Raw genomic sequence first — 72089 nt, forward strand, 5'->3', positions numbered from 1 at the left:
AAATTTTAATAAATATAGAATATATTTATAGATAAATTTTAATATTATAGAATATATTTGAGTAGTAGTGTTCGATCTATAATTATACAAAAAAAATACAAACTTTAGATGTAAAAATAAAATAAACCGTAAATATAAAATACCAATCACTTGTATCTATAACAATATATAATGCGAAAACCTTAAGTTTGGTGTCCAATTTTCTTTCCTATTTTAACCTTGCTAAGTGCCAACATAATCCAAAACTAACTTTACAGTTATGCATTTCACTACCAGTTACAAAAAAAATTCACACGTAACTTCTTTTTCAATCCTCCACTTAAATAATCTATTTTTTTTAAAAAAAGTATATGGAACCAACTAATAATCAGCCAAGAATGAAACAACATAATTAATTATAATTAGGTTTATTAATTTATAATTTAATTTGTTTGTTAAATTATTATTGATCACATTAATGTTAGGAGAGAATCACAGGACAGATGCTTTGATTATTCATTAGTTGATTCCATATAATTAATTATGTTTTATTAATGCGTAACACATGAAACATAGAAATTATATCCAAAACCATCCAATTTACAAGGAAAAAAAACATCCATATGTCTATTAGTAGTAACATCCAGTTACCAGTTGGCTGATTCTTGGCTTATATAGAGTTGGTTCCCTAGCATTGTTGTTTTTTTTATCATTTCTTTAATTTTCTTTACTTCTCTTACTCAACTCTAACATTTTCACCTTTTGAGGAACTCTTTAGACAACTCCCTAAAATAGACTGTGACTATGATAAATGTTGGTTTTAGAAGCATGTACGAAAAGAACAAAAGAATAATTTATGATGGAGGAAGTGTTCAATTATCATTAATAGTAGTGATAAGTAATTTTTGGTAAATTTTATTATATTTTGTGATATTCATTAAAATTATATTTTATTTAGTTTTATCTTAGTTTTAGTTTGTACAGTTTTGTTTTGAGTACAATGTACTCTGTAGCTTCACTCTAATTATTTTATTAGAGTTTTTGTTGTAGTTTCTTAAAAAAATTTGTCATTTTTGTATTTCTTTTGATGTTTTTCTTCTCCTTTCTTTAACATTCTCAGTTGAATTGCCTCCATCCTACTCCTTTGCTTTCCTCCACTGTGGTTATAAATTTTTTTTTTCAATTTACTTACTCAATCTATATTTTTAATCCATTTTTAATTTTTTTTAATTTGTTACCAATTATTTACGTAGACAAATAGCGTTATGTCTTTTTCTCTCATTAATTTGATTTGACAAAAAAATAGTTTTTTTACATTTTATATGTACATTTTATTTATTTTGTTGACATGTCTGTATTTAACAATCTGTCAATGATGGGATGAAAAAATTTTATAAATATTTTTTAATATTTTTCTTTTTAAATTGCTTTTAATGGGATAATTTTTTTTATTTTCTAAAATACTTGATTACTTAGAATATTATATTTAAAATTTGAGTATATAAATATTTTTAAATTAAACTAAAATAAATAAATTATATTACAAAAAAATTTATTAATTTTTTCTTTTACAATATTATTTATTTAGCATATTGACTTAGTTATTTAATTGGTATATAATGCATGTAAGAAAATCACACCTATCAAGTATTTCTTAAAATATTCGTATACTAATTTTCTAAATAATTAATTATTTAGAGTACTGAATTTGATATTCAATTATATAAAGTATTGTATTTATCATACAGAAGACACAAAAAATATGCACATATCAATGATAAAGTGAACAAACTCCATATAACATTAAAATGGATAAGATAAGAATTTTGTTAATTAATTTTGATTTTTTAATTTATTAGTTTTTTATATATCTTTTATTTTTTTGGGATTATTTTATTTTATTAGGCATTTTAATTTTTTTATTGTATTTTTTTATTTTAAAAATTTTAGAGTCTAAAGAACTCCTATTCAAACGATTCAAATCAGATGATTAAAAAGTGGTTTAAAAGAATAGATTTGAATTTGGGTAATTTAAAATTTATTAATGAATAACTACTAGAAGAGAAAAATTATTGCATAAATAATAGAAATAAGTTAATAATATATAGGCTAATTTAGAAAACCAAAAGAAAGTAAAAAAGTAACAAAAATTAACTTTAATTTTGAAGATAAATAAAAAGATGTCACATTTTATGCATTAGATAATTTAAATGATACTTATTATATAGGAAGTTAAAAATATTTTTACCTAAAAAAAATTTCATAACAAAATTGAGTTGAGAGAGAGATATAAAATTTTCTAACTAATTACAAAATTTTTCTATTTATCTTTATATAGCGTTTCACTTTAAGTAACTATTTTTTAGCGATAATATTCAAATGATAAATTAATCTCACCTTTATAATACGATGACATTATTTCAAAACATGCAAAATGAAATAATAAAGTACAGTTTAATTAATGTGCATAGTAAAATAAACATAAAACTTATATAGTAGTAGTAAAATACGATAACAATGATTACTTTTTGTCTAAGGTACTATATTAAACTGCGACTTTAATTTATAATTATTAACTAAAAAACTTACAATGATGTATTTTTATTTTTTTATTATTTAGTTAAAAATAATATATTTTGATATTATTTTTTAGAATTATTGACATCAAATTTTGCTAATATAGCAAAAATTTTGAATCTTTTTTGTCTTAAATTTCTTCCTAATCGAACAAAATAAGACAACTAACACGCATATAAAAAAATTATCATTTTTATACATTCAGATATTCAAAAGACATAAAAATTCTTTTAGCAAAATTTAAACAACTTTTAAAATTTAACAAAATATTTGGTAATAAATAAAAGTGATAGACAAAATTAAAAGTTGTGAAAATGATATTTGATGATAATTAATAACCATCGAGTAAAGAGAAGGTGGAAGGAGAAGAAGACGAGAAAGGAGAACAATGCAATATCATAGTGGCGTTGAGACAATAAAAAAAATATAAATTAATAATTTAAAAAAATAAAATTAAAGATAATTTTAAAAAATGAATAATAAATTTTAAAAAATATTTTTTATCAATTATAATTATACATAAAAATAAAAAATACTTTAAATATAATTTTTTGTCTCTAATTCAAATTAAATACTATTAAAAATAAATAAATAAACATAATAACATTTATAAATATTTATTTTATAAGTAATATTTTTAAATCTTTATTTTGATTTTTGTTTTCACATACTAACAACATAATGAAATTTATTAATATTTTATTTTATTAAATTTATAATTTTAAAATAAAAACATAAAAATTAATATATTAAAAATAATAGAAAAGCGACTAAATAGGCACGATAGTGTAACGTCTATTATTATTTTTCAAAAGGTACCTGTATTTGGCAATGGAATTGGTATAGAAATTGTATCAACTTTCTTGTGAAATTCTCTCACGATAATTTGCAGGTGTCCCTTTCTTAGTAAATGTATGTCAGAACCAAAAGATAACAAAATGCAGAAAAAAAGATCGACAATAGTGAGGAATATTTGTAAGTGGAACAGTTATTTAATTTCCTCATGATTGTAGCAGTTATTTAATGGGTTAATGACTTTTTTTAAATTATAAACAAAAATATATTATTACTATTTTGTCCATAAATTTAATTTGTAAAATGAATTATTTGAGAGCAAATGGTATTTATAAAAATTGGACACCAAATTCTGGGATTGGCTTTATATATTGACTAGCGGTTCAACAGGCACTATCGTGCCTGTTCAGCCGCTTTTATTCTTAAGAAATTAATTTTATTTTTTTGTTAATATATTATTTTCTCTTTAAATTTATTAGATAATTATTTTTTTATTTTAATATTGATGTGATCTTATTTATATCATATTTTATTAAAATTAAAATTACTATAAAAAATCTTTAAATATTAAATTATAAAAGCTCGCAATAGAGAGGTATATATATTATCAGAAAAAATATAATTTAAAAAATGATAATAACATTATCCTAATTTAAAAAGAGTATACATAAACCAAAATATATGTTAATTATTTACAAAAAATAATTTTTACTTAAATGTCATGAATATTCATATTTGTCTTCATATATTTTAAGTGGTAGGTCAAAATATGAATCTAAATATGAAGAGGCCTTCATTTTTTTATAAATAGTGAAAGATAGAAGAAATATGAATGCTTATTTTTTTCGTTTTAAATATCAAACTGTAAGAATAATTAATAAAAAAAATAGGAGAGTATAAAAATTGTGTATTTAGAAAAAATCATTCATAATTCATTATACATCTTCTTATCAATAACTTTTCGAGTTTTGAAAAACTGTCAGATTTATTGATCATAAAAATAATTATATAACCGCTTCAATATTATTCAGTTAAAAATTATGTGTAACAAAATCAAAATATAAATTTAAAAATATTATTTACAAATTTAATATTTATAAACGTTATTAAGTTTAATTATTTATTTTTAATAGTATTTAATAGTATTTATTTTTCATACTTGCTTGTTAAATCATACTTTATCATTTTAAGAAAAAATTTAAGATATTAAGCATTAAAAATTTTTGTATAAAATAATTAAATAAAAAATAAAAAAATCTATAAGTTATTTAATTTTTTAATATATAGAATAATTAAATTTAAATTAATTTAAGTATAATACTTAAATCATTAATTTGTTATTATGTTTAACAATGAAGATAAAAATTTATAAATATTTATAAATTTATTTATTTATCAATTTTATTTAATCTAAAGTAGATATAAAAATTTATATTTAAATCACTCTTTTCTTTCGTATATAATTTTAATGGCTAAAAAATTTTTATTTCTAATAATTTTATATTCAATATTTTAAATTATCTTTAGTTTTATTATTCTTTTAAAATTTTTTATTTTTATTTTTATTATTCTTTTTTACCATTATCTATCTACATATTTATTATTGGCTCATCCCCACTCTTATATTAACTTGTTCTCTCTTCTTCTCGTTCTACCTTCTCTACAATAGCAATTAGTTATCACCATATATTAATTCATAATTATTACAATCAAAAGTGAATACTACTTAAAAAATAAAGTAAAAAAAAAAAAGGGATCTTGTAACACTTGTGTGTATCATTTACACTCCTATAAATACAATGAAAGAGTAAACTTTACTTTTTCTATTATGAGTATTTTTTTATTATTTAATACACACAAAGTCGTATATTTTTATTTGTGATAAAAGTTAAAAATTAGAGTTAAATAATATTAGTACTTTTTTGTTTAACAAAATTAATTAAAGCACAAAAATAAGGATAAAAACTAAAAAAATAAATAGTTCTAGAAAAGGATAATGTCAAATTTTATGCCATTATGTATGAGAACAATGATTTATTTTATTATATTTATTTTTATACCAAATAACAAAAAAAATTAAATTTTATGTTATTTTTTGTTATTTATTTTACTTATCTATAGTTTTTTAATTTAAACTTTATGTTTATTAAGTCATGTTTTCTCCTAACAAAAAGAAAGTTATGAAATCATTTTTATATTTTTATAGGAGTACATTCATTATATTATCATTTTAAATATGATTTTTTTAAGACACTCCATGAACTTAGATGAATGAATATTATTTTCAAAGTGAACCATGAAATATTGATACAAAAATCGATACAAAAATTATTGTGTGTAATTTAAAAAAAAAATAATAAACCTCTAGCTAATAACAATATTGGAACTTAAATTTTAACGCTAGAGTATATTAAAAAAGTACGTTAATAATTTGAAGAGAAAAATTATTAGTGTAAATTTATTTTTTTTTAAATTATTCTTGTTGAACTATTTTACTTTTATTCCTTATAAACATATCTCAATAAAAATATTTCTAACAATAATTTACATCTAATAGGAATATCTTAATGATGTTACTATAAAAAAAATGGGTAAAAATTTTTTTATTTAACGTAATTGACAAAAGAATTTTTTTAATAATAAACCTCTCTTTAAGAGTAATATTAGAATTTAAATTTAGACACTAATTATTATCTATACCAATATATAATGGGAATCTGGAAGTTTGGTATCCAAATCTTTCTTCCTATTTTACCCCTGTTTCTTTTTTTACTCATGACAAAACTTAAAAACTGAACTATTTCTAATAGATGAAACTGAAACCACGTACTCAAAAGACATAATATTTTGAAATTAAATTTATTAAATGTATTTTTATCTATAATTATTCATGATAATTTTTAAAAATTATTAAAAAATAAATAATTAATATAAATAACATTATACTACAATCATAATAATAATATAAATAAATAAATTACGTCAACAAAATATTAATTATTTATGATTTTTTATGTATAATTTTTTTTATAAGTGATCAATATATCATTATAGTACAATAACTGATAGTATATAAAATATATTTATTTTATTAATAGTTATTTCAATGGGACAATAGTATTTAAAGTATCGAAATAATTAAATGTACAACACATGGTTTACATATTTTTTATGTCCAATATTTACTTTTTAAACAAAATTTACAGATAAAAGTGTACTCATTAATTAAATTTATACCAATATATACAATATACAATATATAATGGACTATACCAACGTATAATGAAAATAAAAAAATTTGGTACCCAATTTTTTCTTACTATTTTACCCTACTTATTTTTTTATTTAGACAATGTATTCAATATATAAAAAACTGTTACTACGTCCTCCATATTTCTTATTTTTTATCAAGGAAAGAATTTACTCTACAATAGAATGTCAAACTGATTCCCATCAACCCACGATATATTTTAAAACTGTAAAAAACTGCTACTACTGCGTACTCGCTTTAAAAACTAACTCACTTTTAACTCTTCTTTTCCTTTCAATCGTGCTCTCACAATTGCATATTATTCCTATCTTTCTGACAAATAAAAATGGAAACTTTACAGCCACGTCAACGTCGACCCAGTTGGACAGATTATGCTAGGCGAAGAAGACAGAATATGACCGAAGAACAGAGACAACAATACCTGGCTAGAAGACGTGCAAGTTATCGGGAGATGATTCGATAAGGAAAACAAGTTGCCATATCAACTGATACAACTTCAATGCCAAACACTGGTGGAGGTGCCCGACTAACTACAAACATAGGGGTAGCCAGATTGACTACAATTAGACAAATGGACAGAGCTACCACTTATCATCAATCTGTTACAGGTAACACGATAACATCATTTAAATTTCTTTGTTATAAATTGAATTAGTTCTTAATAATTATATTTTACTTTTTAAAAATGCAAGAATAGAAGCGCATGACAATAGAACTGCCACAGATACAGAAATAAAAATAACATAATTGGTTGCTATTTTATCATTAATATTTTGTAACAAAATTAATTAAATTAATATTACTATACATGGTTTACCATCCAAGCAGTATCTTTCTTAATCAAACAACATATTAATCATATATGAAGTTAAAAGTTAACATTCTAAATTTTTTAGACATCATTCATCTATAAAAATATTTTTTAAAAAATTATTGGTCAATAACTAATAATAATATTTCTTTAATATATTTCATTTTCGCCGTCCAATATAATATATAACGTAATATATAATTTTTATATATTTGTATTAAAAAATAAAAAAATGATGTCATGTAAGACTAACGACAAAAAGTACTCTTATATTAAAGTTTTTGATAATGATTTTATAATCAAAAATAAAATTTATATATTAAATTAATAAATCAATGTAACATTAAAATTCTTAACAACACTTTAATTTAATTTTTTTTAATTTGTTGTATTCTCAATTGGTAATGATATATAATTCTAAGAAATCAAAAATAAAATTAGGATATATCTCACCTACGTACAAATATAACAGCTAAAAAAATAACAAAAGCTATCTATCTATACCAATATATAATGAGAAAACACATGTTCTCATCTATTTTTTATCCCTTTTTTTTATTAAAAAAATGAACTTACCTACGAACAAAATTTAAAAATTGAACCACTTCTAATAAAGAAAACACATACTACGTACTTAGGATAAATGACATTCTGAAATTAAATTTATTAATTATATTTTTATCTTTAACTTTTCATGATATTTTTTAAAAAATTATTAAAATTTCAATAATTAATATAGATAACGTTATACTATAATCATAATAATAATAATAATAATAATAATAATAATAATAATAATAATATAAATAAAATTATGTCATCAACAAATACCAACATATAATCGAGATGCACAGGTTTAGTGTCCAATTCTTTTTTTAGTATCCAATTCCTTTGTCTCTGTTTCTTTTTTATTAAAAAATGGGTTTAACAGAATTTAAAAATTGAACCACTTATAATAAAGAAAACTGACACTACGTACTCCAGATACATAATTTTTTAAAATTAAATTTATTAATTATATTTTTATCTTTAATTTATCATGATTTTTTTAAAAATTATTAAATATAAATAATTAATATAAATAACGTTATACTATAATCATAATAATGATATATAAATAAAATTACGTGAACAAAATATTAATTATTTATTATTTTTTATTAGTATGTTTCATACATAATAGCCTATAATACAATAGTATATAAGTGATCAATATATTATTATAGGACGATAACTGATAGTATATAAAATATAATTATTTTATTAGTTATTCCAATGGACAATAATATTTAAATTATAAAGAAACATAAATCATTATTAACTAAAGTCATTGGAATAATTAAATCTACAACACATGGTTTACATATTTTTTATGTCTAATATTTTTTTTTTAAAATTACATATAAAAGTGTACTCATTAATCAAATATATACCGATATATAATAAACTATACATAATTGTTAAAAAATTACAAGAGTTATTATTTTTTATTTTCTGTGATTAAAATAGCCCTATATAAATAAAGATTAGTTCCTTTTATTTTATAAAGATTAATTCCTTTTATTATCAACATAAACACAAAAAAACAAGAATACATTACAGTATAACAAATAAATTATTCTTTAATCATATCTTTGTATTCTTAATTGTCTTAATTGATGAAATACTCATCATATAATCAATTTAAGGTAATAAATTAAAAAAATAAGTTAAAATATGTCATGCATTAATGGACGAAATACAAACCTTTGAGAAAAAGTACTATAAAAAAATATAATAGAAGCATAGAAAAAATTATTTATATTATAATAAAGAAATCTAAATCAATTCTAAAATAATTAAAGTTATCGATATTTTATTTCTTGCAATCAAAGTTAACTAATATTATGATAACTAATTCTTTTCTTATGAGTTTAATTATGCTTATTTTATATATTGCTCTTTAAAAATATAGGTACCGAAATATATGATAATGGAGCTGGTCCAAGTAACAGATCTCCTGGTTAGTATCTTTATATGCTTTAAATATGTAAACACATCGATATAAGTTATTTTACCTAAACATTAAATCTTCTTAACATAGAATATTATCAAGATTAACCAACTTAATTAACACGCTTTATTTTATTGCTAAGCACTAATTTGTTATTAATTCTAAAATAATTAAAGTTACCGATATTTTGTTTCACACAATCAACGTTAACTAATTCTTCTCTTATTAGTTTAACTTATGCTTATTTTCTATATTACTCTTTAAAAATATAGGTACGGAAATACATAATAACAGAACTGGTCCAAGTAATAGATCATCTGGTTAATATCTTTATATGCTTTAAACATGTAAATACATCTATATAAGTTAATTTGTCTGCACATCAAATCTTCTTAATGTAAAATATTAACAAAATTAACCAACTTAATTAACACGCTTTATTTTATTGCTAAGCGCTAATATTCTATTTTTTCAAAAAGGTAGATAACATATGAATTTTGCATTGTTTTTAAATATAGGTGTACATCAAGACACCGTTACAACTACTAATTCAATTCCTCAACCAGTTGCTTCTTATGAACCAACTATAAACAATACTAGAAGCCATGCAAATATAAATGGTGAGTACTCTATTTATATTTTTAATATTTTATCATCATCATCATATAATAATCATTGCTATATAAAATGTGATTAGTTAAACTTATTGTACTATTATGCTTATTAGTTATCGTAATAACAAATGAATTTTTATTATGTTTATTATCTGTACTGCTTATTATATATTGTAACCAAAATTCTGAATTTAATAAAAAAATTTAAAATAAATACTTAACAAATAAAACATTTAAAATAATTGATACATTCATGAAACTAATAATACTAACAATAACTATATAATAAAATTTTTGTAACAACATATGTCTTTTAAAATTAAGGAGAAAAACTGAACAAAAAAAATTTAAACACAAAAACAACAATTAATAGATACTACAAAAATATTGATGTCCTATCTCATGTATTTAAAAATAAACTGTACAAATTATATGGGTCCTTTTTATTATAAGGTCATTAACAAATTAAGCATTTAATAAATGGTAAAATTTACAAATAGCACAAAGTGTTCTAATTTCTTAAAATAAAAAAACTAAACATTATATTAAGAGTTACAAGTCAACACGTAACTAACTAATGTAGATCTCAAATTAAAAACATAGATAACGGTATATACATTCTTATGAGTTATAAAATTTTTTTTAATGAATCACTGATTTAAGTACTAACTCAAAAAAATGCTACTACATCGTTTATCCAATAGCAAAAACTATGAGACACATAATATTATTTAGTGATGCAAAATAAATTTTAACATCGTTACAGTTACTAGGGAATAAACCCTTGATGATAACAAGATTATCAAATTAAAATTTAATCATGTATAAAATATTATAAACATAAACACCGACAAAAATAACAAAATAAAAAAACACCAAGTATGTTAACCATAAAAAAATATTTATGCAATTTTAATGGACAAATTTTTTATTATATCGTTAATTTATCATAATAATTTTAAAAAATATAATTAAAATGATTACAAATTAGTGGGCAACATTCGAAATTTTCATAAAATTAAATAGCAAATAAAAACACAATAGAATTATATCATTTTAAAAATATTCTTTGTATATTTCAGTATAACTCAGAATAAAAATTTGCTCTATTAAATATATATTTAACTTCATATATTACCTAGAACTTCAAACTTTGACAATCTTATATGAGTTTAGGCAATAGAAAAATATAGAAAAAGACACGACATTTTTAAAAATTACGTTTAATTTTGAAAACACAAACCTCAATTGAAAAGTTGTATATATATTCTTTGTTCACCCTTGATTTCACTATCTAAAATAATATGAAATAATTAATAAATTCTATCCGAGTACCTAACCATACAATTATTGGCACATGTAGGAAAAGAAATCTATAACATAATATTTTAATATTCCTATACGAGTGCAGAAATTAGACACCATGTCCGAACATCCCACAATTGTGCTCGAAATTTTCAAGAGAATACAACAGTGCTTCAAACTACACTGCCTCCTACAAGAACATGTACACACTGTAATGCACGTCTGTTTCACCATGAAACATTTGACATGTGTTGCAATGGAGGAAAAGTCTCTTTGCCCCAAGTAAATGCTCCTCAGGAATTACTAGACATCTTTTTAGACCCTTCTGCAGAAGGGAACCATTTTAGGAAACACATTCGTGGTTACAATTATATTTTTTCATTCACTTCGTGTGGTGTACACATAGACGAACAATTAGCTTCAGCAAGTCATGGTATATATACATTCCGTGCTCAAGGATCAATGTACCACAGTATAGGAGGATTTCATCCGGATCAGGGGGCGCGGCCACACTTCCTGCAACTATATATATACGATACTGATCACGAGTTACAGAATAGGATGCTGGAGAACACACAACTGCATGAAAGTTTGGTTTTGAAGCTACAACAATTGTTGCACCGATATAATCCTTTTATCCATGTATTCCGCCAGCTTGCACAACGACTAGATGTGCAAGAGTGTAGTTTGGTGATCAAAGAGCGACCTGCTAATCAACCACAATACAGTCTCCCAACTGCTTCACAAGTAGCAGCCATAATAGTCGGTGATGATATTGAAACAATGGTGCGAGGACGGGATATCAAGGTTCAAACTCATGCTGGTAACCTCAGAAGGATTCAAGAGTTTGTTGGGTATTACGATCCACTACAATATCCTCTTCTTTTTCCATTTGGAACCCATAGATGGGATATAAATACTCGAACTCAACGTGGAAACAAAGTATCATGCTGGACATATTATAGCTATATGCTCCAGGTACAAACTCCTATATTTGTTACATCATTTATAGACTTCCGTAGATGATAGTTTGTACCAATAAATCATTTCACAATTTCTAACAATTTTTTATAATCCTCAATATTCGTAGATCCGCCCCAATGATCACTCAACAGTTTTGCAAGCGGGGCGACTTCTTCAACAATATGTTGTTGACAACTATGTGAAAATAGAAACAGGCAAGTTAAGATGGGTTCGACAAAGACAAAAGGAACTTCGAGCTGAACTGTATCAATGCTTGCAAAATGCTTTGCACACAGGAGAGAATAATGCTGGTAATAATCAGAACTTAACGGCCACATGATTGATCATTACGTGTTCCTAAATTTAAACTTTAAAACTAATAATACTTTTCTCTAAAATCTGTTTTAGAAAATGTTGGCAGAAGAACGATATTACCATCGTCGTTCGTGGGCAGTCGTCGAGACATGACTCAACGGTACGAGGATGGAATGGCTATTGTTCTTAAAGAAGGCAAACCGGATATTTTTCTAACTATGACATGCAATCCATCATGGTCAGAAATAGCTTCGGAACTCAGTCCTACTCAAACTCCACAGGATCGTCCGGATCTAACAACTGGGATTTTCAGAGCCAAGTTCGAACAATTAAAACAGGATGTTATTACCAAAGGTGTATTAGGAAAGGTGAAAAGTTATATCTATGTCACTGAATTTCAGAAAAGAGGATTGCCACACGTACATAGCTTGCTAATCTTAGAAAACAATGACAAGTTGAGTGATCCTGACCAATATGATAGTTTGGTCCGAGCGGAAATACCATGTAAAGAAACAGAACCCCACTTACATGAGGCAGTGCTAAGGCATATGGTCCATGGTCCTTGCGGAACACTAAATCAATCTTCACCGTGCATGAAGAACGGTCAATGTAAACGCAACTACCCAAAAGAGTTCGTACCAGAGACACGACGAGGTGATGACTCACATCCTCAATATAGGAGGCGATTTGATACTCCAATCCCTATAAACCAAAATGTCACAATTGACAATAGATGGGTGGTTCCGTACAACCCTTGGCTACTACTGAAGTATGATTGTCATATCAATGTAGAGATATGTAGCAGTATCAAGAGCATAAAATATCTATACAAGTATTGCTATAAGGGACCAGACCGTATGGCAATGGAGGTTCACAGAAGTTCTCATTATGATGAGGTGCAACAGTTCATTGATGCAAGATGGATTGCCGCTCCAGAGGCATGTTGGAGGATATTTAGATTCAACCTTTACCGAATGTATCCATCAGTTGAAAGGTTGCAAGTTCATTTGCCAAATCAACATCAAGTGAGCTTTTATGAGCACCAAACTATTTCTGAAATAGTTAATAATGACTATTTCTCAAGAACAATGCTCACTGAATTTTTTGCACTTAATCGGGCCGATGACCATCAATCTAGGCATCTTTTGTACAGGGAAATCCCAGAATATTACAGTTGGCACAGCAAGGAAAAAGAATGGCGTCGACGTAGGTCACAAAAGAGAGCTATTGGTCGGATCTATACCGTTTCGCCAACAGAAGGTGAAAAATTCTATTTGCGTATTCTGTTGTCAAATGTAAGAGGCCCAACTGGTTGGGATGATTTGCTAACAGTCGATGGTGTCCAATATTCGTCCTTTAAGCAATCCGCTCAGCATCGAGGACTGTTGGAGAGTGATAGTAGTATAAGATCATGTTTGGTTGAGGCATCCATTTTGAGAATGCCATGTGCTCTAAGAAGGTTGTTTGCCACCATTCTAATTTTTTGTGAGCCAACAGATGTAAGAAGTCTGTGGGACGAGTTTCTTTCATGTATGGTGGATGATTACGCATCAACAAGCACTACAACCTACAATGGGTTGACAAATCGTTTGCTTAGGGATTTAAATGACATCCTCCTACAACATGGAAAACATATTGCACAATACGATTTACCAGCTCTAACCTCGGACAACGACAAGGACAACTTCATGCCTAGAATTATTCAAGAAGAAATGACCATCGAAGTTCCTCAAGAAAACCTGTGTTCTATAGAAAGATTGAATCATGACCAGTCTGCAGTTTTCAGGTGCATTATGAATACAATTGATCGAAGAGAAAGTGGAGTGTTCTTCGTGGATGGACTAGGAGGAGCAGGTAAGACATTTCTTTACAGAGCTATAATTGCAGACTTAAGAAGTAAAGGGCATATTGTCTTGGTAACTGCGTCCTCAGGAATAGCTGCAACTTTACTGCCTGGTGGTCGAACAGCTCATTCTAGATTTAAGATTCCAATCAATGCAGAGCCATCCTCCACGTGCAACATAAGTAAACAATCTGATCTTGCAAAACTGATTAGGCAGACGACCGCGATAATTTGGGGTGAAGCGCCAATGACTAATAAAGAGACAATGGAATCACTGGACCGCACATTACGAGACATCTTAGAAAATAATAATCCATTTGGAGAGAAGGTGATGGTTATGGGAGGGGATTTTCGCCAAGTACTACCTGTTGTGCCGAAAGGAAGTAAGTCGCAAATGATTTCAGCTTCTATTGTTAAATCACATTTGTGGGCATTCACCAAAATTCTCCACCTGCGATAAAATATGCGATCTCTTAATGATCGTGATTTTGCGGAGTATCTTATGCGCATAGGGGATGGGATTGAGCCTACCATATGTGAAGACTTGGTACAAATAAAAGTAGGCATGGCAATACCATGGGAAGGTGAGGCATCAATACACAAATTAATAGAAGAAACCTTTCCAAATTTGCAATCTCATGGGTGGGATGCATCTTATATGGTGGAGAGAGCGATATTGACACCCAAGAATCATGATGTGCAACAGCTTAATGATATAGCCATCAACCAATTTCCGGGAGACGAACGAATTTTAGCATCCTTTGATGAAGTAGAAGGAGATACAAATAATCTGTATCAACAAGAATATCTTAACTCGATCTCCACAGGTGGATTGCCACCTCATATGTTGAAGGTAAAAAAAGGTGCTCCTCTGATGTTACTGAGAAACATAGATCCTAAGGCAGGCTTATGCAATGGCATAAGGCTACTGTGTCGAGGAACTTTTCAAAATATGTTAGACGTGGAAATCTTAACAGGCCATCACTCTGGAAAAAGAGCTTTTCTGCCTCGGATAAAACACAAAACAACTGAGAACTCAGGACTACCCTTTGTGCTTATTAGAAAACAATTTCCTGTAAGGTTGAGTTTTGCCTTAACGATAAATAAATCACAAGGGCAAACTATCCCTAAAGTAGGGATCTATCTCCCTAAACATGTGTTCAGCCATTGTCAATTATACGTTGCTCTATCTCGAAGTGTTTCTCAGTCAACCACAAAAATCTTAGTCAAAGAAGGAACAGTAGATGGAAAAAGGGGACAATTCACAAAGAATGTGGTGTTCAAAGAAATTTTGTTACCTGCACCTCAGGTAATTTATGTCCTTGGCAAATATGTGAGCCTTTTTACAAGTATAATCCGTGTATTATGTAATTTTATCATTACAATATCAACATTAGAATAGATAGTTTTGTTCACTAATTTTAACAACTAATAACTAAGATTTTTAACAGATAAATTGATATCAAGAGAGCTCATCAGCATATTAAAAGAGATAAGCGAAAGGAACTGGAACCTCTACTTTACCCAACAGGTATGCACTAACTACAATTCACATATAAATTATGAAAATTATATCATACATCCTTAAAATATATCATTATTGGTTTTTTAATAAATTATAGTTTGCAATGTTTGTATATACTTTGAAAAGAATTCAAAATTTGGTTTCTTTAAATGTTGCTATCAATTTTATAATTTTATCAATAAAATTATAAAAATTAAAATTTTAAAACTAATAAAAGGTAGAGGTATGTCTTATTTGGGATATATCATTACTTAATTCTAAAGTAATATATAGGACACTACTGCAATATATTGTGATACATATATGCAATAAATTACAGGAAACAGGATTTCAATCGTTATGGAATACATGGAAGGATGAGCAATCAATTGCATCAATGAGACCAATCGACAATAAAGTAAGGATTACAGAATTAATGACAGTGACAACTACACTGATGATACATATTTTTGTTTTAGTGTTACTGATCAAACGTGAAATTGACACAGGTTCATCCAATCAAAATTTATTCTATTGGTTGGGGAGGTACAGTTAAAGCAGACAAAACTCAACTATGGAAGATGGTAAAAAGAGAAATATTGGAACAAAAAAATAAAAGGTAATGCAATAAACTTTTGTTACATAATAAATATTTCCGTCTATTTCGTCCTATATACCAACTATGTTAAAACTTTAACTCTTTTCTTTCAGCCATGAACTTAGAAGAACACAACTAACTCATTTCGAACCAAAACAATATCATTGCAGGTAATTATTATTAAAAAAATTCCTAACAAAAAAAGATGTAATTTCATTTAATTTACATTTTGTCAATGATAAACAAGGATTAATGTCATTTCTTTTGTCCTTTCAGAAAGTTTAATGCAAAACAAGATGTCACAATTCTACAGGTTTTAATTAAATTCTTCTCTATAATAAGCAATCAATTTAATTGAATAAACCTGAAGCGTTTATATGGTTATTTTTATGATAAATAAAATCTGACAGTTTTTCAAGATGCAAGAAGTTATTGACAAGGAGATGTATGATGAATTACGAAGGATTTTTTCCAGGTACACAATCTTTGTATTCTCTTATTTTTTCAGTAATACTCTTATAGTTTGATCTTTTAAAACGAAAAAAATAAGCATATTCATTTCTTCTATCCTTCCATTATTTGTAGGAAAATGCAGGTCTCTTCAGATTCAGAATCATATTTTGGCCTACCACTTAAAAAAGAAGAAGACAAACATGAATATCCATGATATTTAGAAAAAATTAATCTTCTGTAAATAACTAACATGCATTTGGATTTATAGATATATACTCTTTTTAAATTAGGATAATATTTTTGTCGTTATTTCTGGAACTATATCTTTTTCTGATAATATACATATATCTTTATTGTGTGCTTTTATAATTTAGCATTTTAAAGATTTTCTATAGTAGTTTTACCCTCAACAGAATATGAAACAAATAAGGTTACGCTAATTTTAAAATGATTTAAAAAATATTTATTTGACAAATTTAAAGAATAAATGATATATTAATATCAACACTAAAATATGATATAAATAAGATCACGTTAATATTAAAATTTAACAAATATAATCTAATAAATTTAAAGAACGAATAATATATTTTAAAAATAAAATTAAATTCTTCAGAACAATAGAAAAGCGGCTGAACAGGCACGTTAGTGCCTGTTGAGCCGCTAGTTATATATTGTATAAGTATTAAGAATATATTAAAATAGTATGATAATAATAATTTAAAGAGAAAAATTATTTTTTTATATTTAATTAAAAAAATTACCTTGTTTAAACTATATTGTAAGTGGAGCCATTTTTTATAATCTTACTATTGAGAGTAAGCAATTTTTTAATTTTTAAAATTTTTTAAATTCTGTTGTGGCTTAATGCAAAATTTACAGAACGTGATTGAGTATGTAGTTTTAGATTATAAAAATAAGGGTAAAATAGGAAAAAAATATTGGACAGCAAACCCTTTGTATTCCCATTATATATTGTTATAGATTAATTAACAAAGTTCTTATCTTCCTATATTTATTGTGTTATATGTCAATCTAATAATTAATAAAAAATAATATTTTTAAATATAAAACATATTAAAAATAAAAAAATTAACAAAATATACGTAGAGATTTTTCACTTTGCCATTGGTAGGTATAAATTTTTTTCATATGACAAACGAATAATATTAAATTAATTAATATTTTTACAATAATTTAAAAATTAATAAATGTCAATTTTAGTATTTTTTATAATTTAATGTCAAATTCAATACTTTACATAATTAATAGTTTAGATAATTTAGAAAATTAACATATTAATGCTTTTTAACAAAGTTTTGATAGGTGCGAACTTTCTTACACCCTTTATACATGCCAATTAAATAACTTAGCCAATACGTAAGATAAATGATGGTAGACAAAATTAATTATTTTATTTTATTTTAGAAAAAATGATTTATGTACTCAAATTTTAAATATAATACTCTACATAATCAATAATTTAAAAAATTAAAAAATATTATTACAAAGCAATCTAAAAATAATAAATTAACAAAATATTTATGAAACTTCTTCATTCCATCATTTATAGGTAGAGGCTTGCTACACATACAAGTTTTTTTGACTTACAATTTTTACAAGTTGCTACACATTAGAGTCTTTTAATGCGTTATTTAATTTCCAAAGCGCTACACTCACCGTGAATTATGAACGACTCCTCTTCCTCTTCCTCTTCTTCTTCACTCACCGTGAATTATGAACAACTCATCTTCATCTTCCTTTTCCTCTTCCTCTTCCTCTTCTTCTTCTTCTTCTTCTTCTTCTTCTTCACTCACCGTGGATTATGAACAACTCATCTTCCTCTTCCTCTTCCTCTTCCTCTTCTTCTCCTTCTTCTTCTTCTTCCTCCTCCTCCATGTATTTCTTCGTTATTCTCTTTGCCTTTTCATTAGTTGTTTTATTTGCGTTTATTACTGGTATTCTTGCTTCGTTTTTTTTCGATTTTCATGGTTTCTGAAATCAAGCTTTGAAATCGTTTTGAAGATAATGAAACTTCAGAAATACACCCAAACGATTATAGAAAATACACCCAAACGATTATAGAAAATACACCCAAACGATATTTCTTCGTTATTATCTTTGCCTTTTCATTAGTTGTTTTACTTGCATTTATTACTGGTATTCTTGCTTCTTTTTTTTCGATTTTCATGGTTTCTGAAATCAAACTTTGAAATCGTTTTGAAAATAATAGAACTTCAGAAATACACCCAAACGATTATAGAAAATACACCCAAACGATTATAGAAAATACACCCAAACGATATTTCTTCGTTATTCTCTTTGCCTTTTCATTAGTTGTTTTACTCGTTTATTACTGGTATTCTTACTTCTTTTTTTTCGATTTTCATGGTTTCTGAAATCAAGCTTTGAAATCGTTTTGAAAATAATGAAACTTCAGAAATACACCCAAACGATTACAGAAAATACACCCAAACGATTATAGAAAATACACCCAAAGGACACTTTATGCATAATTCAGAACTCTTTCTCTTTCTCCTCCTCATATTCTGCTGCTTCTTCTTCTTCAAAAATGATTTCAGAGCTTGATATCAAAAAATAATAGAAATCAAGAATAACGAAAAAAGAAAACAAAGAGAAAAGCACGTAAATGAAGAAGGAGAAAGAGAAGGCAAAAAACGAAAGAAAAGAAGAAGAAGAAGAGGAGGAAGAGGAAGAAGAATGTGCAGCAAGAAGAAGAAGACGATGCAGTGAAATTGTGCAGTAACGGTTGAAGAAGGAGAAAGAGAAAGTAAGAAACGAAAGAAAAAAAGAAGAAGAGGAAGAAGAAGAAGAACGTGCAGTAACGTTCAAGCGCGTTAATATAATAACTTGTAAAGACTTGTATAAAAAAATGCTTGTATATGGAGAATTTCTCTTATAGGTAAAGACATGTAAACAAAAATAAGAATACATATCAGATAAAAAAGTATTTTCTTTCTACATCAAATTGATAAAATAAAAAAAATGATTTTTTACATCAAATTGATAAGAGAAAAGACAGAACTATTTTTTACCTAAAAGATTGAGAATGAATTAAAAGGATAGAAGAGATTAAAAATATAAATTAAATAAGTAAATTGAAGAGAAGGAAAAATGTAAGTGGAAGTTATGCTTCTGCAGTCAATAAAGGTAATGGAAGACGATGCAGGCGATACAATTGAGGATATTGAAAGAAGGAGAAGGACGATATTATCGAGCTGTAGTGCTCGATCTATGGTTATAAAAAAATAAGATAAAATACTAACTTTAGATTTAAAAATGAAATAAGATAAAGAGTAATTGTCTTTGAATTTTCTTTTAAAAATTAAAAATTAGTACTCAAACATAAAATAAACCATGAATATAAAATACCAATTACTTATATTATATGACATCTATTATTTGGACCAGTTTCATTATCGTGTGTTTTTATTCCTGTATTTTTCAATAGGTAGAATATAGATACCTGTGTTTGGCAATGGAGTTGGCATAGAAATTATATCAACTCCCTTATCAAATCATCTCGCCATGATTTGCACATAATTATTGATTCGTTGAATTCTCCTTCTTAATAAATGCATGTCAGAACAAAAAAAATAGCAAGACGCAGAAAAAAGATCGAGAACAGTGAAGGATGTTCGTAAGTGGAGCAGTTATTTAATTTCTTCACGATTGCAGTAGTTATTTAACTCTTTCGTGGGTTAATGACTTTTTTTAATTTAAAAATAAAAATGTATTATTACTATTTTGTCCATAAATTTAATTTGTAAAATGAATTATTTGAGGGTAAATAGTGTCTATGAAAATTGGACACCAAATTCTAGTTTTGGCTTTATATATTGATATAGATATAGATATAGATATAGATATAGATATAGATATAGATATATTGGTATAGATTACCAAACACAATACTTTTTAACCGGGTCTTTATATATCTGCCTCTCTCAATATTTATGTCTTTTATATGTGTCTCAGCCTTTGTGACACGTGAACCAAAGGGAACCTTGGGGGCACTAAAACGATTGAATCAGAAGCTCACCTCTCCGGTGAACACCCTCCGCCGTCCTCTTTCTCTCTATTCTTTCACGGCTTCCCCAAATTCCCTCACTCCAAGTCTCCAACAGCCGGGAGAGCTAAAACGACAAGCGCGTGACCCACGGTGGCGCGTCGGGTATTAATTCATAAACAGACCCAAAAGAAAACCCCAATAACTTAAATAAGGGGCATATTAGGTGATGAGCAACGGTACGACCGCTACACCGCCTCTTCAGCCACTGGACACCGCTGTCCTCGCCAGAACTTCACCGTCGTTCATAAACAACTTAAGAATCACGGCTGTTATGGAGCGCTTGGCTGCGCACCTTCATGATGGCAACCACAACCAGTTCGGCGCTTTAGATTTCTACAATCAATGCATCTCCCTCTCGAGGTTTTTATCGCTTCCACTTCCATTTACTCATATTTCACGTCTCTGATACTCTTATTGTGGTACATTAGAAATGCCCTAGCTTTTTTTGTTATGGAACTGTAATTGAAGCTGGTTTATGTTGGAGTTTTGGTGATGAACTGAAATTTGACCTAGGGGTGGTGGAATGCCGAAGTTTATAGTTGTGAAAAAATACTTAAAAAATCAACCCTCCTTGATATAGTAGTTTTACATGGTTTAGCTTCAACCCTTTTTCGCGAATAGGGAGATAATGGAGTTTGAACTTTGAACGGCATGATACTGCAAATGTACAGTTTTTCCTCTTACCCTAACTATTTATTATTTTGAAACGCAGAGGTATTGATTATTCACTTGCCAATGGGGAAATTTCACCCAAGGCCAAAGAACTCCCTGCATTGATGAGATTGGTAATTTCAATTTTGTTTCATGGAATACCAATGCCTTCTTTGTTGCCAGTTGGAAGCACAAAGAAATTCTGACATATTTTCTCAATTTTTTTATGCTTGATGGTTTGTGGCCTTTGCTTTTCCTTTTCCGTGCAGTTTCATCAACGGAAGAATGACGAACTGTCACAAGCAGCTTTAATGGTTGTTATGATCTCTGTAAAGGTATGTCCAGTTTTTCATGTTGTCAATAATTATGAGTAACTTGTGGAGTTTCCATCAGCTGTGGCTAATGATAAATCACTCTGTATTTAATTTTTTGAAAGAACAATTAATCAGTCTTTAGGCAAGTACCTGGTGTTGGCTGTGGCCAAATATTTAGATTTGTACCAGCTCTTCTGTATACATCCAGAAGTGTTCTTTAAAATGTCCAGATTTATGCTCTTACTGATTTTTCCCCTTTCTTTTATCATAGAATGCCTGTGAACTCGGATGGTTCCAAGCAAAAGAGAAGGAAGAGCTTCTTGCTATCGCTGATGAGGTTTGCTAATATATTATCTCTGTTTTTTCTTGGGGCTGCGTGGAATGTTGTCATCTGCACATTTCTGACAATCTCTTAGTGTAGGTAGCAAAGATATTTTGTAATGCGGGGAAGATAAGTGCTGGACCTAGTTCTAGCCATTCCACAATAACAAGAATAATGGAGAGGTTAGGATCCTTGCAATTTTTACTACATATCTTCTCTTGCATCTGTTTTACCTACTTCCTCTTTTCCCCTTCTCCCTTTTTCCACCCCAGATAATCAAAATATTTTGCTTTATGTGTTTCATGTTACTTGCACTGCTTTACCTATTTACTAGGACCAACCAAAGGGCCATTTGATATGGAAAAATGCATTTGAGTTTATATGTTTTTTCACTTTAAATTGTTTCTCACTGTATTTGATATATGCAACATGCAATAACATAGATTCCCATGCAGGTTCTATCCAAAAATGAAACTGGGTCAAATACTTGTGTCATTTGAAGCCAAGGTTGTGCCTTGTCAATCCTGCTCCTATTTGACTATTTTGTTTTGACAACATGCTTAAGATTGTTTGGCAACTTGAAAAGCCAATTTAACAGGATATGTAGACTTTATAAAAGTGATCTGATTTAAAGTCAAATGCTTGATTTAAAACTAACCTAAAGATTAGCTTTTGATATATACTATTGACAAGATAAATGGAATGATGATAAGGTAGGGAGACGAGCAATTAGATAAAATCATGAAGTCAACTTAAAATGTTTGTTTAGTTTTCAACCTAAAAATTTGTTAGATAAATCTATTTTCAGAAAATTCAGTTGCCAAACAATAGCCAAAACTGGTGTTATCTTAATTGTTTAGTTTCTATAGAGTGCTGCCCAAACTCTTAACATATTTTTGACCTGCATTGCAGCCCGGATATGGAGCTTATACTCTTGACTTTCACATTACCAAGAGCAATGTTCAGCATGAAAGAATAGTAAGCATTTCATGTTGACTTGTTTGTGTAAGCATAGTACATGTGACATTGCCCTGAACAAATCCGCCAAAAGGAGTCAGCTATTCTTACTTGTTGTATATAACTGAATTGTGTGTTTCTTAAAAAATTCAAAGTTTGGTTGTAATTTCACTTGGCCCTATTTGAAAAATCTGGTGCAACTCTAAACTTGTGAGGCCCTCAGTTCTTGGGATGGCAAGGATTTTATGGTTCCTAAATAAAAATTGTCATAGTGTGGTCATTGGTGATTAATAGTTTAATACAATACCTAGTTATTTCTTAACCGGTGATGTAAGCCGGCACATGTCATAGTTAGTTGAGCTATGCTAACTAACTTTTGGATGGTGAAAATATATTCCTTTGTTTATATATTCCTTTCTACATTTGCTATTCTCTTTTTTGGAAGAAAATATTGGGTTGGGTCCTCTTCTTCCTATCTTTTGGCATTTGATTGCTTGGTCGACTTCTTATGTACAACCATTATCACGCTTCTTATTTGATCCAAGTTTTTAGTATATTTTAGTTTCTTTCACACCCTTAGTTGTTAACTTGGTTTTCATGTTTTGTCAATAATATTTGTAACTCGGATGCACCTTGAATCCTTTTTTGGAAACCTAACTTGTTTCACATTTTTCAACTTGTAGTGGTTATTCGTGGCACAAACTGACAATGTTGAGACATCTGCATGCCTTATTAATCCTCAGCAAGTGAAGTATGGTTGCTGTTGATTTTTCTTTTTAAAATTTATAAAGTGAGTAGAGCAGTTCAAAGTTGATGCTGATTGAATTTGCCTTTATTGTAGTTTTCTGCTCAATGGAAAAGGAGTAGATAGAAGGACTAATGTCTTCATGGTCTGTATATTTGCACTTATATTCTAAAGAATTTACTCTAGTATGTTCTCAAGGTGTGATTTCATTTTCTTGTTATGCCATTTCGTTCCTTAGGACACTGTCCCACAGATGCCAACTCCTGTATCTGGTATGCTTAAATATGGGACGAATCTTCTTCAAGCTGTAGGCCAGTTCACTGGTAAGCAAGTAAAAGTAGTGTCTCCTTTTCCTTTCTTATCATCCTGACTTTCAGCGTGTGTAACTTACTTGACCGTTCTCATTGTGAAGGTCATTATGTTGTTATTGTTGCCTATATGAGTTTTGTATCCTTACCCGAGGATCCAGTTCTTCAAGATTATGTTCAGCCTGCTGTTACTTCAGTTGACACAGGTAATTAGGATATTTACAATTAACTTTATGCTCCAAAAGTGTTTTATTTCTCATTCTTATTTATTTAGTGCTTGTTTGTGCGCTATTAAGTAGATAAAAAATACCATTTTTCAATGAAAAAAGATCTTTTTTATTTTTAGCATGTTTGGTAAATTTCTAGTAGTAAAAGTAAAAGCAATAGAAAAATAAAAAAAAAACATCTTTTTTGAGAAGTTACAATTTACATCTTTTTTTAAAAGATTTTTTTTCTTTAAAAAAAAGATGTTTTTCACTTAATAAATAAACAAAAAAGTACTTTTATATGGTTATACCAAAATATAATTGATAAATAAAAAGATCTTTTTGCATGAGATATCCAAACATAAAATTACTTTTATTTTTCTATAAGATCTTTTGAAAAAAGATCTTTTCTTAGAAGTTCACCCAAACGAGCCCTTAGTTTTATTGATTAGTGCTTAAGCTTATTTTTTATTTACTTTTTATGATTATTTTATTTTAGATTCAGATCTTATTGAGGGGGCATCACGAATTTCACTTAATTGTCCGATAAGGTATGCAGTGATCTTCTCTGTTCATTTCCCCAACCACTTCAGTGACTATGGTTCATAGAAAGAAGTTGACACTGATCAAGAACATATTGATGGTTTAATAATGTCTGGTTAAATACTTAAAGGTAGCTTCCTTCTCAGAGTCTTGTAATTGAGAAGTTCTTTGAAGTGGCTTCTTCATTTTAGAAGATATAACGTCTTCTGATTTCCTCTCTCTTTGATCCTTTCTGCAATGGAATTGGCTTGAGTTTTATGGACCTTAGTCCATGGCCTCTGTGATCATTAAGCTAAAATTGCAACTGGTTTTGTTAACTATGGTTCAAGCATCTCTATTATGGTTTTTTCTGTTAGGCTTCAGATCAAAATTACATGGGGATCTTACTTTCTTTATGCTAATGCTTCTCTTCTTAACATGTTTTTACTTTTTTATTTATGAAAACTCGTACATATTCTTGTGTTCCTCATTTTTGCCAAACAGCTTTGCACGTATCAAGACTCCAGTTAAAGGGTGCTCATGCAAACATTTCCAGGTGATAGTTTCCTCCTTTAGCATCACAGAAGATGGAGAATCCAGAGGGTGTTTCCTAGTTTTTTTGCTTATAATAAGTAGTAAATGTGGCTTTTGAATTCTGTTTTATGCAATAAAGTGTTATTTAACTGCAACTTATGCCTTTCTTTGGTATGTTGTTTGTAATGTTTTCGTTTGCACAATTAAGAACTTCTAAATTTTGCTTAAATGTTTATGCAATTAATAGCCTCTTACATATATCTGTTGTCCCTTTCTCTGTAGTGTTTTGATTTTGATAATTTCATCAATATGAATTCAAGGAGGCCATGGTGGCGCTGCCCTCATTGTAATCAGCATGTCAGCTATGAAGATATTCGTCTTGATCGGAACATGGTTGAGGCAAGTAAATTTAGTCCTCGAGTCTTTCAATCTGGTTACTTTTGTTTATCTTCTCACTTGTATAGTCAGTCTACTGTCACGGTAAAGTTGGTGAAAAATTTGGTGATTACTTTTGCATATTGATCTTATCCAGTAATCCCTAAAATTTTCACTTGAGAGTACACCAAATTGACCCCAAGGATAACATAAAGGCAGAAGTGGAGTTGAAAAGTAAAACTCTCACCCTTTTCCTCCGTTTTTTTAATACTACAGATACTGAAAGATGTTGGGGAGAATATTCTGGAAGTGATTGTTCTTGGTGATGGATCGTGGAAGGCGGTCTTTGAAAAGGATCATAATGTGGATAAGACGGTCTTTGAAAAGGATCATAATGTGGATAAGACGCAGAATAAGGCCCACAATGGGGAAAAGAAGCCAGCTGAATTGCAAGAATCTACTTGCTCCCCTAATAATATGGTTTCTAACATTTTTGATCTCACCAATGATGATGATTGCATGGACATAATGGACACTATTGAACTTGAAGATACGAAACCTGTCCCGGGATCTGCTGAGACTCAGTTTGTTAACCAAAGTTCAACTTCTTTAGGTCTAAACTCCACTGACGTTGATCAAAATGTTGCTTCTCATATAGACGATGAATTTTGGGCTGGACTTGATCTTGTCTTTGGTAGGTCAGATACCCCATCATTGGGTATCTCTGAGAATCCTGTTCTGCCTGACTCTGTTTCTCCCGCCTTTAATCAGGGATCTAACAGTCATGACAATAACAGTGCTGTGAATTCTCTTGTGCATAATCAAGTTTCTGCACCAACTAATTTGCAGCTTATTTATATGAATTCGTCTGTTAATGAGTATGGAAGGTCAGCCTCAATACCCAGACATGTTAATAGGACTCCAGTAGCAGTTCAGGCCCTTGCAGCCCCATCTTCAATATCTGGACGAGAGCAAAGTTTGGGAAATACTTTGAATTCCTCGCTACCCAGCAGTTCCCCTGCCACTACTCATGTTCCTTTGTCCCATACAGTCACTGCAGCCAATCCCATACTGACTGATACAGAAAGGCAACAACATTTTTCACGATCCCAAATGAATCTGCCCCAGATGTCAGGTGTAAGTTCATTGGGATTGCCGCATCATTCAGCAACACAGGTTCGATATATTTATTTATTTTACTTTTATCAGGCATGCTGTTTTTGGGATGTATACCAACTCTCTTCTCTGTTGTTACAAGTGCTAATCCTCAGTTTAAATGACTCTACTGGTCACCTGTTTTATCTTGTTTTGTAATATATCTGTTTGGATCGATAGAAGTTCAAGGGAGTGCAACGGAGAGTGGTGTTATTTTTTCACACCATTTTTTTGGATAGAATGGGCTAACACACTACACACACCAAATTGAAGGGAATAAAATAGTAGGATTTTTGTGGAATAAGATGGATTCCATAACAAACCACCCCATTTATCATAAGTTACCCATCTAAACAATACAAACCCCTTATATTCCTGTCTTGGGGACTCAATTCCACTTCAGTATTTGGTAAGTCAGAAAATTGATTTGGCCGAAGAATGAATATTTAATGAAAATGGTTTTATCAAGGGTTAAATTGTAAAAGAAAAAAAAAGAGAAGAGAATTTAACTCATTTAGAAGTCATTCGAATTACAAAATTGAATTCAATTCTATTTATATGTTAAAATCATTCATAACCATGGAATTGAGTTTCAAATAAAAATAAATTATTTCTTAATGGAATAAAATTCTTTTCTCACGTTACAAAACTTTTCAAATAGATGTATGTAGTTCTTAACTACCAGCAATTATTGCTTAAGAAATTATTTAAGATGTGAATTGAAACTCTAAAGATTCATGTCCTATTTTGGTTGCATTTTTCTCCAACTATTTTAAGCCCATACTGTGCTTTTGGCGAGATTATTTATTCTTTATTTATTATATTTTGATACTCATCAGTGCCTGCAATATGCTTCATCTTTAATCTAAGTTGGATATCATTAGAAGAAACTTGCCTTTATATGCATTACATAAAAGTTCTTATACTCATGTCATGTTTGCTTTTATTTTACTTTTCATTGAACTCAGAACCGAGTGCCACCACCTAATAACCCTGCACCAAATCAGTTGCCAAACTCAAACAGGCCATGGGTGGGATTGGGTGAATTGAGCAATCCTCACCTGAGCCAATCTCTGAGTTCAAGGGCACACCCAGTAATGCGAACAAATATCCAGCGGTCCCACATTCAGCAAGGTGGTTCAGTTGCTCAGTCCACTGGAACTACTGCAAATAGCCAACAAACTAGAGCTAATGCTATTGGACAGGTTTCCAGAGATCAAAGAGGAAGTGTAACACCACAGTCGGTTTCTAGGCCTGATGATTTACTCAATTTGCAATCGGAGCAGAACTGGCGCCCCACTCAACGAATGCGTGGAAGTCTTACAGGTCGTCCGTATTCTGATGAGGTTAGGGAGCGTATAATTGCACCAACGCAGTTGGTTCAGAATACAAGACCACAAGGTACTCAACCAGTTCCAGCTTCAAGGCAACACCTACAAAGTCCCCTGCCAGTTCAAGGTTCAAGGCCGCATGGTTCCCAGCCACTCCAAAGGCCACAGGGTCCGCCGCCTTTCCGACCAACAGGTTTACCACTTGATGTGCTTATTGCAAACAACAGAAATGCTCATAACCATCCTTCGAACGCGTAATACTTTTTGAAGGTTTTACTTGCACTTGCTGGAAGGTTCTGGGGATCTGCAGCTGAATAGATTCAGAGCTAAGACTGAAAAATAGGGTAATCTATTTGGGAAATTGAGTTATCATGTAAACAAGTATGGGGAATAGAATTTTCAATACGTGGTGAAATCTAAGTATATATTAATTAAGGCATTTTGATAATGAACCCACATGAAATATGGGGATTTGAATTAACATATAGTGAAAGAAGAATTATCTCGCTTGGAGTATTTTGCACTTCCAAAAATTATTGTGGCATTCAAGAATAGATAGAGCTTTCGGTAATGGCATGGTCACCACTTTTATGCAGGAATGATGCTAATTTATGGGCATGAGTGGCATTTTCGGCAGATTAATACGAATTTTATCGTCAATGAGTAAAATGGATTGTTTAAACAATTAGGGAAAAAATGATCATCACCTTAATAGGTATATTTGTCACCACCTCTTTTTAACTGAACAACAGCTTTTAATGTTACTGTTCATACCCTGACCCAATGATAAGGTCCAAAACCCAACGAGAGGCTCAATCCAAGTCTTATACCGATCTTCTCCCTACGAAGTCGGTTCTCACCACGACTTATCCCAAAGAAGTCGGGGACGAAGATTAGCTGGCAGATAAACACTCATTCAAATGAGTAACTGCTCCTAAAATCTCTCTACCTACTTTCAGAAGTCATATCGTAACCTCCCTAAGATAAAGGGACGGTTATACACCCTAAAAAGTAGAACTACTCCAACGGTGGTTATTGGTTCACCACTATAAATACACTGACATCCCTCAGGCATCTCTAAGTCCCAATACTCACTAGACCTGCTTGCACCCTTGCTGACTTGAGCGTCGGAGTGTCTTTGCAGGTACCACCCCCATTCACTCGTACTCACAAGTCGGATGGAAGCCCAGAAGCACGATTCTCTTCGATGGTTTCTCTCCATTAACGATTGGGCCAACCTAACGAGTCAAGCCCATTACCTCCGGTTATCCAACGTAACATTGGCGCCGTTGTCGGGGAGCCGAGAGATCAACCAGTAATGGCGGACAACTCACCAGAAGATGGACATACAGCGTCTGATTCCGAGCAAGAAAATCCAGATACCGGAAACAATGACGTAGACCTGACCCTTCATCAAGGAACCAGCGACCATCATAAAGAAGACACCTCTGGGCTCAAAAATTCAAAGGCAAATTCATCGGAAGGACGAGAGTCCGGAAAGGAAGGGCCACTTCATGCAACCGAGCTAATGGGGCTGTTCCACGGCCACCAAGGTCGTCTGGAGCAACTCGAACAGGAACTAGAACGACAACGAGAGGCAGAGCGAAACCTCAGGGAGGAAATAGAATGACGAAAAGATTTGGAAGAAAAACTCACAAAGCTTGAATCTTCCTTTAAAGGCCGAAATTTCCGCGGCAACCGAGAAGAGTCGCCCTTGGGAGGAGAGGACCCGTTCAGCGAGGACATAATGAGGGTGAAGGTTCCAAGAAACTTCAAAAGCCCTGATATGAACCTCTATGATGGAACCACAGACCCAAAGCATCATTTAAGCAATTTCAAAAGTCGGATGTATCTGGCTGATGCTTCTGATGCAACACTTAAAACTTTCTGATGTATCTATAGTGGACGTATACAGAGAAATTTGCAATATTGAAAGGCTGCCGCCTCCCAGGCCCATTAAAAATAAAAAAGGGGGAGTCGCAGCGATTACTGCGAGTACCATAAAATATATGGTCACTCAACAAACGACTGTTACGACCTCAAAAATGTGATAGAAAAGCTGGCCAGAGAAGGCCGATTTGACAGATATCTCATGGAAAGGTCGGACAATCATGGGAAGAGAAAGCGAGATGACGCGGATAGAAGAGATCCACCACCGCAGACTCCGGAGAGACATATACATATGATCTCAGGTGGATTCGCGAGAGGGGGACTCACCAAGTCCTCTCGCAAGAGACACCTCAAGCGAGTCTACCAGGTCGGGAGCGAATCGCCCGACCTTCCCACCATCTCATTTACAAAGGAGGATGGGCAAGGAGTAATCCCTGGACACGACGATCCAGTGGTGATAACCATGATCGTAGCCAATGCCCATCTCCACAGAACTCTAGTAGATCAAAGAAGCTCGGCGGACATCTTTTTCAAACCCGCGTTTGACAAGCTAGGGTTGGATGAGAGGGAGTTAAGAGCCTACCCCGACACCTTATACGGGCTAGGCGACACGCCAATAAAGCCACTGGGATTTTTACCCCTTCATACTACCTTTGGAAAGGGGAAAAAATCCAAAACTCTGAGTATAGATTTCATAGTCATCGACGTGGGGTCAGCATATAATGCCCTAATCGGAAGAGCTACCCTAAATCGACTCGGAGCGGTGGTATCCACCCCCATCTCTGCATGAAATTCCTGACAACAGCGGGGGTAGCAACGGTGCGGGGAGACCAGAAATTGGCAAGAAAGTGCTACAATGAAAGCTTGAACCTGAGAGAAAAAGGCAAAGAGGTTCACACCATAGAGCTCGGTGGTGCAAGGGCCAAAGAAGAGTTGCGACCACAGCCAGGAGGAAAAACTGAGGAAATACAGGTCGGCAAAGAGGAGGGGAAAAATACCAACATAGGAGCCAACCTAGGGAAAACCCTGAAGCAAGGGTTGACTAAGCTCCTAAGAGACAATTCTGACCTCTTTGCTTGGAAAGCCTCCGACATGCCTGGGATAGATCCCGAGCTTATGTCCCACAAGCTCTCGGTGTATCCAGGATCCCGACCTGTACAACAGCGAAGGCGCAAGCTCGGCCCGGAACGAGCCCTAGTGGTGGAGGAACAAGTACAGGCACTCCTAGAAGCCGGCTTCATCAGAGTAGTTAAGTATCCAACATGGCTAGCAAATGTAGTGCTAGTCAAGAAGCAAAACGGCCAATGGAGGATGTGCGTTGACTATACCGACTTAAATAAGGCGTGCCCCAAGGACCCTTATCCACTTCCAAGTATTGATACTCTAGTAGACTCTAGCTCGGGGTATCAATACTTGTCGTTCATGGATGCCTACTCGGGATATAATCAAATCCCTATGTATGAGCCAGACCAAGAGAAAACATCGTTCATCACGCCCCGAGCAAATTTCTGCTACGTGATCATATGCCATTTGGATTAAAAAATGCAGGGGCCACATACCAAAGGCTGATGAACAAGGTGTTCGCCCCCACCTCGGGAGCTTAATGGAAGTCTACATAGACGACATGCTTGTAAAAACTAAGGAAGAAGCTGATGTCTTGACAGACCTCTCGCAAGTCTTCGACACCATAAGGTTACACGGGATGAGGCTAAATCCCACAAAGTATACCTTCGCAGTGGAGGCCGAAAAATTCCTAGGGTTTATGCTGACGCAAAGAGGGATTGAAGCAAATCCCGATAAGTGTCAAGCTATACTGGAAATGAAGAGCCCGACTTGCTTAAGGGATGTTCAACAACTAAACGGTCAACTTGCAGCCCTCTCCAGGTTCTTGGCAGGATCAACATTAAAATCCCTTCCACTGTTCTCTTTATTAAGAAAGGGATGCCAGTTTGAATGGACTCCAAAAAGCGAAGGAGCGTTCCAGGAGTTCAAAAGGTTCTTGAGCCAACCTCCAATCCTAACCCGGCCTCTAGTTGGGGAAGATCTCGTCCTATATTTGTCTGTAGTAGACAAAGCTGTCGCATCAACCCTGATAAGGGAGGACGAGGTCGGACAACATCCAGTGTACTTCATCAGCAAAGTTCTACAAGGCCCCGAACTAAGGTACCACAAACTGGAAAAATTTGCTTACTCCTTGGTAATAGCCTCATAGAGGCTACGACCTTACTTTCAAGCTCATACGATAAGAGTCCGAATGAATCAACCCATGAAGCAAATCCTCCAAAAGACGGATGTTGCAGGGAGAATGGTTCAATGGGCAATAGAGCTCTTCGAGTTTGACTTGAAGTATGAAACTTGGACAGCAATCAAAGCCCAATGCCTCACCGACTTCATAGCAGAATACGCGGGAGATCAAGAGGAAAAACCAACTGCATGTGAACTCTATGTAGATGGATCCTCAAACAAGACAGGAAGCGGTGCAGGCATAATACTGGCTGACGAAAGGGGAACCCAAATAGAGGTATCCCTCAAATTTGAATTCCCAGCTTCAAATAATCAGGAAGAATATGAAGCCCTGATTGCAGGACTGAAGCTGGCAGAAGAAGTCGGTGCAACAAAAGTGATGATATACAGTGACTCTCAAGTGGTGACCTCCCAGATAAATGGAGAGTATCAGGCTAAAGACCCGAACATGAAATGATACTTGGAAAAAACTCTGGAGTACCTCGGGCACTTTGCGAAAACCGAGGTTAAGCACATAACCCGGGATCTCAATAGCAGAGCAGACGCCCTCTCCAAGTTAGCAAGTACCAAGCCAGGAGGGAATAATAGAAGCTTGATCCAGGAAACTCTCCAAGAACTCTGTGGTAAAAGTAGAGGACAAACGAGATGTCCTTGAGGTAACTGGGCTAAACCTCGGATGAATGAATCCCTTGGTCGAATACCTAAAATTCGACATCCTCCCCAAATAGGAAAAAGAGATTAAGAAAATCCGGAGGGAAGCACAACATTATACTCTGGTGAAAAATATCCTTTATAAAAGAGGAATATCAACGTCATTGTTGAAGTGCGTACTGACCTCAAGGACCACTGAAGTACTAGAGGAGGTTCATAATGGGATCTGCGGAAACCATCTCGGAGCCAGGTCGCTAGCTAGGAAAGTAATCCGAGCTGGATTCTACTGGCCGACCTTGCAGAAAGAACTCACAGAATTTGTGAAAAAGTGCCAACCATGCCAAATGCATGCAAATTTCCACGTGGCTCCCCCTAAGGAGCTCATTAGTATAACTTCTCCATGGCCCTTTGCAAAGTGGGGAATGGATTTGTTAGGTCCTTTTCCCCAGGCGTCAGGACAAGTCAAATACTTAATCGTGGGAATAGATTACTTCACAAAGTGGATAGAAGCAGAACCATTAGCTACCATCACAGCCCAAAGAAGTCGGAGGTTCCTCTACAAAAATATCATCACAAGGTATGGAATACCTTATTCCATTACTACAGATAACGGAACCCAGTTCACCGACTCTACCTTTAGAAACCTAGTGGCCAGTATGAAGATCAAACACCAGTTCACCTCGGTGGAACATTCCCAAACAAATGGACAAGTCGAGGCAGCCAACAAAGTCATATTGGCAGGGCTAAAGAAAAGACTACAAGATGCAAAAGGAGCCTGGACAGAGGAGCTCCTCCAAGTGTTGTGGGCTTACCGGACGACACCACAATCTGCCACTGGAGAAACGCCCTTCCGACTTGTCTATGGTGTAGAAGCTATGATACCGGTGGAAATCAGTGAACAAAGCCCAAGGGTGATCCTCCATGATGAAATCTGGAACATACAGGGGCAGAAAGAGGAACTTGATTTGCTCTCCGAAGTCCGAGAGCAAGCCCAGATAAGAGAAGCAGCATTGAAACAAAGGATGACTATCAGGTACAACAAAAAAGTCATTCGAAGGAGTTTCGCCGCAGACGACTTGGTCTTAATCAGAAATGACATAGGAGTCAACAAGTTTGAGGAAGGAAAGCTCGCCGCTAATTGGAAGGGACCATACAAAATTAGGGAAGTCCTAGGAAAAGGCTATTATAAGGTGACCGACCTAAACGGCACCGAGTTATCAAGGTCGTGGCATGCTTGTAACATGAAAATGTACTATATTTAAATGCAAACTCTACTCTCTGATGTACTCTTTTCCCAACTTCACGATTTTTTTCCAAAAATCAAAGGGTTTTTTTTGAAGAAGGGTTTTTAACGAGGCATCACAATAGAGACTAAGGGGGAATAGATTATTAAAAACCCTTAGTAGCAGTAAGGTACCTTCCCAAATAAATAAAGATCTTTTACAATATCTCTTATAAATTCCTTCTCGCATGTTTTTCTTTCTACGAAACGCGCCGACTTAAGCTCGACAAAGCGTGAAAATCCCATGAACCGACCTAGATGGTCGTCAGGATAAAACGACGAGGTACAAGTCGGTGTAAAGAGGTTATAAAGGTTGATCGTGAGAAACTCGGAGACACTCTGGCTCATAAGTCAAAATGAAAAACTGAGTAGGAGAAAAAACACATCGCAAAAATAACCTAAGTCATAGGAACTCAATGAATCAAAAAATTGAGTATAAGGAATACCAAAAAGAGATCGAAAAACCTATTAAAAAGCCAAAGTTAAAGGTTGTCCTAAGCCCTTAAAACAAAAAGGCTCAAAGGGACAGACGGCCTAGAAAAAGGTTTTCAAAAGATCAAAGGGGTTTTTCAAAAATGCCAAAATCAGAAAAGCATGCACACCAAAAGGTAACTAAAACCCTTATCCAAAAAAGGATACTTTTTGTTAAACTTAAACCTTTATCCAAAAAGGGTATTTCTAAGTATTTTTTGTTTACGGCCTTAAGAGGCCAAGGAAAATGTCAACCAAGTCACCCCCACAAACATAAAAAAAGTTTAAAAAAGAGGGGACCCACAGGCCGGGCCCCCATATAGCCAACAAATTTTTAGAGAACATCACAACCAGAGTCGGGAAGAGTAGTCGGAGTGCCATCAAGACCAGGGAGAGAAGTGTCCATAGGAGACGGAGAGGAGGTTCTGTGAGACCTTGAGGAACTTGGAGCATCCTTTGGAAGAGGAGGGGACTCAATGATTCTCTGTCCCCGAGTTTTCAAATCTGACTCAGAGACAACCTCGGGAGCAGGAGGAGAAACTATGACACCATCAATGACGACCTTGTCAGGATCCAAAGGAGAGAGATCCAGGTCGGGAGCAAGGACTCCGACCTGCTCCTTAAAAATCCTCCAGGCCTCCTCGGCTCCTTCAGCAATAGAGTCCTCCAACTCGGCGTAAGCATTCCGAGAATTCAACAAGTCCTTCCTCACCTCCACAAGGTCCTTGAACAAGCTCGAATAACTCTCCTGTGCCTTCTTCCTCAAGCCCTCCTCCATATTGCATTGGGCTTGTAACTTGCTCTTATTCTCCCGAAGGCCATCCCTCTCCTCCTTCAACTTAGCGACCTCCTCCTTCAACTCCTTCTCCTGCTTCTGATATATGAGAAGCCTTTCCTCCAACTCTTCAACCCTCGAGGTTGAACCCAGAGAGCTAAGAGGAGTCTTCTCAAAAATATCAAAAAACTTGGTGCACACCGCCGTCGCCCTGACATTCTCCTGAGCCAGAATAGTGAGGTGGTTCCGGATAGAAACATTATCCATACCTATACGGGTATGGGAATAGATGTAGTTTTGGATAAATGTAGGAGCATCCACCTTATCCTCACCTTCAAAAGAAGAGCTAGACTCTAAAGTCTTACGCTTCTTATTCTCTGGCTCAGGAGAAGGTCGGGGGGGAGGGGGCGGCTGAGAAGAAGCCGAGGAGAAAATGACGATGGGTTGAGAAGGAGTCCCCAAACTTCGGGAAGAAGGGGGAGGAGGAGGAAGAGGAGAGCTAGTTATCCTGGCGCCGCCAGCCCTAGCACGGGACCTCACCTTGGCCTCCTGGACTCTCTGGTAAGATTCACTGGAATTCTTCTTCGCCATCTCTGTAAACAAAAAGTAGTAGCCAAAACAAGTCGGAAGAAACAAAGTTGGAAAATATAAACAAAGTAAAGGCTACCTAATTGTGTCTGGACAAAGGTCGGAGTCCCCTGGAGAAACTTCTTAGTATCCAGATATGGGGCCCTCCCCCACACTTCTCGGAGGAACCCCACAATGGCTGCCTCCACCTCATCCAGGTCGTCCAAACCATATTTCTCACAGGGGGAGGCCTCTAGCCAGTACAGAGGAAAGCGAGGGAAGAACTCTCGTCTAAGAAGAAGGGGTGGTGACCCTCTACGGCTTGTATTTTGAAGAAATAATTTTTGAAGTCATGAAATGATTCATCAAAAAGGGTGAAAATTCTCCGACCTTGTATAGCTCGAAAAGACACCCATTGTTGCTTGTTATTTTGCCCACTGAAGGGCTTAGTCATATAAAAGAGAAAAAAGAAAATTCTCAAGGACGTCGGGAAGTCTAAAGCGTGGCTAATAAACTGGTAGATTTTCAGAAAATCCCAAGAATTGGGGTGAAGTTGGGTAGGAGCAACTCGGCAGTGACGCAAGACAGCAATTTCGAAGTCAGAAAATGGAAGAAAAACACCCAAACGGGTAACCATGCTCTCATACATGTAGAAGAAATGAGGAGCCGCCTCAATAGCCCTCCCGAAGCAAACCCGGTCTTCCAGACCCGGGACCACCAATTCATACTTTGGCTCATCCTCCTCAGAAGTACAAATTCTGTGGTGAGTGCGAAGGTTGGTAATAAATTCGGTATCAACCAAAGGTTCCTCTCCTAAAACAGTGACAAAGACCCACTGAGTAAGAATTTCTATGGAAGACATTTTTCTTTTCCTAAAAAGGATTAGCGAAACCTACAAAGGAAAAAAGAAAAAGATCAAGAACAGGGTCTCTAAGGGGGCATGGAATCAAACAGAAGCCTACAGAGTAAACTCCTCTCTCTAAAAAAGTAAAAGCATGCAAACAGAAGCATTTCATAAAAGAGAAGAGGAGAAAGGACTAACCTTTGTCTGGAAACAAGGTAGAGGAAGATGAAAGCCTTCAAACAAAGAATGCCCCACGAATAGATGAGAAGAAAATTTGGAAAAATCGCAGAAACGAAACAACGAAAGAGAGGAAAAGTATTTATAAACACGTTAGGGGCATAATGGTAAAAACAGAAGCAGTCATTAAATGAGTTCACCGTTACCAAGGTAATCAATTCCTACACGAACCTCTAACGGACGCGACGTTTGATTAGACGTAATTGTGAAAATTAAAAGCCACGAAAAGTCACGTCGGATCACGTCGGTTCCCTCACAAGTCGGCTACGACCCCGAGTAGAATACTCGAACCCAAGTCTTAAAAGAAATTGGGCTCGAGTAGGGGCACTGTTCATATCCTGGCCCAATGATAAGGCCCAGAACCCAACGAAAGGCCCAATCCAAAGGATTGAGCCTCGCCTTATACCGACCTTCTCCCTACGAAGTCGGTTCTCACCACGACTTACCCCAAAGAAGTCGGAGACGAAGATTAGCTGGCAGATAAACACTCATTCAAATGAGTAACTGCCCCTAAAATCTCTCTACCCACTTCCAGAAGTCATATCGTAACTTCCCTAAGATAAAGGGACGGTTATACACACTGAAAAGTGGAACTACTCCAACAGTGGTTATTGGTTCACCACTATAAATACACTGACATCCATCAGGTATCTCTAAGTCCCAATACTCACTAGACCTGCTTGCACCCTTGTTGACTTGAGCGTCGGAGTGTCTTTGCAGGTACCACCCCCATTCACTCGTACTCACAAGTCGGATGGAAGCCCAGAAGCGCGATTCTCTTCGATGGTTTCTCTCCATTAACGATTGGGCCAACCTAATGAGTCAAGCCCATTATCTCTGGTTACCCAACGTAACAGTTACATTGTTGTAACATTCAGGGGGTGTAATGTAACATTACAGCCTCTACAAAAAATTTAATCCTATTTTGAATGGAGTGTTTTCAATTTTTCATCCGTTTGATTCGAAATTTATGATGGGTATTGGGTAATGTTAGCCCGATATTGGACTATTGGGTAATGTTAGCCCTATATATTTTAAGTTGGTCTCCTGCAAGAGCCTTGGTGTTGGCTAAACATACAGTATTGGAACCCTAAACCGTTGTACGGACATGGAACATTTTGTTCCAAAAACTATAGGCGTATAGATATAATTTAAAAGAGAAAGTATAGGGAGCCAATGGAATATTTGTGTTGATCGAAAATATTTTCGATAAGAGTGAGTTGATTTAGAATGAGTCAGTCGAATAGGCCTAATCGAATAGGAGATTCGATTCGGGAAATCGAGCAGGCCTTCGATGAGCTGTTCGAATAGTCATAGAAGAGGGAGAGTTAGTGGCTTCTATCGCACGAGAAAATCATGAGGAATGTCTACAATCATGCGACGGGAACGGTTACCAAGAGGGATTGTATTTCAAATTTGTAATTCTGTATTTAATTGTAATTAATTAGGAATTAATTGTCAGTTATGTAAGATTAGCCTATAAATATCAAAAAACGTTAGGGAATAAGGGTTGGAACTTTTACTTAGAAAAAATACTCAAGCACACTCACATCCCAGGAAATTCCTGAGTCTGCGATCGAGTTACTTTTCTCTAGGGTTCCTTCCATCTTTTCACTCTTTCAATTTATCTTTCTGTAAACTTTACATTTCAAGTAAATTTATTTTCCAAGTGTTCATTATTTTCCTTGTTCAACTTACATTTCTGCACTTTTAATTTTCATGTCAAAGCCCTTTAATCCAATTGAAGGCATTTTACTATTTTCTTTTAATTTTTACATAGTCTTTTTCGATTTCAGTACATCTTCTTTTAAAAATCTTATTTTATTTGTTTCTCTTATTGCTTTATAAGTTTTAATTCATTTTTCATCCCATTACTCGTCTAATCGAAGGCGCTTTGATGCACTTCTAGAAAACTGGTACCTGCAAAGAGGAGTAGATTTCGCTCCCAAACCATTAGATATCGAACCACCATCGATTTGCTAAAAATCGACAAAACAAATTGGCACGCCCAGTGGGACAGTTTTAAATTGAAGTGTGTCAAAAATATTTTCCAGTATTACTTAGTGTATGCGATTACGAAGTGGAAAAATCATTTACATGGCTGATGAGATATCGACTGTGAATGGTGGTTCATCCATTAATGATAGCATACCAGTATCTGTGCAACAGGTTAACGTGTCTTCACGTTCGGATGCTGCAATTGCAACTGAAAGTATAGCTGTTACATCTATTCAAACTGGAAATGCTGGACGTAATATTTGTCCACGTGGCCCTACGCCACCTTATCAACCTCCATTAACCGCTGGTTGGCCCCCTTATGGCCTTCCTCCTGGTTATACTCCTCCGGTGGGTAGTTTTATTCCACCTATCCGCTTTGGAAATTCAAATGGAGTGAATAATACTCAAAACCCACAACAATATTCTGAATATTCTCGTGATTATAATGTGGGCTCTACTTCGAATGCTGGTAATTCAATGGTAGTGTATCGACAACAAGTAGAGAAAAATCACCATGACTTATTCAATTTGTTGACTCAGCAAATGACCACAATTCTAAATCCTATGATGGCTGATCATGAGTCAAAATTCGAGCGTCTTGCTAGATAAGTCGAAATGATTGTTCGAATTATTGATTATGATGATGGTGAAAGGCATAATACCAGGGGAAACAATGAAGGAGTAGAAAATGCTTTTCAACATGAAAACAATATTTTAGATCAAGAAAACCCTTATGTAGTTCCCTGAGGTCAAAATGCTGATAACGTTCTAGCCGGATTACGTGCTAATCGTGGTGGCGAACGTTATCAAGTTACTAGAATTGTGGAAGAAGTTTTAAATCGAGTTGGATTTAATGTTGGTTTTATGAATCGACCACATTTTGTGTCTACTTTTTCCCAAGTTGTTCAAATGGCTGAAGTGCCAAGAGGGGTAAAAAGTCCAAAAATAGTTACAAAATTTGCTGATGAAGTTGGAGAATCAACCACTGAACGTGTTGCTCGTTATTTGGCCGAGATTGGGAATTTAGCTAATGATAAAAATTTGAAAATGAAAATTTTTCCTTTGTCATTGATGAAGAATGCCTTTACTTGGTTCTCGAATCTTAGACCAAATTCGATCACAACATGGAATCAGTTAGAAACTGCTTTTCATGCTCAATTTTATCGAGGGAAAATGAATGTAGCAGTTACTGATTTAGTGGCTTTGAAACGTGAAGATGGTAAAACTATCGATGATTATCTAATACGTTTCAAAAACGCTAGGAGTAGATGCTATGTGTCATTACCCGAAAGTGAGGTGGTGAAAATAGCAACGATGGAATTAGAATTTTATATGCGCATAAAATTGCTCAATGTGCATATTCGTGATTTAGCCCATTTGGATGAAAAGGTTCGACAAACTGAACTCATGAAAAAAGAAAAAGAAAAATATAGGAGTGAACAAAGATCGAAGAGTAAACCTTTTACTCAAAAAGAAAAGGTCGCTTATGTGACAATGGAGTCTTCAGAGGAGGAATTCGATTTCGAAACCGAAATCGATTTGGCCGAACTTAAGAAAGGCCCTCCATATGTTTGTTCTTTGTTGAAGAAATTGCCAAGTAATGGAAAGTCGAATGATTCAAAATTGAAAAGTGGAAAAAAATATAGTTTTGATATTTCGAAATCTGATCAGATTTTCGATGTGTTGCTTAAAGATAAACAATTAGTTTTGCCTAAGGGTAGAACTTTGCTTTCTGTGAAAGATTTAAAAGGAAAGCCTTATTGTAAATTTCATCAAGCAACAAGTCATTCGACTAACAGTTGTGTCCGTTTCAGGGACTTCATTCAAGAAGCAATACTGGAGGGTTGATGCAGCGAAAATTGGTGAATTAAAAAATTATTAAAATGTGTATGTTGCAAGTATAGTTCTTAACTCACCGGAAATCCGCTTATCAATTTAGAAATATGTCACAGAAATTCAAATTTTAAATACTGGGAGTATGAATCCTAGGTCGTCTCCCAACGAGTTGCAGAAAGGTGTGCTATTTTATTAATCAGATGTTTTCAAAAAGGTTTGAGTTGAATAACAGGAAATTAAATTGATGAATTTGAATAATGTAAATAAAAGTCTTGACTGGGAGTTGATTTCTTTTCATGTTGGTCCAACCGCTTCAGTATCTGATGCAGCAGTTGACTGGTAGGTGGTGGAGGAGCTGCAGCATCCTCTGTGGACTGGCTGGTAGTGGCAAGTTGTGGCCTGAGATATTTCCCGTTAGGAACATATTGATCATCCCGTGGAAGAATGGCTTTGGTGTCCCCAGCTCTGTAGGATACTCCGGTTGCTGAGATGAGATCAGAGACCAATGCGAGAAAAGGTAGGTTGCCCGCGATCTGCACATGTTCCATGGCATTCTGGATATGTCGCGGTAAATTGAGAGGCTGGTCTGTGAGGATGCACCATAGTAGAATGGCCATGTCTGCGGTGAAGGAGGACTCATGAGTACTCGGGAAGACGTAATGGGACATGATCTGTGCCATACGTGAGCCTCTAAGGTAAGGACGGAAGCCAAGATTCCCTTAGGACGGAAACGATGGTATTCGAAGATCTATTTGCTGCCAGGGCGAGCAATAACTCTGAGAACAGCGTCCCAGTCAAAAGTGTATGCCTGGCGCTTGGTTGCAGCTTTCTGAAAAGCGTCCAATCCTTCTGGAGCAGGTGGGATATCTAAGGCTTGTTGTATGGCTTCTTCTGTAATGGGGACTTGCTTCTGGCGTAAATAGATGGACTGCAGAGTCGACAGGTGGAAGTTAGAGTAGAACTCAACAACCCAAGAAAGATTAACCTGTCGTGGCTGTCTCAGTAAAAATCCCCAATGTCTATGTGCAATTTGTGGCTCAACAAATTCAGCGATATGAGGCGGAAGGATAAGAAGGTGTTCGTTGTTGTAATTTCGAGCTGCCAGAATAGGAAACGTCTGCTCACAGTAGCGATTTGGGAATCGTGCCCTTGGCTAGGAAGGCTCGTTCCTTTTTATCAACCTTGATAATCCTTTTAATTCTCTTTGTTGAGGGCTTGACTACGGTTGAAGAAGGTTCTGCCACTAATGCTCTCTTCGTTCCTTTCCTTGCTGTGGGTTTAGGGGTAGCCTTCTCTTTGCCTTTCTTGGTGGCCATTCTAAAAAAGGGAAGAGAAAGTAAGTTAGATCCAAAGAAACAAAGCAAGGAAGGAGATGGAGTGGATAATAAACAGTACACGGTGAAGATGAATGAAATAAACACATGGTCTAGACAACATGTGAAAAGATCAAGAAGGGGAATAGGATAGGTGCATAAAAAGGGAAGTAGATGCAAGATGATTATTGGCATGTCGGCAAGGGCATGAGTAGCATAGATCAAGCATCACTTCGTAACAAATTAACAATTTGTATTGGCAATTAAATTGGATTAATAAAATAGTAAAGGAATTTTTGTGAAAAACATGCATGGAGTAGTAGAATGGGATAATGTAGAAAAGTGCATGATGCCATATGGGCCTTTTCACAAACACATAGCATGCATGGTAAATAAGGCATAGAAAGTATTAAAGTAAACATGCAAGAAATCCTTTTGTGAGAATAAGATATAAGTGCCAAACAATTTACAATAATCCACAAGCAAATAATGAGGAATGATGGCTCAAATAAATATGCTAGCACCATGTAAAAAGGAAAGAAGAAGAAAGAAAATAATGATAAAAAAAAGAGAAAGAAAAGAAAAGAAAATAACATCTAAAATAAGAAGGATGATAAAAAGGGAAGAAGGGAAGAAGAAAAGAAAACCTTGTTAATGGAGGTGAGAGAAAAAGAGAGTGAAGGGTGGGATAGAAGGGAGAAGAGAGAAGGGAGAAATAAGGGGGGAAAAGAAAAATTAGGATTTGGAGGAGAGAAAGATAAGATAATTTGGCAGTTTTGGTGGAGCTGTGCGGCGCAAGCGACGCGGCCGCGTGGAGCACGCGTTCGAGTGATTGCGCTGTAAGGTAGTTGACGCGGTCGAGTCAGTCACGCGGTCGTGTGACCCATATTGTGCTTCTGGCGCGAGTACAGCCTCGCAGCCGCACAACTCTCTGTTCAAATTGATAAATTTGCCAAAATTTGGGTAACGCGATCGCGTGAGTGGGCTTTTAGAGGAATGTGACGCGGTCGCGTGGGTCACGCGGTCGCGTGGGTCACGCGGCCGCGTGGGTAGAATTGTGCGTTCAGCACCACTCCAGCACCACTCCAGCACAATAATTGGTTGTGCACCCTTTTACGTCGAAATCCAGGGCACGCGGCCGCGTGGAAGGCCAGGAATCCCATGTGACGCGGACGTGTCAGTGACGCGGTCGCGTGGGATGATTTGTGCCATTGGCACGCCTCCAGCCACGCTCCGGCGTGACTCTCTGTACGCTTTTTTTTATATATAAAATGCGAATGCAGATGCATGAAGGTGCTATTAAAGAGAAGAGTTATTGACTAGGAAAAACTAAAGATAGAAAGAAAAGAACGATCATACCATGGTGGGTTGTCTCCCACCTAGCACTTTGTTTTAACGTCCGTAAGTTGGACGCTCCAGTAGCTCAATCTTCTGGCCCGTGGGGATCTTCCAAGAAGAAGATCTCAAGCTCCTTATTTTTCTGCAGCTTCTCTCCATGGTACAGCTTCAGACGTTGTCCATTAACTTTAATAAGTTCAGAGTGTGATGGGTGGCTTAGGTGATAAACTCCGTATGGTTCGGCCTTCTCTACTCTGTATGGACCTTCCCATCTCGATCTCAACTTGCCTGGCATGAGTCTTAGTTGAGATTTGTAAAGGAGGACTAAATCCCCAGGTTGGAACTCTTTCCTCCTAATGTGCTGATCATGTACAACCTTCATCTTTTCCTTGTATATTCTTGAGTTCTCATAAGCTTCTAGGCGAAGACTCTCCAGTTCTTGCAGTTGCAACTTCCTTTCAGCTCCAGCTTGCTCAATTCCTGGTGCACGAAATTGTGATTATCAATGGCGCCATCAACATGGTACGCTCAATTGAAATCTCAACTCTTTATCACAACTTCGCACAACTAACCAGCAAGTGCACTGGGTCGTCCAAGTAATAAACCTTACGCGAGTAAGGGTCGATCCCATGGAGATTGTTGGTATGAAGCAAGCTGTGGTCATCTTGTAAATCTCAGTTAGGCAGATTCAAATGGTTATGGATGATATTTGAATAGAGCATAAAATAAAGATAGAGATACTTATGTAATTCATTGGTGAGAATTTCAGATAAGCGTATGGAGATGCTTGTCCCTTCCGTCTCTCTGCTTCCCTACTGTCTTCATCCAATCCTTCTTACTCTTTTCCATGGCAAGCTGTATGTTGGGCATCACCGTTGTCAGTGGCTACAGTCCCGTCCTCTCAGTGAAAATGTTCAACGCACTCTGTCACAGCACGGCTAATTATCTGTAGGTTCTCAATCAGGTTGGAATAGAATCCATTGATTCTTTTGCGTCTGTCACTAACGCCCAGCCTTCAGGAGTTTGAAGCTCGTCACAGTCATTCAATCATTGAATCCTACTCAGAATACCACAGACAATGTTTAGACCTTCCGGATTCTCTTGAATGCCGCCATCAATTCTAGCTTATACCACGAAGATTCTGATTAAGGAATCCAAGAGATAAACATTCAAGCCTTGTTTGCTTGTAGAACGGGAGTGGTTGTCAGGCACGCGTTCATAAGTGAGAATGATGATGAGCGTCACATAATCATCACATTCATCAAGTTCTTGAGTGCGAATGAATATCTTGGAATAAGAATAAACTGAATTGAATAGAAGAACAATAGTAATTGCATTAATACTCGAGGTACAGCAGAGCTCCACACCTTAATCTATGGTGTGTAGAAACTCCACCGTTGAAAATATATAAGAACAAGGTCTAGGCATGGCCGTGAGGCCAGCCCCCAAAATGTGATCAAAAGATCTAAAATGATCCAAAGATGAAAATACAATAGCAAAAGGTCCTACTTATAGAGAACTAGTAGCTTAGGGTTTACAGAAATGAGTAAATGACATAAAAATTCACTTCCAGGCCCACTTGGTGTGTGCTTGGGCTGAGCATTGAAGCTTTCATGTGTAGAGAATTTTCTTGGAGTTAAACGCCAGCTTTTGTGCCAGTTTGGACATTTAACTCCCATTCTTGTGCCAGTTCCGGCGTTTAACGCTGGGCAGTTTTGAGCTGATTTGGAACGCCAGTTTGGGCCATCAAATCTCGGGCAAAGTATGGACTATTAAATATTTCTGGAAAGCCCAGGATGTCTACTTTCCAACGCAATTGAGAGCGCGTCAATTGGGCTTCTATAGCTCCAGAAAATCCACTTCTAGTGCAGGGAGGTCAGAATCCAACAGCATCTGCAGTCCTTTTCAGCCTCTGAATCAGATTTTTGCTCAGGTCCCTCAATTTCAGCCAGAAAATACCTGAAATCACAGAAAAATACACAAACTCATAGTAAAGTCCAGAAAAGTGAATTTTAACAAATAACTAATAAAAATACAATGAAAACTAACTAAAACAAACTAAAAACATACTAAAAATAATGCCAAAAAGCGTATAAATTATCCGCTCATCACAACACCAAACTTAAATTGTTGCTTGTCCCCAAGCAACTAAAAATCAAATAAGTTAAAAAGAAGAGAATATGCAATGAATTCCAAAAACATCTATGAAGATCAGTATTAATTAGATGAGTGGGGCTTTTAGCTTTTTGCCTCTGAACAGTTTTGGCATCTCACTCTATCCTTTGAAATTCAAAATGATTGGCTTCTATAGGAACTCAGAATCCAGATAGTGTTATTGATTCTCCTAGTTAAGTATGATGATTCTTGAACACAGCTACTTTGTGAGTCTTGGCCGTGGCCCAAAGCACTCTGTCTTCCAGTATTACCACCGGATACATACATGCCACAGACACATAATTGGGTGAACCTTTTCAGATTGTGACTCAGCTTTGCTAGAGTTCCCAATTAGAGGTGTCCAGGGTTCTTAAGCACACTCTTTTTGCCTTGGATCACAACTTTATTTTTTTCTTTTTTCTTCTTTTTTTTTTCGTTTTTCTCTCTTTTCTCTCTTTTTTTTTGTATTCACTGTTTTTTTTTGCTTCAAGAATCATTTTTATGATTTTTCAGATCCTCAGTAACATGTCTCCTTTTTCATCATTTTTTCAAGAGCCAACATTCATGAACAACAAATTCAAAAGATATATGCACTGTTATCGCATACATTCAGAAGTCAAAGTATTGCCACCACATCAAAATAATTAATCTGTTATAAAATTCAAAATTCATGCAATTCTTCTCTTTTTCATTTAAGAACATTTTTCATTTCATTCAAGAAAGGTGATGGATTCATAGGACATTCATAACTTTAAGGCATAGACACTAAGACACTAATGATCATAAGTCACAAACATAGATAAACATAAGCATAAAAATTCGAAAAATAGGAAAATAAAGAACAAGGAAATTAAAGAACGGGTCCACCTTAGTGATGGCGGCTTGTTCTTCCTCTTGAAGATCTTTTGGAGTGCTTGAGCTCCTCAATGTCTTTTCCTTCCCTTTGTTGCTCCTCTCTCATGATTCTTTGATCTTCTCTAATTTCATGGAGGAGGATGGAATGTTCTTGGTGCTCCACCCTTAGTTGTCCCATGTTGGAACTCAATTCTCCTAGGGAGGTGTTGATTTGCTCCCAATAGTTTTGTGGAGGAAAGTGCATCCCTTGAGGTATCTCAGGGATTTCATGATGAGTGGGATCTCTTGTTTGCTCCATCCTTTTCTTAGTGATGGGCTTGTCCTCATCAATGAGGATGTCTCCCTCTATGTCAATTCCAACTGAATAACAGAGGTGACAAATGAGATGAGGAAAGGCTAACCTTGCTAAGGTAGAGGACTTGTCCGCCACCTTATAAAGTTCTTGGGCTATAACCTCATGAAATTTTACTTCCTCTCCAATCATGATGCTATGAATCATGATGGCCCGGTCCATAGTAACTTCGGACCGGTTGCTAGTGGAAATGATTGAGCGTTGGATAAACTCCAACCATCCCTTAGCCACGGGCTTGAGGTCATGCCTTCTCAGTTGAACCGGCTTTCCCCTTGAATCTCTCTTCCATTGAGCACCCTCTTCACAAATGTCTATGAGGACTTGGTCCAACCTTTGATCAAAGTTGACCCTTCTAGTGTAAGGGTGTTCATCTCCTTGCATCATGGGCAAGTTGAATGCCAACCTTACATTTTCCGGACTAAAATCTAAGTATTTCCCCCGAACCATTGTAAGCCAATTCTTTGGGTTCGGGTTCACACTTTGATCATGGTTCTTGGTGATCCATGCATTGGCATAGAACTCTTGAAAACATTAAGATTCCGACTTGTTGAATGGGGTTGGTAAGAACTTCCCAACCTCTTCTTCGGATCTCATGTTGGATCTCCGGATATTCACTCTTTTTGAGTTTGAAAGGGACCTCGGGGATCACCTTCTTCAAGGCCACAACTTCATAGAAGTGGTCTTGATGCACTCTTGAGATGAATCTCTCCATCTCCCATGACTCGGAGGTGGAAGCTTTTGCCTTCCCTTTCCTCTTTCTAGAGGTTTCTCCGGCCTTAGGTGCCATAAATGGTTATGGAAAAACAAAAAGCAATGCTTTTACCACACCAAACTTAGAAGGTTTGCTCGTCCTCGAGCAAAAGAAGAAAGAAGAGAGTAGAAGAAGAAGAAATAGAGGAGATGGAGGTGGCTTTGTGGTTCGGCCAAGGAGGAGAAGTAGTGTTTAGGATGTTTGAAAATGAAGGAGTGAAGATGGGTTTATATAGGGGTGGAGAGAGGGGTAAGGTTCGGCCATTATGGGTGGGTTTGGGAGGGAAAGTAGTTTGAATTTGAATAGTGAGGTAGGTGGGATTTTATGAAGGATGGATGTGAGTGGTGAAGAGAATAGTGGGATTTGATAGGTGAGGGGTTTTTGGGGAGGAGGTGTTGAGGTGATTGGTGAATGGGTGAAGAAGAGAGAGGGTGGTGGGGTAGGTGGGGATCTTGTGGGGTCCACAGATCCTGAGGTGTCAAGGAAAATTCATCCCTGCACCAAGTGGCTAGCAAAAATGCTCTTTATGCCAATTCTAGCGTTAAACGCCGGGCTGGTGCCCATTTCTGGCGTTTAACGCCAGCTTTTTGCCCTTTCCTGGCGTTTAACGCCAGTCTGGTGCCCCTTTCTGGCGTTAAACGCCTAGAATGGTGCCAGACTGGGCGTTAAACGCCCATTTGCTGCCCTTACTGGCGTTTAAACGCCAACAAGATCTTCCTCCAGGGTGTGCTATTTTTCTTTCTATTTTTTATTCTGTTTTTGCTTTTTCAATTGATTTTGTGACTTCCCATGATCATCAACCTACAGAAAACATAAAATAACAAAGGGAAATAGATTAAATATAACAATGGGTTGCCTCCCAACAAGCACTTCTTTAATGTCAGTAGCTTGACAGAGGGCTCTCATAGAGCCTCACAGATACTCAGAGCAATGTTGGAACCTCCCAACACCAAACTTAGAGTTTGAATGTGGGGGTTCAACACCAAACTTAGAAGTTGGTTGTGGCCTCCCAACACCAAACTTAGAGTTTGACTGTGGGGGCTCTGTTTGACTCTGTTTTGAGAGAAGCTCTTCATGCTTCCTCTCCATGGTGACAGAGGGATATCCTTGAGCCTTAAACACAAAGGATTCTTCATTCACTTGAATGATCAATTCTCCTCTGTCCACATCAATCACAGCCTTTGCTGTGGCTAGGAAGGGTCTGCCAAGGATAATGGATTCATCCATGCACTTCCCAGTTTCTAGGACTATGAAATCAGCAGGGATGTAATGGTCTTCAATCTTTACCAGAACATCCTCTACAAGCCCATAAGCTTGTTTTCTTGAATAGTTTGCCATCTCTAGTGAGATTCTTGCAGCTTGTACCTCAAAGATCCCTAACTTCTCCATTATAGAGAGAGGCATGAGGTTTATACTTGACCCTAAGTCACACAGAGCCTTCTTAAAGGTCATGGTGCCTATGGTACAAGGTATTAAAAACTTCCCAGGATCCTGTCTCTTTTGAGGTAATCTCTGCCTAGTCAAGTCATCTAGTTCTTTAGTGAGCAAAGGGGGTTCATCCTCCCAAGTCTCATTACCAAATAACTTGTCATTTAGTTTCATGATTGCTCCAAGGTATTTAGCAACTTGCTCTTCAGTGACATACTCATCCTCTTCAGAGGAAGAATACTCATCAGAGCTCATGAATAACAGAAGTAAATCCAATAGAATCTCTATGGTCTCATTCTGAGCCTCAGATTCCCATTGTTCCTTATTAGGGAACTCATTGGAGGCCAGTGGACGTCCATTGAGGTCTTCCTCAGTGGCGATCACTGCCTCTTCCTCCTCTCCAAGTTCGGCCATGTGGGTCATGTTAATGGCCTTGCATTCTCCTTTTGGATTCTCTTCTGTATTGCTTGGAAGAGTACTAGGAGGGAGTTCAGTAATTTTCTTGCTCAGCTGTCCCACTTGTGCCTCCAAGTTTCTAATGGAGGACCTTGTTTCAGTCATGAAACTTTGAGTGGTTTTGATTAGATCAGAGACCATGGTTGCTAAGTCAGAGTGGCTTTGCTTAGAATTCTCTGTCTGTTGCTGAGAAGATGATGGAAAAGGCTTGCCATTGCTAAACCTGTTTCTTCCACCATTATTGTTGTTGAAACCTTGTTGAGGTCTCTGTTGATCCTTCCATGAGAGATTTGGATGATTTCTCCATGAAGAATTATAGGTGTTTCCATAGGGTTCTCCCATGTAATTCACCTCTTCCATTGAAGGGTTCTCAGGATCATAAGCTTCTTCTTCAGATGAAGCGTCCTTAGTACTGCCTGGTGCAGCTTGCATTCCAGACAGACTTTGGGAAATCATATTGACTTGTTGAGTCAATATTTTGTTCTGAGCCAATATGGCATTCAAAGTATCAATCTCAAGAACTCCTTTCTTCTGATTTGTCCCATTGTTCATAGGATTCCTTTCAGAAGTGTACATGAATTGGTTATTTGCAACCATTTTAATGAGTTCTTGAGCTTCTGCAGGCATCTTCTTCAGATGAAGAGATCCTCCAGCAGAGCTGTCCGGTGACATTTTGGACAGTTCAGACAGACCATCATAGAAGATACCTATGATGCTCCATTCAGAAAGCATGTCAGAGGGACACTTTCTGATCAATTGTTTGTATCTTTCCCAAGCTTCATAGAGGGATTCACCTTCCTTCTGTCTGAAGGTTTGGACTTCCACTCTAAGCTTACTCAATTTTTGAGGTGGAAAGAACTTTGCCAAGAAGTCATTGACTAGCTTTTTCTAAGAGTTCAGGCTTTCTTTACGTTGTGAGTCCAACCATATCCTAGCTCTGTCTCTTACAGCAAAAGGGAATAGCATAAGTCTGTAGACCTCAGGGTCAACTCCATTGGTCTTGACAGTGTCACAGATTTGCAAGAATTCAGCTAAAAACTGATGAGGATCTTCCAATGGAAGTCCATGGAATTTGCAATTCTGTTGCATTAGAGAAACTAATTGAGGCTTAAGCTCAAAGTTGTTTGCTCCAATGGCAGTGATAGAGATGCTTCTCCCATAGAAGTCGGGAGTAGGTGCAGTAAAGTCACCCAGCACCTTCCTTGCATTGTTGGCATTGTTGTTATTTTCGGCCGCCATGGGTTCTTCTTCTTTGAAGATTTCTGTTAGGTCCTCTACAGAGAGTTGTGCCTTAGCTTCTCTTAGCTTTCGCTTCAAGGTCCTTTCAGGTTCAGGGTCAGCCTCAACAAGAATGCTTTTGTCTTTGCTTCTGCTCATATGAAAGAGAAGAGAACAAGAAAATATGGAATCCTCTATGTCACAGTATAGAGATTCTTTGAGGTGTCAGAGGAAAAGAAAAATAGAAGGAAGAGGTAGAAAATTTGAACTTATCAAGGGAGATAGAGTTCGAATTGTGCATTGAGGAGGAGTGTTAGTCCATAAATAGAAGGATGTGAGAAGAGGGGAAGAAATTTTCGAAAATAAATTAAAAACATTTTAAAAACATTTTGAAAAAAAATACTAATTGATTTTCGAAAACTAAGAGTGAAAAAGAAATCAAGTGATTTTTAATAAAAGATTTTGAAGTTAGAAATCAAAAAGATATGATTGAAAACTATTTTGAAAAAGATGTGATTAAGAGGATATGATTGAAAAGTTATAGTTTTTAAAAAGATGTGATTGAGAAGATATGATTTGAAAAACAATTTAAAAAGATTTGATTTTGAAAATTAATGACTTGGCTAACAAGAAAGATATGATTCAGACATTAAACCTTTCTCAACAGAAAAGGCAACATACTTGAAATGTTGAATCAAATCATTAATTGTTAGCAAGTATTTTTGAAAATGAAAAGAAATTGATTTTGAAAATATATGATTGAAAAGATATGATTTGAAAAGGATTTGATTTTGAAAAATTTTGAAAACTTGAAAAAAATTTGCATTAAAAACAAAATCTTCCCTCTTGTGCCATCCTGGCGTTAAACGCCCAGAATGGTATCCATTCTGGTGTTTAACGCCCAAAACACTACCCTTTTGGGCGTTAAACGCCCAGCCAAGCATCCTGGCTGGCGTTTAAACGCCAGTTTTCCTTCCTCTCTGGGCGTTTTGAACGCCCAGCTTTTTCTGTGTGATTCCTCTGCTGTATGTTCTGAATCTTCAATTCTCTGTATTATTGACTTGAAAAGACACAAATTAAAAATTTTTTTTGGATTTTTAATAATGAGGAATAATCAAAATGCAACTAAAATCAAATAACAATGCATGCAAGATACCAAACTTAGAAGTTTGTATACTATTGACACAAACAAATTGAGAATGCACATGAAAAACAACAAAACACTCAAGACAAGAGAATTTAAAGATCAGAGCAAGGAAATCATCAAGAACATCTTGAAGATCACTTAAGACACATGAATGAATGCAAGATGAATAGAAACATGCAATTGACACCAAACTTAACATGAGACACTAGACTCAACAAGAAACATACAATATTTTTGGTTTTTATGATTTTGTAAATTTTTTTTGGATTTTTCAAAATTTAAGTGGAAAAGAAAATAAAGATATCAAAATTCTTAATGAGAATTCCAGGAATCATGCAATGTTAGTCTAAAGCTTCAGTCTAAAGGAATTAGACATGGCTAGCCAAGCTTCAGCAGGACATTACATTCAAGAGCTAAATTGATGAGAATCAATAAGCTTTGGTGATGATAAGAACATCACCTTGAAACACTAGAATTCATTCTTAAGAACTCTGAAGAAAGATACCTAATCTAAGCAACAAGATGAACCGTCAGTTGTCCAAACTCAACAATCCTCGGCAACGGCACCAAAAACTTGGTGCACGAAATTGTGATCATCAATGGCGCCATCAACATGGTACGCTCAATTGCAATCTCAACTCTTTATCACAACTTCGCACAACTAACCAGCAAGTGCACTGGGTCGTCCAAGTAATAAACCTTACGCGAGTAAGGGTCGATCCCACGGAGATCGTTGGTATGAAGCAAGCTATGGTCATCTTGTAAATCTCAGTCAGGCAGATTCAAATGGTTATGGATGATATATGAATAGAGCATAAAATAAAGATAGAGATATTTATGTAATTCATTGGTGAGAATTTCAGATAAGCGTATGGAGATGCTTGTCCCATCCGTCTCTCTGCTTTCCTACTGTCTTCATCCAATCCTTCTTACTCCTTTCTATGGCAAGCTGTATGTTGGGCATCACCGTTGTCAGTGGCTACAGTCCCGTCCTCTCAGTGAAAATGTTCAACGCACTCTGTCACAGCACGGCTAATCATCTGTCGATTCTCAATCAGGTTGGAATAGAATCCATTGATTCTTTTGCGTCTGTCACTAACGCCCAGCCTTCAGGAGTTTGAAGCTCGTCACAGTCATTCAATCATTGAATCCTACTCAGAATACCACAGACAAGGTTTAGACATTCCGGATTCTCTTGAATGCCGCCATCAATTCTAGCTTATACCACAAAGATTCCGATTAAAGAATCCAAGAGATAAACATTCAAGCCTTGTTTGCTTGTAGAACGGGAGTGGTTGTCAGGCACGCGTTCATAAGTGAGAATGATGATGAGCGTCACATAATCATCACATTTATCAAGTTCTTGAGTGCGAATGAATATCTTGGAATAAGAATAAGCTGAATTGAATAGAAGAACAATAGTAATTGCATTAATACTCGAGGTACAGCAGAGCTCCACACCTTAATCTATGGTGTGTAGAAACTCCACCGTTGAAAATACATAAGAACAAGGTCTAGGCATGGCCGTGAGGCCAGCCCCCAAAACGTGATCAAAAGATCTAAAATGATCCAAAGATGAAAATACAATAGCAAAAGGTCCTACTTATAGAGAACTAGTAGCTTAGGGTTTACAGAAATGAGTAAATGACATAAAAATCCACTTCTAGGCCCACTTGGTGTGTGCTTGAACTGAGCATTGAACCTTTCATGTGTAGAGATTTTTCTTGGAGTTAAATGCCAGCTTTTGTGCCAGTTTGGGCGTTTAACTCCCATTCTTGTGCCAGTTCCGGCGTTTAACGCTGGACAGTTTTGAGCTGATTTGGAACGCCGGTTTGGGCCATCAAATCTCGGAAAAAGTATGGACTATTATACATTGATGGAAAGCTCAGGATGTCTACTTTCCAACGCAATTGAGAGCGCGCCAATTGGGCTTCTGTAACTCCAGTAAATCCACTTCGAGTGCAGGAAGGTCAGAATCCAACAGCATCTGCAGTCCTTTTCAGCCTCTGAATCAGATTTTTGCTCAGGTCCCTCAATTTCAGCCAGAAAATACCTGAAATCACAGAAAAACACATAAACTCATAGTAAAGTCCAGAAAAGTGAATTTTAACAAATAACTAATAAAAATACAATGAAAACTAACTAAAGCAAACTAAAAACATACTAAAAATAATGCCAAAAAGCGTATAAATTATCCGCTCATCAATTCCCATGTTGCACTCCTTGACTGCCCAAAAGGCTCTGTGCTCTACTTCAACTGGGAGATGACAAGCTTTTCCATAAACTAAGCGGAAAGGGCTCATTCTAATGGGTGTTTTGTATGCTGTCCTGTATGCCCATAGTGCATCTTGCAGCCTGGTGCTCCAGTCTTTTCTATGAGGTTTGACTATCTTCTGCAAGATACGCTTTATCTCTCTGTTTGACACCTCGGCTTGCCCATTGGTCTGAGGATGGTAAGCTGTTGCAACCTTATGAATTATTCCATGCTTCTTCATCAATCCTGTTAGTCTCCTGTTACAGAAATGGGTACTTGATCGCTCACGATTGCTCGTGGTGATCCAAAGCGACAAATAATATGGTTTCTCACAAAGGAAACAACAGTGTTAGCATCATCAGTGTGGGTGGGAATTGCTTCCACCCACTTGGAAACATAATCCATAGCTAACAATATATAAAATTGACAATTAGAATTTGGGAATGGACCCATGAAGTCAATGCCCCAAACATCAAAAATTTCACAAAAAAGCATAAATTGTTGAGGCATCTCATCCCTCCTAGATATATTACCAAATTTCTGGCATGGAAGACAAGATCTACAAAACTCAGCAGCGTCTCTAAAAAGAGTAGGCCACCAGAACCCACAGTCTAAGATCTTTCTAGCTGTTCTTTGAGGGCCAAAATGTCCTCCACTCTCAGATGAGTGACAGGCCTCCAAAATGGACTGAAATTCTGATTGAGGTACACAACGTCTAATTACCTGATCAGCACCACATCTCCACAAATATGGGTCATCCCATATATAATATTTAGACTCGCTTTTCAGCTTGTCCCTTTGATGCTTAGAAAAATGTGGAGGAAATGTGCGGCTAACTAGATAATTAGCTATAGGTGCGTACCAAGGTGCTACCTCAGATACTGCTTGCAGGTTATCAAATGGAAAATTATCATCTATAGGAGTAGAATCATCCTTAATGTGCTCAAGGCGACTCAAGTGGTCTGCCACTAGATTCTGATTACCACTCCTATCCTTTATTTCTAAATCAAATTCTTGTAAAAGCAATATCCAACGTATGAGCCTTGGTTTGGACTCCTTTTTAGCTAATAGATACTTAAAAGCTACATGGTCCGAATACACTACTACTCTAGTACCAAGTAGATAAGCTCGGAATTTATCCAGAGCAAAAACAATAGCAAGAAGCTCTTTCTCAATAGTAGTATAATTGGACTGGGCAGCGTCTAAAGTTTTAGACGCATAAGCAATAACAAAAGGATCCTTACCTTCACGCTGAGCCAGCGCTGCTCCTACTGCATGGTTGGAAGCATCGCACATGATTTCAAATGGCTGGCTCCAGTTTGGTCCTCTCACAATGGGAGCTTGAGTCAGGTTGGTCTTCAGCTTATCGAACGCTTGCTTACAATTCTCACTGAACTCGAACTCAATATCCTTCTGCAGCAATCTGGATAAGGGAAGTGCTACCTTACTGAAGTCCTTAATAAATCTCTTGTAAAAACCTGCATGGCCAAGGAACGAACGGACTTCCCTCACAGAAGAGGGGTAAGGTAAACTGGAAATAACATTCACCTTTGCTGGGTCTACAGAAATACCAGTATTAGATACAACATGTCTTAATACAATCCCTTGTTTAACCATAAAATGACATTTTTCAAAATTTAATACAAGATTTGTATTGACACATCTATCTAATACTCTAGATAATCCATCTAAGCAAAGGCTAAAAGAATCACCATAAACGCTAAAATCATCCATAAAAACTTCCATACAGTCCTCAATGAGATCAGAAAAAAGACTCATCATGCACCTCTGAAAAGTAGCTGGTGCATTACACAAGCCAAAGGGCATTCTCTTGTAAGCATAAGTCCCAAAGGACATGTAAAAGTAGTTTTTTCCTGATCCTCAGGAGCTATATGAATCTGGAAATAACCTGTGTAACCATCTAAAAAGCAATAATGTGATTTACCTGACAGGCGATCCAGCATTTGATCAATGAATGGAAGAGGGTAGTGATCCTTGCGAGTAGCTTGGTTGAGACGCCTGTAATCAATGCAGACTCTCCAAGCGTTCTGTACTCTGGTCGCTATGAGCTCTCCATGCTCGTTCTTCACTGTAGTGACTCCAGACTTCTTGGGCACCACTTGTACTGGGCTAACCCATTCACTGTCTGAAATGGGATAAATGATACCTGCTTCCAATAGTCTGGTCACTTCCTTTTTGACAACTTCCAAAATAGTGGGATTCAGTCTTCTCTGGGGTTGGCGGACAGGTCTTGCTCCTTCCTCTAAAAATATTCTGTGCTCACATACTTGAGGGTTGATACCTACGATGTATGCCAAACTCCACCCAATTGCTTTCTTGTGCTTCCTCAGCACATTAAGTAGCTGCTCTTCCTGTTCAGGAGTGAGATCCTGTGCAATAATAATTGGAAACTTCTGCCCTTCTTCAAGATAAGCGTATTTGAGATGTGGAGGGAGAGGTTTCAACTCAATCTTCTGGTCATGGGCAGGCTCTGGATTGTCTGGAGCTTGTGAAAATTCAGAAGTGTCCTTATTGTTAGTTAATAGAGTCCCCACACTTGGACTTTGTTCTATGTACTTTTCTTCCAGCTCTTCCTGGTGAATTTCAGCTACAGTTTCATCTATGACATCACACTGGATGATGGAATGATCTTCTGGAGGGTTGTTTGTGACTCCATTCAAATTGAAGATTACTATTCGGCCATCTATTTCAAAAGAATATGTTCCTGAAAAAGCATCTAATTTGAATCTTGATGTCTTCAGGAATGGTCTGCCAAGTAGGATTGATGATGGCATATCTGAGTCATTATTGGGCATCTCCAAGATATAGAAATCAGTGGAAAATGTGAGCCCTTTAATGTTCACTAAAACATCTTCAGCAACTCCAGCTACTGTAATAATGCTTTTATCTGCCAACACAAAACGAGCTGCCGACCTTTTTAAGGGAGGGAGCCTTAAAACATCATATACAGATAAAGGCATAATACTAACACATGCTCTCAAATCACACATGCAATCATGAATTACTACACCACCAATAGTACAACTAACTATACAAGGACCTGGGTCACTACATTTTTCAGGTAAACTTCCCATTAAAGTAGATATGGAACTTCCTAAAGGAATAGTTTCTAATTCATTAATTTTGTCCTTATGTATACATAAATCTTTTAGAAACTTTGCATATTTAGGTACATGTTGAATGACATAAAAAAGGGGAACAATTACCTCAACCTTTTTGAAGATTTCTACCATCTTGGGGTCAGGTTCCAACTGCTTCCTGGGCTTCCTTGCAAGTTGTGGAAATGGAATGGGAGTGGTGTTTTCTGTAGTGTCTGCGCCTTTTGGTGCTTTCTCCTGTGATTGAGCTTCTTCTCTCTCAGCTATGTCCTGTATGTCCTCTTTCTCTTCAACATCTTCTAATTCCACAACCTCTTCAGCTGAGGCGTGTTCTGGTGGGCTTGGCTCCTCCTGACTTCTCTCCTGCAGTGTGGTTTCAGACCTTAGGGTGATGGTATTAATACCACCCTTTGGGTTGGGGAATGGTTGAGAGGGGAGTCCACCAGAGCTTGAGGACTGGTTACTGGAATTTTGCATTGATCCCATCTGTGAGACAAGAGTTTGTAAAGTAGAAGTGAAAGTATTCAGAGTTGCTTTAATACTATCTTCCATAGCCTGATGTCTCTGATCAATGGCTTGTAGTAAGTCAGCATTAGGAGATGAAGAGATGCTAGTGGTCTGAGAGGTTTGATGAGGGACTTGAGGTTGTCTTAAATGAGGTGCTCTGTAAGGTTGATTCTGCTGCCTGTTGTTATTGTTATTCCACCTCTGATTTCCATTGTTATCTCTGCCTCCTCTGTTAGAATTGTCTCTCCAACCCAAGTTAGAATTGTCTCTCCAGCCTTGGTTGGAATTATCCTGCCATCCTTGGTTATAGTTGCCACCTTGATTGTACCCTTGATTGGGGCAGTCATAAAAGTTGTGAGTGGCTGCTACAGTATTGTCTTCTAGTTGGAGCTGCAGACACTCATCGATATAATGACTATAATCTGCACAGATGCCGCACACTCTTTGTGGGACTAACTGCTGGCTGTGCTGTGGTGGAGAAGGCTGAACTTGCTGAGGTTGTTGTTGATTCAGTTGCATCTGCTTCAGCAAGTTAGTAATTTCACATAGATTCTGGGCTATAGCGGTAGTCTCTGTATTAGTGGATACCTCCGCAACAGCTCTTGACCGACTTTGTCTCTGCCTATGATTCCTTGTAGAGTCAGCTAAGTCTCTGATCAATTGCCATGCTTCGTCCGTAGTCTTGTGCTTTTTCATAGAACCATTGCAAGCACCTTCCAGTGTGGTCCTATCTTGAGGTCTCAGACCCTGTGTAAAGTAACCGAGTAAGACTATCTTGTCAATCATATGATGGGGACATGCATTTCGAAGTGTATTAAAGCATTCCAAGTATTCATAGAGGGTCTCAGATTCGTCCTGGACGATCATAGACATGTCCTTCCTTAGCTTATCAGCAACTTCAGCTGGAAAAAATTTATCCAGAAATTCTCTCCTAAGTGTATCCCAGTTGGAAATAGTTTCTCTGGGCTGAGTGTAGTACCACTCTCTTGCCTTTCCTTCCAGAGAAAACGGGAAGGCTTTTAATAGAATAGAGATTTCATCAGCTCCATCACGCTTAACAGTAGAGTAAGCGGTCTGGAAATCCCTGAGATGCTTGATAGGCTCTTGAGCAGGTAAGCCATGAAATTTAGGCATCAAGTTGTGTAGTGAAGATTTTATTTCAAAATCTACAGCTACTGCTGGGTGGTGCGCCTGGAATGGTTGGAGCGTAAAATCAGGGGCTCCTTCCTCCTGGATGGTGACTCTTCTTGGTGCTGCCATGTCACCTGCATGTAAATGAACTGGATCAGTAGAAAGAGGGGTTGTTTCTTCCTTAAATGACGGTTCAAGTTCGTCCTCAAAGAGGAGTCGCCTACGCCTAGCTCACCTTATATGCAAAAGAGTTCTTTCAATTTCAGGGTCAAATACTGGCAAGCTTGGATCAGGAAGCGAACACGTCATTTAACGAAAGAAACGTGCAGCTCATAGTGATAGAATGAAAAGAAAAATTTGCAATAGAAATAAATACCAATCAATAAATTAACACACTGTTGCAACTCCCCGGCAACGGCGCAAAAAATTGATGCAGCGAAAATTGGTGAATTAAAAAATTATTAAAATGTATACGTTGCAAGTATAGTTCTTAACTCACCGGAAATCCGCTTATCAATTTAGAAATATGTCACAGAAATTTAAATTTTAAATACTGGGAGTATGAATCCCAGGTCGTCTTCCAACGAGTTGCAGAAAGGTGTGCTATTTTATTAATCAGATGTTTTCAAAAAGGTTTGAGTTGAATAACCGGAAATTAAATTGATGAATTTGAATAATGTAAATAAAAGCCTTGACTGGGAGTTGATTAGTTGGAATCCCTATTATAGTTGGAATACTCTCAAGATTAATTGATATTTAAAAGTTATTCTGTTTTGTTATACTTTACTAGGCAAAGGAAAGTCAAACAAGTTGGAATGCTACGTCTGTTCACAAATTGCAACCCACTTAATTAAAAGGGATTGGTGTTAGTGACTAGAAGGCAATCCAACAGTAAACCCAATTACAATCTTTCTTTTAAGCCTTCCAACTCAATTGGTTCCTTTCAATCAACTCCCCATCAAGTTAGGGAACTACTCGCTCATTGTGAATGCAAAATTCATAACATATGAGAATAAATTAAAGAAAGACATTGTAAATAGAAATCAAAAAATAATCCAATTAAAATAAAAATAATCCTTATATTGAATAAATCCTAATAATATTCCAATGGTAAAATTAACAAAGAAAAGGACATGGAAGAGTAAAGCCAAGTAAAGAAAACGAACTAGAATGACGAAGTCTTGATGAGGTAATGACTCTTCTCAATATCCCAATGCAAAAGTAATAGAAAAATAATATCCTAAGAGTATCAATTGTGTAGAGAGAAAAAAAACTAGAGAAGGAGTAAAACTAGATCTAAAAACTCAAAAATGTGTAGAATGAATGTTGTCCTTCGTTTCTGCATGTTCTCTTGCTCTAGTCTGCTGTTCTGGGCCAAAAACTGGGTCAAAACAGGGCCCAAAATTGCCCCCAGCAAAATCTGCAGATTATGCAGATCGCGTATGTCACGCGATTGCGTCGTCCACGCGGACGCGTCATTTGTGTTTTTCCGTGCCACGCGTTCGCGTCGTCCACGCCTCCGCGTCACTTGTGCTTTTCCTTTCTGCGCGGTCACGTGAGCCATGCGGCCGCGTCACCGCGATTTTCCCTCTTCCGCACGAATGCGTGAGCCATGCGGCCGCGTCACTTCTCGCTGGTTGTCTCCTCAATTTCTTGTGTTCCTTCCATTTTTGCTAGCTTCCCTTCCAATCTCCAACTCATCCATGCCCTATAAAGCCTGAAACACTTAACACAGATCACGGCATCGAATGGGATAAAGGAGAACTAAAATGCATAATAAAAAGTCTCTAGGAAGCAGTTTTCAACCATGTAATAATTCCAGGAAGGAAATATAAATGCATGCTAAATTAATGAATAAGTGGGTAAGGATCATGATAAAACCACCTAATTATACACAATATAAACCATAAAATAGTGGTTTATCAAGCGTCGATTGAAATTCGATGATGGCAAGAAAGAGATGAAGGTTGATGTGGATCCCTTCGAAGTTGATGCCAGTTATGTTGAACCATGCTTTGGAGTAAACATGGGGGGGATGTCCTACGATTTTGATGTAGCTCTTGATGATTTTGAGTCACAGGTTAGATCAGTATACCCTAGAACAAGGGATGGTCTGTTGGACTTCTTGGTTCAGCAAAAGATCAAAGACCAGGACGTATCTCTGTGTTCGTGGTGCAATGCTGTTTTCGATGCTGAAGCAGTTGCAATCTTTGAAAAAGAAAGAATGAAGAAGGTGTTGGCTCATAGGGAAGAGCAAGCGCGCTAGAGGCAGCCAATCAGGCGTATGGAGGGTTCTAGTTCAAAGACTCCTCAGGAGAATATATCTGCACCTTTAAGCCATTCTCAGGCCATAGGTGTTCAGTGGATTAGGAATCGCCAAGAGTTCCAGAGACGTGATCATTTGTATCGGTGTAATCCACAGTGGGGGCATCGAGCACCTTCTCGGAATCAGTATTCCTATTATCGTGGTCGTGCTAAGGGTTACCCATGAGGAAGAGGAGGAAGGAGAAGTTTCAATCAGAACAAGAAACTTGATTGAGACAGGCAAAGAATTAAGCAAGGGGACAATGCCTTCTGTGCATTCTAGGATTGTTTTTCCTTCTGATGGAGAAACTTACCCTAAAGATATTCCATCGCCTGCTAAGATGGAAAAGGGTAAGGCAATAGCCCAATCTTCTGGAATTGATAAAAACAAAGATGTTGATGTGGATGAGGAATACTTCGATGAGGGTGATGATGACATGGTTGGGACAATTTCGATCATTCCCACCGAATATTTGGGAGAATATGAAGGCAACCCTGATGCAGATTATGATTCAGAGGATGAGGAAGCTTTTTCCTTTATCCGGATTGAGGATGAGCCGGGTTATTTCTTATGGCCTACAGCAAAGCAGATGTCTCATCTCCGCCCACTTTATATAACAACTACTTTAAGTTGGATAAAAGTGAATAAGGTTCTGATTGATGGTGGCGCTGCAATCAGTTTGTTGCCAGAAAGGATGTTAATTAAGGTAGGGAAGCATCCTAATCATTTAATCCCTACAAACATTGCTGTGACAGATTTCAGTGGGGCTTCGACTCCAGCCAGAGGGTTGGTAAATCTGACTGTGAAGGTTGGCTTGTTTGAGCGAAATACTGTCTTTGTGGTGGTCCCTTCGAAAGCGAGTTATAATGCTTTGTTAGGACGATATTGGATACATAGTGTGGGAGTTGTACCTTCTACCGTGCATCAAAGTCTATTTTTATGGACGAATGAGGGTAAACCTGAAACCGTCAAGGCAGATTCAAATTTATACGTCGAACAAATGCATGTTGATTTCAGGATATATAATCGTAAATTAAAATCCTTAGATGTTGATCGATCACTGAGTCGTTATAATTGTGAAGGGTGCTATTTGTCCTTGGAAGGCCTTTCAGTGAAGTTACGTTATCCAGAGTTGGATGTTGAGCCAACGGGCTGGGATTGCCTTTCTTGAAGACTCAGAAGGAACTGCTCTATGGACCAGGTTGAGGAAGTTTCTGACTACCTGATAACATTATATAATTATTTGAATAATTCTCAATTACTAGAAAATAAAATTGGTTCTACTGATGAAGTTGAATCACATAGGGTTAGTAATACTAGTAGTTATAATATGTTTGATTCGACATCCTTAGTCGAATTTAATTATAATTTCCCTACTTCTTGTAATATAAGTAGTGATGCAAGCCGGACTGCCGATTTAATAGCAAAGGCTCATTGTGTAGAAAGCAAAAATAATAATGTTCTTATCCATGATCAAGTCTCTTCTGTTTCTGATAATTCTGTTAATTTTACTTTTGATCGCATTTATGATCTCGAACCATTGGGTTTTGAGAAACATTCAGTAAATGATGGTGATAATTATAAAGGGTTTGAATCTCAAGATCCTTTAGAGGAGATTAATTTGGGAACTCTCGACGATGTTCGAATTACATATATTTGTAAAAATCTCATTGATCCTTTTCGAACTGAACTCTTTAATCTTTTACATGAGTTCAAAGATTGTTTTGCTTGGGATTATCATGAAATGCCTGGTCTCGATCGTTCATTAGTGGAACATCGATTAGCATTGAAATCCAATGCTCGACCTGTGAAGCAAACGCCACGACGTTTTGCTCCTGAAATCAATATCAAGATTAAAGAAGAGATTGAACGCTTGATTAAAGCAAAATTTATTCGAACTGCACGTTATGTTGAGTGGGTATCGAATATCGTACCTATTATGAAGAAGAATGAGAAGTTGAGAGTGTGCATCGATTTTTGGGATTTAAATAATGCCACCCCAAAAGATAAATATTTCATGCCTATTGCAGATATGTTGATCGATTCTGCGGCCGTAAATGAAATTCTTAGCTTTATGGACGGCTATTCTGGATATAATCAAATTTTTATCGCAGAAGATGATGTGGCTAAAACTGCTTTCCGTTGTCCTGGGGCATTAGGTACATATGAATGGGTGGTTATGCCTTTTGGTTTAAAGAATGCTGGAGCAACGTATCAGCGAGCAATGAATGCCATTTTTCATGAATTTATTGAAAAATTTATGGAGGTATATATCGATGACGTGATGGTCAAATCGATTTCCGTGAGTCAACATATTGACCACTTAAGAAAGGCATTCCTTACTATGAGGAAAAAAGGATTAAAAATGAATCCTTTGAAATGTGCTTTTGGGGTATCGACCGAAAATTTCTTGGGTTTTGTTGTTCATAAAAAGGGGATTGCCATTGATAAAAATAAAGCAGATGCGATATTGGCATTGTCTGCACCAAAGTCGAAGAAAGAGGTACAATCATTTTTAGGTAAGGTGAACTATCTTCGAAGATTCATTTCGAATCTTTCAGATTGAAGTAGGGTGTTCGCACCTTTAGTGAAATTAAAAAATAATTCAGAGTTCGAATGGGCAGCGGAGCATCAATCGGCGTTTGATTCGATTAAAAACTTATTTGTCTCAAGCTCCGATTATGGCTAATGTTTGACCATCTGAACCTCTAAAATTATATATTGCCGCATCTGAAAATACTATAGGGTATATGTTAGCCCAAGATGATGAAAATGGGCAAGAACGAGCAGTGTACTACCTTAGTCGAGTATTAACTGATATCGAAGCAAGGTATTCTCCAATTGAGAAATTGTGTTTGTCTTTATATCATGCATGTATGAAACTAAAATGTTATATGGTGGCTAAATCGGTGAAAGTTATAGCACAAACTGACCTAATTAAGTATATGTTAAGTTTTCCTATGTTAAGGGGACGTTTAGGAAAATGGATGCTGGCATTAACGGAATTTAATTTACAGTATGTTCCAGCCAAGGCTGTGAAAGGACAGATCATTGCAGATTTTCTTGTGGACAATTCGAAAGATCTGAATGACCAGGGGGCAAACATAATTGAAGTAGAAAGCAATTATTGGAAATTGTATTTTGATGGATCCAAGCATAAAGATGGTGCAGTGGTTGGAATCCTCATTATTTCACCAGAGGGTATTCCGTCAAAATTTTTGCTTGAATTAAATTTTCCTTGCTCTAATAATGTGGCCAAATATGAGGCTCTGATTTTAGGTCTTGAAATTTTAATCGGCAAAGGAGCTTTAGAGGTTCAAATTTTTGGGGATTCACAGTTAGTTTTAAAGCAATTGTCGAAAGAATTTAAGTGTAATAACGAGACGTTACAGAAATATTTAGTGACTGCTTGGGAATTATTAACGTCTTTTCGAAAGGTTTCTTTGGTGCATATCCCTAGAATTCATAATGAAATTGCTAATGAGTTAGCCCAAATTGCTTCAAGGTATCGGATTGATCCGGAAACTCTTAGAAAATCATCTGGTATCCATCAAATTTTAGTACCAGCAAATGAGAGGGAAGTTTTGTGTATGGATGAATAGGAGGATTCTGATTGGAGAAAGCCTATTGCTCTTTATTTAAAGGACCCCATTGTTGCAGCTGATAGAAAGATAAAATTACGAGCAATTAATTTTGTCTTATTAGCTGATAAACTGTATAAAAAAGGAATTGATGGGAGTTTGTTAAGGTGCTTAAGTCGAGATGATCAGAACATTGCTTTGGGTGAGGTCCATAATAGAATATGTGGTGCCCATCAGGCAGGGAAGAAGATGAGATGAGTATTATATCGAAATCATGTTTATTGGCCGTCCATGATAAAAGATTGTATTGATTATGCGAAGGCATGTCAGGAATGTCAGAAACATGGTTCGATAAAACAAATCCCAGCAGTTGAATTGCATTCGATAATAAAGCCATAGCCATTTAGGGGTTAGGCTCTGGATTTGATTAGATTGATCCATCCCCCTTCATCAAAACAACACAAGTTTATTTTAGTAGCTATTGATTATTTCACAAAATGGGTTGAAGTAATTCCGCTAGTAGAAGTTGGTCAAAGTGAAATAATAGACTTTGTCGAGGAGCATATTATCCATCGATTTGGAATTCCTCAGACGTTAAGTACTGACCAAGGAATTATGTTTATCGGATTGGTCCGGAAACTCTTTGAAAATTATCTGGTATCCATCAAATTTTAGTACCAGCAAACGAGAGAGAAGTTTTGTGTATGGATGAATGGGAGGATTCTGATTGGAGAAAGCCTATTGCTCTTTATTTAAAGGACCCCAATGTTGCAGTTGATAGAAAGATAAAATTACGAGCAATGAATTTTGTCTTATTAGCTGATGAACTGTATAAAAAAGGATTGATGGGAGTTTGTTAAGGGGCTTAAGTCGAGATGATCAGAACATTGCTTTGGGTGAGGTCCATAATGGAATATGTGGTGCCCATCAGGCAGGAAAGAAGATGAGATGGGTATTATATCGAAATCATGTTTATTGGCCGTCCATGATAAAATATTGTATTGATTATGCGAAGGCATGTCAAGAATGTCAGAAACATGGTTCGATACAATAAATCCCAGCGGCTGAATTACATTCGATAATAAAGCCATGGCCATTTAGGGGTTGGGCTCTGGATTTGATTGGATTGATCCATCCTCCTTCATCAAAACAACACAAGTTTATTTTAGTAGCAATTGATTATTTCACAAAATGGGTTGAAGCAGTTCCGCTAGTAGAAGTTAGTCAAAGTGAAACAATAGACTTTGTCGAGGAGCATATTATCCATTGATTTGGAATTCCTCAGACGTTAAGTACTGACCAAGGAACTATGTTACTGGCCAGCGAATTAAAAATTTTGCGGCCTCGAGAAGCATTAATATGATTACTTCAACTCCTTATTATGCACAGGCTAATGTGCAAGTAGAGGCGGCAAATAAGATATTCTAAGCTTGATTAAAAAGCATATCGGGAATAAGCCTCGAACGTGGCATGAAACTTTAAGTCAAGTATTATGGGCTTATCGAAATTCGCCAAGAGGTTCGACAGGGACATCACCTTATAAATTGGTATACGGCCATGATGCTGTGTTACCATTAGAAATCAACTTGAATACTTTAAGAGTATCAAGACAGAATGAGTTTCCAGTTGATGATTATTGGAATGAAATGTTCGATGAGTTAAATGAATTGGATTCAGAACGAATCCTGGCACTCGATAATGTAATTCGACAAAAAGAAAGTGTTGCTCGAAGTTATAATCGTCGAATTAAGGAAAAAAATTTCAAAATCGGCGAGTTAGTTTTAAAAGTCATTTTACCGATGGAAAAGAAATCGAGATTTCTGGGTAAATGGTCCCATAATTGGGAAGGCCCTTTTCAAGTAACAGGGACGTATTCTGGAAATGCCTATCAGGTCAAAGATATCGAGTCAGAAAAATTGATTAACTCGATTAATGGGAAATACTTGAAACTTTTCTATTGTTGGCAAATATAGAAGTTCAACATATATAAAGTTCAGAAAAGACAGAAGTTATTACAAAATAAAATTAGAAGTGAAAAGGAATTCAAGGTGCCACTAATTTTGCCAAATCGGAGCGCAGCTTTGCCCTTTTGTTTTCTAGAATTGAAAGCACTTCCATTTGTTTGAACTTGTTAGCTTGAATTTTCTCAAGTTGTTTTTCATATTCTCCCCGCTGGGTATCAATTGAGATAAGTTCTTGAATAAGGAGATGTTGTTCTTGTTGGGCTGCGGCCAGAGGTTTGGCTATGGTGGCTCGATTTCGGCGTACGGTGGCAAGCTGTTCTTGAATTTGAATTAATTCTGCTTCGAGCCTTGCTTCTTCTTGATCATGAAAAGCTTGAACAGAGATAGCATGGGAGATTCTCTGATCAAATTTCTCACGAGAGGTTTGGATTGGTTGAGCAGTTGCAAGGCAATTTTCTATATTAGATCTGGTTGTGGCTTCTTCATTTTTAGTTTCTTGAAGTTGAAACTGAGATGCAACGCTCTCATTGAGAAGTTGTTTGAATTCTTGAATTGAAGCAGAATATGGTGTGTTAGTTGGGAGTTCAAAAGAAGAACTCAAAAGATCAGCCAAGAGTTTGTTGAGAATTGGATCATTAACCCATGTGGCAGGTGGATGATCCAAGAGCTTGATGAGTGATCGAAGTTGTTCCCGAGTATCAGGATCTACTTCGATTGAAGGACTTGATGTAGCAGGTCTTGAAATTTCTGGTACAGGCACCAGTACTTTGTTTTCTTGGATAACTTTATTCAAAACAGAAATTAAGTTGTCCAAGGTAGCACTGGTTGAAGTGGTAGGAGCACTCAATGTTCTGGGTCTTGGTCTTGGAGAGGTCTGAGGATTAGCTTGAAGTGAAGGATTAGGTTGCAACTCTGGAGGGGTTTCTGAAACCTTAGATCGAGAGGAATTTGAATTGGTGGTGTCAGCAGCTTTAGAAGCAGAATCAGAGTCTGGGACCACTATGTTTTTTGCGGAAGATACAACTTGATTGTTTGGTGAAATTGATTCAAGTCTGTGGGTTTCTTCTGAAAAGTGCTGCAAAGGATTTGATGTTGGATCAATCACCTGTGTTGTATGGAAAGGAAGTGGATGAGCAGCAGGAATTGATTGTAGGGACTGTGTGAATCGGATCGAATCATGTGATGTGGAATGCTCTGGGTCATTTTGTTGTTGTGGAACTGATTGATCAGGAACTCCAGTGGATGAAGTCGAATGGGCAACAATAATGGTCTAGTACAAGAGGTACATAGTTATGAGTTTAAAATTTATTTTAAATTAATCGAAATGTGTGTAGTGATAATTGTGTTACCTGAGGAACTCTGGATCTTCGTATTAGCTGAGAGCCAGGGTCATAATCGGTTGCATCTTCCGATTGGGAGGAGGCAGCGAGAGTGTCCTTGTTGGTTGGCTCACTTTCATCAGCACTTTTGCTTGATGATGGCAACACTAACTGATAAAAGTTCAGAACTGATTATGGTTAAGAAAATACAATTCGAAGAGCATTTCGAATTTTTTTTAAAATATGAATAGAGGAGTTACCCTTCGAGAGGTTCTAGTAGGTGTCCTTCTACTCTTATGTGGTGGTGGTCGAGCAGTATCAGCTTTCCTCTTGTGAGTTCTTTTTGGGGAACTCTCAGTGACAGCCGTTCGAATAGCAGTTTGCTGAATATCTTCCAAGGTAGGGGTATACCTTGAATAATAAGCAGCCCACCATTCGAAACAAGACTTGGTGATAAATGAACTGCGTTCATAAATCAAGAAGTTGAAGCGGTCTCTTCGTTTTTGATTTTTTAAGAGACAATTGTTGAAATCTTCTTGGGAAGTCAGAGTAATGTGACAGAATGGTTCATTGTGTCGAGGTTGTGGAGTTGGGATAGCTTGAGAAAATCCCAATTGCCTAGCGGTTAAGTGAGGAGCATACAAGGTTATCTTGAACCTTTCCTTCCGATACTGTGGTAACCCTATTGGTATCACCTGAACAACCAATAGGTTTGTCCAAGTTCGATTTGCAAGTTCATTCTCCTCATTTGGTATTTGGAAAGAGCAAACGATCAAGCTAGGCAGGGCCGCAATTGCGGCGCAAAAAGGAAGTAAAATTGAGTTGATCGTTATCGAAATCTTTGCAGGAGTGAAAAAGGGAGAAAACAGCCAGAATCTGTCTTCATCTGATTGGGTGTTTGAAAAATTGGGTTTGTAATTAGACAAACGAAAATCCTCGATGTGTTGTTTATCGGTACCACCACCTTCAGGTTTTGTCATAAAATTTTCAAAAATGGCATTGAGCCATAATTGAAGAAGCCAGAGTGGACCTCCTGTGTTGATTATTTTATTATCTCGGAGGTCACAGACAAGTAAACAAAGTTCTTCGAAAATATGCCCCAAAAGAAGTTTGGCCAAGTTGAGAACTTTTCCTTCATGTAAAAGAGCAGCCAGGGGGAGGAAAAGCTTTGACATCCGTACGCTTCGGGAACAGAACAAAACTGCATTTAGCCAGTAAAACAAGAAGGCTACATGTTCATTATCTGTGATTTCTGTACCGTCTGCACCCATGTTGTGGGCAATGAACTCACTGTAAGAAGTGCTGAAGGTAACATTGTATTGATGCTGAAATTGCATGTCAGGGGTACAATCTGGAGAATTTATTGGGAGTCCTGTAATGACAGCCACGTCAAGGAGGGACATCCCGATAATTCCGCAAGGAAGGTGGAAGTTGTTGGTAGTCCTATTCCAGATATAAGTCACTGCTCCAATCATCCAAGGATGAGTAGTGAGTGAAAAATGAGAGAGCTTTAGTAGTTTCTGTATTCCTAGGGCTCCCCAGATAACACCTTTTGTGGGTTCGAGACGTTGATACCAAGTTGTGAAATCAAATCCTCGAGGATTGATTTTTGGATTATTTCGGAAGGGTTTTTGGTTGATGAAGTGAGAGATGCTAAAAGCTTGATTTATCAATAAATCTTTCCCTTCAGCATTAGGGAAGAAAGAGAGTTTTTTGTTTGTTCTTTCAAGAGTTTCAATCGGTGCGAGGAAGCAGTGTGTATCTGCACCGATTGTGAAGGGGATTAGGATTCTGGTGTCATTGACCTGCAAATGGGGGTTGTCAATGATTTCATCATTGACTTGATTCAAAATGCAAAGGGCTGGTGGAGATGGTGGTGCTATTACATGAACTTTACCCTTATCTTGAGTAATGACATGAGAAGAGGAACCAACCATTGTCAAAGAAAATTGAAGGTTGAGGATTTTGTGAAGAAATTCTTGGTGTAAGGAAAGTTCAGAGAATGATGAGGTTCGAGAGATTCAAACAAAGGAGAAAGTGAGGAATTTAAAGTATCACTGTAGCCGTTACTGTGGAAGGAATGAGAATAGAGGTAACTTCGCGAGGAAGGTGAAGTGGTAGAGAGAGAAATCGCAAGTTTCGGGAGACGTGTTGAGTGGATCAGTAGTAATGGGGAGTTTAAATGACAATTATTGCTAATTTGAAAACTGAAATTTCTTTTTGGATTAAGTGTTTTATTCTTCGATAATATTATCGAAGGCAATCACATTAATCCAAGGGGACAATTTGTTGATCGAAAATATTTTCGATAAGAGTGAGTTGATTCGGAATGAGTCAGTCGAATAGGCCTAATCGAATAGGAGATTCGATTCAGAAAATCGAGCAGGCCTTCGATGAGCTGTTCGAATAGTCATAGAAGAGGGAGAGTTAGTGGCTTCTATCGCAGGAGGAAATCATGGGGAATGTCTACAATCATATGGTGGGAACGGTTACCAAGAGGGATTGTATTTCAAATTTGTAATTCTGTATTTAATTGTAATTAATTAGGAATTAATTGTCAGTTATGTAAGATTAGCCTATAAATACCAAGAAATGTTAGGGAATAAAGGTTGGAACTGTTACTCAGAAAAAACACTCAAGCACACTCACATCCCAGGAAATTTCTGAGTCTGCGATCGAGTTACTTTTCTGTAAGGTTCCTTCCATCTTTTTACTCTTTCAATTTATCTTTCTGTAAACTTTACATTTCAAGTAAGTTTATTTTCCAAGTGTTCATTATTTTCCTTGTTCAACTTATATTTCTGCACTTTTAATTTTCATGTCAAAGCCCTTTAATCCAATTGAAGGCATTTTACTGTTTTCTTTTAATTTTTACACAATCTTTTTTTATTTCAGTACATCTTCTTTTAAAAATATTATTTATTTGTTTCTCTTATTGCTTTATAAGTTTTAATTCATTTTTCATCCATTACTTGTCTAATCGAAGGCGCTTTGATGTACTTTTAGAAAATTGGTACCTGCAAAGAGGAGTAGGTTTCGCTCCCAGATCATTAGATATCAAACCACCATCGATTTGCTAAAAATCGACAAAATAATTTGTACAATGTGTACAATGGAGGTTTAGGGAAGTATTACAGATATAACCATTAGTGTTATCTTTTTCCATCAGCTGAAACTTTTGCGATGAGTGGTATCATAACATGGTATCAGAGTTGGGTATTAAAGGTATCATAACATGGTATTAAAGGTCAAGAGTTATCAGTTTAAGCTTTTCAGATGAGATGTTTATTATCCCTAGTACCTGGATGCTTATTCTGGATAGTATAGGTCAACGAGTTGGGTTCATGGATGAAGGCCTTATAGAAACAGTGTCTCGCCTTTCGCAAAGCTGGATTGAATTTTCTTTATTCATTAGGCCTTATTTTATAAATTTTGGCCGGAGTGCTTTGTAACACCCTAACTTTTAGCACGTCATGATCGTACCAAAAGTAAGGCGTTATGGACCTGATTTCTTTTATTATAAATTTACTATTGAGCCTTTACGTTGATATCGCGTTTCAGTTTTTAA

At 35.9% G+C, this 72089-nt stretch overlaps 1 protein-coding gene and 1 pseudogene across 1 annotated transcript; both read left to right on the plus strand.

Moving 5' to 3' along the window:
• Positions 1–11591: 11591 nt before the first annotated feature.
• LOC130980486 (uncharacterized) lies at positions 11592–17235 on the plus strand (annotated as a pseudogene).
• Positions 17236–20996: 3761 nt separating this feature from the next.
• On the plus strand, positions 20997–29103 carry LOC130980137 (E4 SUMO-protein ligase PIAL2). Its single transcript, XM_057903777.1, has 16 exons — positions 20997–21474; positions 21827–21899; positions 22035–22100; positions 22351–22416; positions 22501–22583; positions 22857–22908; positions 23314–23379; positions 24042–24109; positions 24200–24248; positions 24342–24426; positions 24516–24617; positions 25117–25168; positions 25644–25695; positions 25956–26072; positions 26325–27224; positions 28172–29103. The coding sequence occupies exons 1-16, from the start codon at positions 21281–21283 to the stop codon at positions 28790–28792; spliced, it is 2646 nt and encodes an 881-aa protein (XP_057759760.1). The 5' UTR covers positions 20997–21280; the 3' UTR covers positions 28793–29103.
• The last annotated feature ends 42986 nt before the right edge of the window (positions 29104–72089 follow it).

Source organism: Arachis stenosperma, chromosome 5, assembly GCF_014773155.1.
Source record: "Arachis stenosperma cultivar V10309 chromosome 5, arast.V10309.gnm1.PFL2, whole genome shotgun sequence".
Taxonomy (NCBI): domain Eukaryota; kingdom Viridiplantae; phylum Streptophyta; class Magnoliopsida; order Fabales; family Fabaceae; genus Arachis; species Arachis stenosperma.

Bases quoted from the DNA above. Each gene is read 5' to 3' on its own strand.
- LOC130980137 (XM_057903777.1), top strand. From the start codon at position 21,281: ATGAGCAACGGTACGACCGCTACACCGCCTCTTCAGCCACTGGACACC. The intron at 21,475-21,826 runs GTTTTTATCGCT...TTTGAAACGCAG, and splicing joins CAATGCATCTCCCTCTCGAG to AGGTATTGATTATTCACTTG. The intron at 24,427-24,515 runs GTAAGCAAGTAA...CTCATTGTGAAG, and splicing joins AGCTGTAGGCCAGTTCACTG to GTCATTATGTTGTTATTGTT.